The sequence below is a fragment of the Frieseomelitta varia genome, unplaced genomic scaffold, assembly GCF_011392965.1.
Source record: "Frieseomelitta varia isolate USP_RPSP 00005682 unplaced genomic scaffold, Fvar_1.2 scaffold_320, whole genome shotgun sequence".
NCBI classification, from domain to species: domain Eukaryota; kingdom Metazoa; phylum Arthropoda; class Insecta; order Hymenoptera; family Apidae; genus Frieseomelitta; species Frieseomelitta varia.
The window spans coordinates 162,906-221,068 of record NW_025110058.1 but is presented as its reverse complement, the minus strand read 5'-3'; the positions used below and the strand labels follow the sequence as shown (position 1 = coordinate 221,068).

The 58,163-nt window shown below is 36.2% G+C and overlaps 4 protein-coding genes across 6 annotated transcripts; 1 reads left to right on the top strand and 3 right to left on the bottom strand.

Moving 5' to 3' along the window:
- Positions 1 to 12,643: 12,643 nt before the first annotated feature.
- LOC122530013 (protein kish-A) lies at positions 12,644 to 13,398 on the bottom strand. Its single transcript, XM_043656620.1, has 3 exons — positions 13,255 to 13,398; positions 12,980 to 13,095; positions 12,644 to 12,912 (listed from the first exon to the last, which is right to left on the bottom strand). Exons 1-3 carry the CDS (start codon positions 13,255 to 13,257, stop codon positions 12,807 to 12,809), a joined length of 225 nt encoding a protein of 74 aa, XP_043512555.1. The 5' UTR covers positions 13,258 to 13,398; the 3' UTR covers positions 12,644 to 12,806.
- A 195-nt stretch (positions 13,399 to 13,593) lies between these two features.
- On the top strand, positions 13,594 to 19,520 carry LOC122530010 (ras GTPase-activating protein 1). Of its 2 annotated transcripts, XM_043656615.1 has the most exons (15): positions 13,600 to 13,977; positions 14,519 to 14,700; positions 14,803 to 14,984; positions 15,064 to 15,461; positions 15,534 to 15,679; positions 15,738 to 16,071; positions 16,283 to 16,626; positions 16,696 to 16,887; positions 16,983 to 17,132; positions 17,216 to 17,264; positions 17,347 to 17,565; positions 17,637 to 17,869; positions 17,950 to 18,091; positions 18,170 to 18,310; positions 18,391 to 19,520. In XM_043656615.1, the coding sequence occupies exons 1-15, from the start codon at positions 13,930 to 13,932 to the stop codon at positions 18,466 to 18,468; spliced, it is 2,838 nt and encodes a 945-aa protein (XP_043512550.1). In that variant the 5' UTR covers positions 13,600 to 13,929; the 3' UTR covers positions 18,469 to 19,520. The 2 variants fall into 2 exon arrangements, with proteins under 2 accessions (XP_043512551.1, XP_043512550.1); XM_043656616.1 differs by lacking the exons at positions 18,170 to 18,310; positions 18,391 to 19,520 and having other exon boundaries at positions 13,594 to 13,977; positions 17,637 to 17,874; positions 17,950 to 18,048.
- Positions 19,521 to 21,112: 1,592 nt separating this feature from the next.
- Positions 21,113 to 23,758, bottom strand: LOC122530011 (ras-like protein 1). Of its 2 annotated transcripts, none has more exons than XM_043656617.1 (5): positions 23,055 to 23,758; positions 22,615 to 22,798; positions 22,398 to 22,541; positions 22,105 to 22,311; positions 21,113 to 21,966 (listed from the first exon to the last, which is right to left on the bottom strand). In XM_043656617.1, exons 2-5 carry the CDS (start codon positions 22,741 to 22,743, stop codon positions 21,862 to 21,864), a joined length of 585 nt encoding a protein of 194 aa, XP_043512552.1. In that variant the 5' UTR covers positions 22,744 to 22,798; positions 23,055 to 23,758; the 3' UTR covers positions 21,113 to 21,861. The 2 variants fall into 2 exon arrangements, with proteins under 2 accessions (XP_043512552.1, XP_043512553.1); XM_043656618.1 differs by having other exon boundaries at positions 23,478 to 23,758.
- A 9,312-nt stretch (positions 23,759 to 33,070) lies between these two features.
- On the bottom strand, positions 33,071 to 36,402 carry LOC122530012. The gene is made up of 3 exons (XM_043656619.1): positions 36,192 to 36,402; positions 33,436 to 33,760; positions 33,071 to 33,362 (listed from the first exon to the last, which is right to left on the bottom strand). Exons 1-2 carry the CDS (start codon positions 36,400 to 36,402, stop codon positions 33,489 to 33,491), a joined length of 483 nt encoding a protein of 160 aa, XP_043512554.1. The 3' UTR covers positions 33,071 to 33,362; positions 33,436 to 33,488.
- Between the last annotated feature and the right edge of the window lie 21,761 nt (positions 36,403 to 58,163).

Sequence of the window (58,163 nt, the reverse complement as noted above, 5' to 3'; positions counted from 1 at the left end):
AAAAAAAAAAAAGAAAAACAACAGAAAAAGAAACACAGTTCACCATCCAGCGATTCGAATTCGAATTTTACACTGAAATATTCTCCGATTCGAAGATTAGAAGTACGAATCACTTCATATCTAATCTGTGTACAATCTCTTTACATCTAACAAGATGTTGGATAATAATTGTAATAATTAATGTTTAGCTAAGAAGTTTGACAAGAGGATGATAAGGAAAGGGGTTAACTAAACAAAGATCAACAGCTCGGCGTCTTGAAAAAATCCTGAATCTGAAATCTCTCGATCGGTTGGCAAATCAGTTAACGACAAATCGAACCCAGCAGAGTCGTATCGACTAACGCGATTCACAGCTCCGGAGTCGTTTCTAACACTGATGTATATCGAGGCCGCGAAGAAGCGGGCGTAAACGAGCGGGTTGCGCGTCAGGTCCGCTCGTTTCGATCGTGCCTACAATTATTTTTCTCCCGTTCCGCGCTGCGTGCCGGCAGATAATAATTACTTCGGACGCGAGGCCCCGTGATTCTTCGGGAAGTCGTCGCTTCCAACCTACAACACGTGAGCATCAGACATCGTTCGGTTCGTGCACGTACGTACACTCCCGCTCAAAACTCTTGCGACAATTTTTTGCCTTTGGTGTTTGAGCTGCTCGTTTGTCAAATCGAGTACAAAGAGAATTCGAGTACATTCGAGAAATGGTACAAAATATTGCAGCTTTTCTTGGAGTATTAAGAAAATTTCTTGGAAAATTTAAGCTTAAAGAGACGATCTGTGAAACGTTGATGCAGAAACGGTATTCGTACGTTGTCTGGATTTTAAAATGTGACACCTGCGTACTTTCACAGTTTCTTCCGAAAAATGGCACGTCATTTCGAAAAGGGGCGAGTAAAGATGATTTCTCTCTTGAAAATTTTGCACGCCTAGCAGGTTTTTTTTTTTATAATTAAGTGGTCTTGAAGATTAAAATTTATTGTACGACCTCTTCTCAAGAAGCTGTGTGTAATTATCGACAATTTTTTAAGTTCTGCACCCACTTTTCCGGATATTTGAAACGGCACTAAGTAAGAAATATATATATTATTATTTATCAAAAACTATCGTTACGGAATTGCACAATTTTATTATTTCAACGCTGTAAGCCTTTCGTTTCTTACGATCGTTTAAAAGATACAAACATTCAAACCCGTCAAAATTAATACCAATTTCTGTTTGATACAGAAACATGCCTAATTGTACGAATCTATTTATTTCAATTATCGTTAAAATCATAACGATTATATATATATAGAATACATTTTAATACTGTTCCAGTATTCTCCTTTGTCCAATTATCTTAATATTGTTTCTGTCAACCAAGCAAAGTCAAGTACATACGTGACTTGCTCGCTGTGCGTCGAAAGCGTTAACACTTTGTCTGCATAAAGTATCGTTCAATTTTTTTCCCCATTTTCCAGACGTAAATACTTATTATAATCCGTGTCTTAAGACTTTTGAGCGCGGGTGTATACGTGTATATTTACGTCGCACGTACATACACACGTGTGCATGTACAATACTTATATATACGCGCGACATTGTGATCCGTGCGCACGTGTGTGCACGCTCATTCCGCTAATCTTGCGTAGGCACGCATGTTGCTCGTGCTTGTCGGAAACGCGACATCGTCGCTCGTCACGGAACAAGAAGGCCTTACGTGGCTGCGCCTGCATGCATCGCGCCGGTGTGTGCAACACTCGTTACACCCGGCACACGCGCGCGATCCTACACAACGTGTGTACAGGGTGTCTCGCTCCGACTGTCGCCAATTATTTCCTGCGGATTTTTCAGGACGTTGCCTCAGATTATTTGCTCGCGGATAGAAATAGAAATTAGCGCGGTTAGAGCAGTCGGTGTATTTGCCAGCGATAACGGAATGTTGCGGCGTGTGTATCAATACATGGATGGATAAGACACGCGTGACCTCGGCGAAACAATACGTTCCTACGTATACGCTCCTACGTGCCTTCGCATTCGGATTTGTTTCCAATTTTCCCCGACAGCGTATAACGTTTCGTTACAGGCAATTCGTATTTTTGCGACTTGGTATTTTCGTATTTTTAGTCGACTTGGTACTTTAGTATTTCAACCTCTTCGAATGTCGACCCCGTGTCGCGGAGTTTCGTTATCAATTTCTCTTCCGCAATTCTCCGAGCCAGACCGCGACAGCGATTCGAAGCGAGAAGGACTCAAACGTCGCGACAAATAATTGAAACGGCAAAGATACATCCGTGCAAGTTCGCGGAACGACACAGCCGACGAATCGATCGGCTCTGATTAACCGCTCGAGTATCTGTATCTTACGCGAGTATTATTACGCGGAAAGACGTATTCGCCTTGTTCTTAGTCATCCAGATTCGCTGGAATGTACAATTTGATCCTCTTCGAAGAAACGTCCATCCGACGCGTGAATTTTTGCAAAACTTGTTTTCGCAAAGAACGCGTTTGAAATTAGAAAAATAGTTACTAGAATTCTAGTCTCGAGCAACTGATGGAGGGCGAAATATTTGCAGTTCCGTTTCGTAATTTCCTATGAAAACTTTCGACGAGAAAAGTCTTTGAAAGTCATTCTTGCATTAATTTAATTTATTCGACGATAACAGGAAATTTTACTAATGTCAATTAAACAACGTGGTTTTTTGACAGTTTGACGTTGGTGGATTTGGCAAATATGTCGCCGACGGCGAACATAAATTCATTTGTTCATCACGGGAAGGATGGGTGTTCGAAAAATGTTGTTGGCCGAGGTTTGACAGTTTGTTTTATGGAGGCAGGCGGCAAAAAAGTGTTTCGTAATTATGCAGCTGAAAAATGCTTTATCACGGGATCGCGGCCGAGGCAAGAACCGTAAGACAGAAAGTCGTTTAATTTTTTCGTTCGCTCGTCGTTTCACTGTGACGTGATACCCGCCGATGTTTGGGAAGAAATACTCAATTCGCGCGGACAAGTTCGTAATTAATACGTTGTTTTTCACGCGACAACCGGCGGCCGGATATCTTCGCGAGATTTACTTCCCTTCGTAAATTTCAGTTTTCACCGGGCGAAATGTTTTCCCGCTCTAATTGAATCTCGCGGCTGACGAATATTTTTCGTAATCAAATTAAGATGAATCTTTAAATAATCATCTCTGGCCGTACTGACTCTCTTTTCGAGACTCGGAAATAGATTTCAAAAATTTCGTTTCGCCTTTCGATCGATAATCGCCGAAAAAGATTGCTTCGAGAACTTTTACAGATAACTATTGTAACTAACGGCTGAAATCAACTGCATCGCCGAAATGAACGATAGCGTTCGGACATGACGCATCGCGGACTTATCGCTGGCTCGAAAATTCCAACGAGGAGAACTCGACCGAAGAAATTCGCGTGGAAAACACCCATGATTTAGATGCCAAAAGAGTCTACCAAGTCTCACTCGCGATACGCGTGCCTTTAACGGGTCGGGACAGTTTGAAATTTTCAAAAAATCGATTTTTTCTTTGTATTAAATAGTAATTTGTAGTCTTAGAAACAAGATACAAAAAGTTTTGGCCTTTAAAACGACTTATTTTGGGGTATAATAATAAATCCGCGAATACAGAATAATTGAATTTCAGCATCGCTGTTTACAACTTTAAGCAGTATTATAAAGTGTAAATCGTGTGATACAAATATTACTTTTGGTGTTACTCGAATGTTAGGGGACTTGGATTCAATTTAGTTGTGAATTGTAAGAACCGTGAGCCGCGATATATAAGTAAGAAAAAGTAAGTAAGGGATACGTATGAAAAACGACGTCTTGAAACTTTAAACGCGTTTTTTCTCGAAACTAGGTTATTAGAAACGGTGTGCAAGATATCTCGGAATCTAACCAACCGATTACTGTGAAACTTGGTACATATCTTTAGTGAAACATTTACTAGAGATTGACGGTCGAACATTTTTTAATTTCTAACAATTTCGAAAAATATAACTTTTGGCATAAACTCGATACATCAAAAACAAATAGCTGCTATTTTCATAATTTTCACAGAAATGAAAATGTTGGATCGTCAATCCCTAGAGAATATTGTTTACTTTCAAACTTTTCTTTGCCTTTTTGTTGCAACTAATCCTGTTTGAATGGAATCATGCACACCGACAGCCAATGTAAGAAAAAGTTAAGAAAGTTAAATAAGAGCCCTCTTTTTTTTTCTCTTTTAATGTTTACTTTATTCTCTTTTTATAGTTCATAATGTGTTAAGATAAACCACAAAAGCTCATGTCAGTCAACTATGTACTTTTGTTTTACTAGTCCTCCAAAGTATTCGTAATTTTTAGGCCCGTCAAACTGTCCTGCCCCCCCTTAAGCAGCAGCGTTTCCCCTTTTCCGCGTTTCTCCTTTATCTATCAGGCAGATACCTCGTGTCACTTTTTCCCGATTGTCATACAACGCGGGGGAGCGGGAGTGGGTGGCAACCCTCCGCCCTCGTATCAACAGCGGAACTTACATATCCTTCATCCGCGCATTTCGCTTTTAATTTCGTTCTGTCGAATTGCCCCGATACGCGAAACATCCCTAATTGTTTTCGAGCAACGCGTGCACACGCGCGCACGCACGTACACAGGCACGAGGGTACACGTACGCGAGGTTGGAAGAGGAATATTTATCGGGAAGCAGCAGAGCAGCGGGTGGCGCGCAACCGTGCGTGTTTCCGATCAATTAACAATCTGTCGGCAAACCCGGGCTGGTTCGAGCCGCCAGTAATCCGGCAGAAAATCTGAGCCTGCGAACAATGAAGTCTCAGCTCGGACTATGAAAATAACGGGCGTGTTTCGTCCGGATGGGGAGGGTGGGGAGGCTTATAATACGTCGACGATATATTCCCGCAGGCTTAGTCAAGTTCAACAATACGACACGGGACGTACATACGGGACGTCTCGGTGGCGGGACGGTGTTCCTCAGCGTGAAAGTTTACGAAATTCTACGTAAATGGTTTGCGGTGAATGTCGATCTTTATTTTAGGCGATTTACGTAAATTACGTTCACTTTACACGTTTACAAGGGCAAAGTCCGTTCGAATCTTGAATGATTGCGTTTCACGTTCTAGTTCCACGCACTTGATTTAGTAGAATACGTTTTATTTTTCATACTTGGTATTTGTCGTGTCGTCGCACGAGTACCTTTTAATACAGTTTCTTAATAAAAATCGATACTTCATAGGTATTTTGCTTTGTATAAAATATTGTTTAACTTTTCCAATTTTGAAATAAATACAATTGTCTTGCAATAGACTTTTAAGTGGGTGCTACGATTTTTATTATTATTCATTATTTTATTATGATTTTTATCATTATTCATTATTTTATTATTATTTTTATCATTATTTATTATTTTATTATTATTTTTATCACTATTCACACATTGTGCAAAAATTTGAAGCAGCCAAGTCAGTTTTGAATGAAACTATGTATGTTTCTCGGCAGACAAGATAATGTTGTACTGGATAAAGATACTGATATTTATTTGTAAACACTTTTCTATTTACGACACAGGTGTAATTTACAAATTAAATAATTTTGTATTTTATTCTTTGTTTGTTTACAAATTAAATAATTTTGTACTTTCTTTCTTTTTTACTGTTGATTCACTATTTACTTTTGCGCTCGAATGACGTGCCACGCACGTCGAGAACTTTTTGTCCCTAAAATTGCAATGTTTCCTCAGTTTTAAGTATATTTTAAGTATAACCTAGGCAAAACAAACAAATTTATTACTTCTCAATAATTTCTATCCAGTGATATTCTACCGACGAGTTCAAAAAAAAAAAAAAAAAAAAAAAAAAAAGAAAAACAGAAAGCGACGAATTATTGTATACGGTTTGGTCACTCGTTTTGGTCCGCAATCAGTTGTCAGCGCAAGTGGTTAATATTTACAACACAACGGTCTTCGAGTATGAAACTGACAAATGCCAGTGTGTCAAATAAAATTTCGCGAGTGGTTGTACACACCTGACCTCGAAAACTTGATCCATCCGCGATCGAAATGAACACTGCGTAATAATTTTATTGCGTTATAACTCGAGGATAAAATCGGAGTATTGTGACGTTTGTATCCGCGTAGAAAGTCGCTTCGAAATGCCTTGGCAGCGGGGGAGAGGAAAAAAATGGGAACAAACGGCAGCGAGGGAATTCATTGAACGGGTCTGGCGTATTTTGAAAACCGGGGAAATTCAAGTCTTCTGCGAGCTCCTCTCTCTCTCTCTCTCTCTCTCTTTCTCTCTTGGCGACGGAGCAATGGCACGCGAAGAAAAGAAACGCCGCTGAATTACTCTCAATGGCGGTGTTTAATGGGCGAAACGATTAATTTCCGCGCGCGAAAACGATTCGCTTATTGAATTTGCCCGGCTGACTTTGCGTTTAATGGACTCGTGGATTGAGCGCGGAAGAAAACCCGGGAGCGCAGGATAATTCTTCAGAAATACTCGGTCGCAATCGACAATTAGAGGCCGATATTTTTCGCCCTTTTCTCCGATCGCGTCGCTTCCAGCTCCAGCTACCTACGAAAATCACCGCTGCAGCGCGCCCCCGATTGCGAGTAGTCTCGAGAATCCGCTCGGACATAACCGTAAATACGCGATTATCGAATTACGCGAACAAATTAGATTTACGTTACGATCGCGTACATGATTCAACGTTCCACCCTTCCAAACAGATATTTTTTTTTAAACATTTCAACACGTTCCGTGCCGGCTCGACTTTTGGTTACTTTTCATTTAGAACGAAAATGAGGCGTATAAGTTTTGCTTCGAAAGTCTTACAATTTTTATAATAATGCAGAAACCGTAATTAACAATAAAAGTGTATAGAGTTTAAGATAAATTATAGGACGAAGCAATAAATTTAATTTTAAGGTATCATTTTAACAAATACATGGTTGAACATTTTATTCTACCGCACGATTCGTATGCTCCTGCATATATTTTTTTAATGACGTCTCAAAATTACTTTAAAATAAAATATTTTATTTCAAATATTTTCATTATTGTTGTTTGTGTTACAATAATATTAAACAATAACAATTTATTATATACAATTATATAATACTATACTTATAATACATATATACAATAATAGTATTAAATATTAATAAGCAATAATAATAACAACTAAATACTAGTAAATACTAATAAATAATTCTAATAATTCTAATGAATAATAATACCTAAATATTAGTAAATACTAATAAATAATAACAGTAATAATACTTAAATACTAGTAAATACTAATAAACAATAATAATAATAACACCTAAATACTACTAAATACTAATAAATAATAACAATACTTAAATACTAGTAAATACCAATAAATAATAATAATACCTAAATACTAATAAATAATAATAATAATTCTAATAAATAATATTAATAATAATATCGATGTCGGTGAAATAATTAGACAATTTAGTAGACAATAACACGTCACACTTTGCATTGGTGTTGTCTTATTTGTTGACTATCATTAAACTGCACTAATAAGCTGGGCTGTTCTGACCTACCTTACCATTCGATTTTCCGGCTATTTATGTTTACGTGTCACTTGGCTTACCTTCGAGTTTTAGCTATTCACAATTAGACACCTTGCGGTGCTCTGCCTAATTACTTCGATCTCATTGTTTCGTCGACTCGTCGTTTACTTGCACATTTCAATAAATATTAAATAATAATAATAATAATAATAATTTGCTTATCAAGATCACAAAGAAATCACTTCGATCAATTTATTGTTGAAACATGGTAAACATAAATACGATTTATCGGAACAACTGTCACAGAATGTGACGACTTTTATGGTACAATTTTTTGCCAAGATTGCGAAGCAAACTTTTTATTTCGATAACAAATTTACAATACAGCGTCTTTTGGTCGAATTAAGGTTTTCGTTGGTCTTAACGTCCCACGATACGATAAACGAGGTATACACATTATTAAAATGCAAATGCATGACTTTACAATAAATTTTTAAAAACTTCTTCAATGAAAGTTTTATGTTGAAAATTCCAAATGACTTGGATGGAAATCTTCACTATGGGATATATGTATCATACATGACTCACGCGGCACGGAACTGTGTTAACGATGAACTGCGACAAGATAATTTCGAGAGAGATGGAAAGTGAACGTATAATTATCGCAGCGCGAAACGAGTAAATAACATTTTTGAGCGGGATTGATACTTTGACGACAAATAAAGGAGACGCTCGTCTGCGGAACAAACACGTTAAAACTCTCTTTCGGTGGCTTCAAATATTTGTCACCACTGCGCTCAAAATACAAAGGACCGGTTACATGTCAGCCGTAATGTCCCTCGTGAAAGAGGTGTATTACTCCTTTGCGACTCCAAATTTGAAATTGAATCAGCCTCGCTCTCACACACGTTTTTCACGCCGCGTTACACTTGCACGTTGCTCGAAAGAATAATTCGCGCGTAGCTTCGGCTACGAAATTCCCAATTCCCTGCTAACGTAGCTAATTCATTAGAGAAGTTTCATTACAATCGACCATTGAACTACACTTCTTGTTCTTAATTGAATCGATTAACTGATTAATAGAAGGATTTTTTTTCTCTCATGAACGTAGATCTTTGACAAATCTCTTTGACAAACGCGTGAACTTAAATTGATACGAGAGTAGAGGGAGTAGAATAAATATCTTTATCTCTCAACGAGAAACACAAAGTATATTTCCATAAAAGAATAATAACGCAATAAACACAAAATATTATTTTGAAATGATAAATCAGTTCTCTCTCTTCTCACTCTCTTATTACTCTCTCACTCTCAGTCTCGCTTCACCTCTCATTGTCAGTTCTAACTCTCTGACTTTTCTGTGACAACCGACTCTCTGGGACATTCCTCGAAACATCATTTACACTAGACGGGACTCTGGCGTATCACGTTTGTACCATAGACTTTCATAACTATAGACAAAAGACTCTCACTCGTCCAACGACACTCACACTCACACGATGTATACTTTTCCAAGGAGAAGGTCCACCTGCAAAGGTCCACGCGGAGCGTGGTAGAGTTGGGCTAGGGTGGTTCGGATCCAGCGGATCACCGGTGAAATTCACAGTTGCCGAAGTTGCCTTACCACCCTCTCGCAATAACAGATCGCTAACAGAGGATCGACGCCGGGCGTCGTTTACGATTGTAATTCTAATCAAGGTTTACGCTTCGCCCTTAATTACCATTCTCGATGGGCGGATGCAAATCGGGGCGACGCGCTGTCCCGAAGTTTTCATGGGGTTCTCTTCTCTCTCTCTCTCTCTCTCTCTCTCTCTCTCTCTTTCTCTCTCTGGGTGAGAGCGAGGGAAGACTGGCGGAAGCTTGTGTTGGCCGAAACACGGGGCGCCATAGGAATGCACGCCAGGGCGTATATAACCCCCCTCCGTCCGAGGTATTTTGAATCTTGGCCCGAGGCACTTTCGGATCGTTAATCGGGCAGTTTTCGAATATCTCGCTCAGACTAGGTATTCACTTTGGCCGGCTGTCTACGATTCGCGTACTTGACCAAGTCCCTGCGAACCCAGCGTGATATTAATGTACGTGAATTCCAATAGCCAGCCGAGAGAGGGACCGTCGTGTCGAACCTCGCTCGTTCCTTCCTACCGCCATCCTTCCTTCTTTCGTCCCTTCCGTTTCTGATTCTCTGGATCCAGAAGAACGAAAAGGGAATTAAGTAGCGGAGAGATTCCGCGGTTGAAACTGGACTTCGCTTCGAAGTTTAGAAAAAGGTGAGATTTCATGAAACGAGCGATTGAGGAGGAGGATTTATAATCGATGTATAACTTGCAGATTCGCACTTATAACCTATTTTTTACGTTTTCGTTAACTTTTTGCGCTGGAATGCGAGAATTTTTTTGTCCCAAATTGCAACGTTTTCTTAGTTTTGAAACAAATGACAAGTTGATTGCGACAAGTTCAAAAAAAAAAAAAAAAAAAAGAAAGCGACGAATTATTGTATACGGTTCGGTCACTCGTTATGGTCCACGACGACGACGACGACGACGACGACGTCTTGTTTGTCGAAAGATTGATAAAGGTCTCGAGCTCTCGCAGGCGGTGTTCTAGATTAACGAGGTCAGATTCTTTCGCCCACTTTCCATAGCACGGCACCGTACGTACGTACATACGTATCTATATACAGACGAATTGTTCTCAGAGATCGAACGAGCAACCTCGCCCACCCGGACCACCTCGGCAAGCTGGAACAAGCTGAGCAAGGGGAGGTCGAAGTTTGCCCAAGTGACGACGATCAATCGGATTTTGCATCAGATGAGCACGCCGGCCATGCAGAAGAGCACCGCGAGGATCGTTTACAGCAAACACGTGACCACCTCGACAACGGTGGACCCGCGGGCGCCGTTCATCAAAGACAAAAACCTGTTCAAGAGCCGCGAAACGCCGAACGTGAGGAGCTGTGCCAACGCGAGGGGACTCACGGCCGGGTTTACGCGGGTTTACGCGCTCCCTTTGCTCTTCTTTCTCGCCCTACGGTAAAGAAAAAAGAAAAAACAAAAAAAAAAAAATCCGTTTGCAACGAACGTATATACGCGCAAACGTGTATGCACGCATGTAGGTATACACGTACGCGGCTAGAGCCCTGGTAACACGCGTTTATAGAGCGAGCAAAATAGCTAGAGCTGTTGGTTCGTGGTTCACGCGTAGCTGAACACGGGTTGAAACGACATCTAGCGAATGTGAACGTGAACCAGCGAGTCGCTGGCCAGCCAAACGATACCGCGCGCTCGCTCGACTACGACATTCCCCGAACGAACGACAAAGAGGAGGGAAATCGCGATTCCCCGGGAGAGCGAGTTCTTATTGCGTTTCATCAGGACGAACCGCCGATAAGTACTTGCTACTTATTAATTAGCGACGATACAGCGAACAAAAAACCGATCTCTCTCTCGCCGCGGTCGACACACTTTGCCCGCGGCGAGTTACTGTTGCGAATTTTAAAAAAAGATAAATGCTTACGAATGTATTTTTTACGACCCTTTTATCCGTTTTGGAACGCCGAAGGAGGGAGGGGGGGAGAGAGAGAGAGAGAGAGAGAGAGAAAAAGAGAAGAGCAAAGTCGCGAGCGAGGTGTGTTCTTTGGTTGAACTCTACTAAATGTAACAATTGTCGAGTATTTTTTTAACAACGAACGAAACGAAAGGCACACACACACACGAGAGGTGTCCCCTCCCCCGAGGTTGGGATTATTATTTCCAATTTGTGGAGTTATTAGGGAGTTTGCGGATGTAATTTTTATAACGTTAGCGTCGAAAGCCTTACACATGCAGGGTGTCTATCTCAAGTGGGCCACCAGTGTCATTCACGAGATCATCGAGTTCGACAGAAAAAAAAAAAAAAAAATTAAACCACTGAAAATTGATACTTTCGATCGATTACCCAACACTTCGTAATTATTTCAACAATGGCAGTGGCGATCCAATTCAAATGAACATCCCTTATAAATAACTTTATGATGATAATAACTAAATTACCATCAACCCAAATTAATTGATTACGTCTCCACGTTTCGCATGATTCGCGGTCTTTCGCGAATCACCACGATCCCGTAACCAACTATTCGATTGTACTCGAACACACAGACAAATAATTAGCATACTAATTTTTACGTGATAAGGGGTAATAAGATAATATCTTTATTTATATCGGTACGAGTAACAGAGTGAACTGAGATCGTAAGTGGCATCTTAACGAACGTCATATCTAAGATTCATATCCGTAGGGCGTATAGTACCTATAGTACTATATATTTTAGAAAGAATACTAGACCTGACTTTTCTTCATTTACGTATTTTTTTAATTACCCGTACCGTAGGCAAGTAACGTACCTCATATGCCAACGAGACCACAATTATAAATGTAATCCGTGCGGTTAACTGCGAGGAATCAATCAATTCCGATTTCCTACGTTTCATGTACGTGCTCTCTTCTCCCTTCTTTTCCTTAATGGTCAAACAGTTTCTTCAATAGTTAACGAACGACGAACGACGAACGACGAACGACGACTCGACTCTGACGATGACGCATCAACGAGAAGATATTTCTTTCCCAAGGAATCGACAATAATCGTTTATCTGACAAATGGTAACTTTACATCATTTTCCAACAGCTCCTCGCAAAACCGCCAACCATATGTTACTCTGTAATCACAATCTGTGTGCGAAATGGTGCGACTAGAAAGGTTTGATGTTCTTCGACAGATGGAATTTTCAAACCAGGAGTGTCGAAGCTTTCTTCTGGTACTATTACTCTATCATGAATGTCTTCTATTACAGAGTACAAATTTTAGTCACAACGCGTGGTTTATTGTCATTGAAATAGTAGCATATCCGCGAAATAAACAGGACAACACACATGTTAAATATATCTATTTAACAAATATTGTATATCATAAAACACTGCTCAATATAACGACTCTACAATAACTATGATAAAAGAACGTTGTTGTTTATAGAAGAAGAAAAAAAAAAAAGTATATTATGAAAATATGGTGAGAAAATGTGCTCAAATTGGATAATTATATAGGCTTTGGAGAAACCAACATGTTGACAAATAAAACATACTATAACGCAGATAGCAGAGATGTTAATTATTTCCCTTCATTTCGTATTAAGCTTAGGCTTGTTTACATTAAAATTCATTACATTTATAATCGATAGAAAAAAATTACATGCAATTGATTAAAATAGCTTTTCCTTTTCTAGTAATTTGTATACCCTATGTGAATTTCAGGACCAAAATAAGATATTGAAAGCCATAATAAGGCAACCCACTGCCACGTATGGACTTTTTCTCTCGCCAATCCTAGCACACTTCCAAAGAGTACCTTGAAAACTAATCGTTTCGTATTAGTATTGATGCGGATAAAACATGTCTGTTAAAATCATCAAAGTATACATACCCAACTTTTCCTAACCGGCTGTCCAATAAACTGGGCACAATGGATCTAACATAAGTACAGGTACATATCAATAACAAAATAACCGTCAGCAAGCTCTGAAAATTAAATAGGGCAGACTACGCGTCCAACCCCGTAAATGGATTTTAAAAAATTGTCCTCTATTTAATGCACTCTAACATAATTTTAAGGTTATGATAACAGTTAGCAGCTGTTCACAGTTACGTGTTCAATTATCCAGAATATAAATGACAAATTTGAGAAATCCATCGTCTTACCATTACGATTTGCGAGTGATGATGTACTGTTTCGTAAAATTGTTGTACGAAATTTGAACGAGCTCACACACGCTTTGACGTATGAACATCAACACTTTCTGCCATGACACAAGGTGAATACGCAACGCGCGAAAAGAGAAACTATCGTTCGACGAACGAATACTTCAATATTCGCTAAAATTGATTCCACTTTGAATTCAGTCGACATTGTGTCACAATTTACGGAAGAAAAACTAATGACAATGTACCTCGTAATAGATATTAACAATTTGCCATTACCGGACATCAGACATCTACATGAATACATTGTCAATGGCGTGTTATTTGTAAAAGACTACTTTTGAGAGGATCAACGTAGAAGGTTCAACGTGCAAAGTTATCATCGAGTTAGACGATAAATGGACAACCGTGGAGACGTATCGTCGGCATTTCGAGACGTTTGAAAATCTTCGCACGGCAAATGAGATTCGCTGCCTCTCTACACTTGCTGCGATCAACGCGTGTGCATGGTAGTAAAATGGCTGCCGAGAAACGTCAATACATTTTGTATCAATAGCAGCTTACCTTTTGTAAATAACCGAGGGGGATCGCAATAAAACGGATGCCGTTCAATTAACAGTTCTCGACTTTTTTTTTTCGTAATCGTGTGCGTGTACGGGTGTATGTGAATCGGAAATGGCAGAATTCGTGCGTGGAGGACCGAGCGTGTCTAACAGTGCTAAGGTACGTACGTGTATTATCCATCGTGGATTATTCATCCGTTATCGCATTGTCGTCGAGAATCCACTGAACAACTCGATGAGAACAAGTCGATTGTGATCGTACGATTTGAAAATTTTTAGCGATTTGCTCTCCACGTTACTAGTTTCCGTAGATTCTCGATTATTTTTTCAGATATTTTCGATGGAAAGATGCTTGCGATATTATTCGTAGACCATGTTTTTGATAAGTTTTTACGTTTGTTCAAAGAGAAAAGAGCCATGGATGCAAGAATATATGAGTGTATATTGGTGCATGATACTTGTTGACAGAAATATATATTGTGTTTAGAGTAACATGATGCATAACGTGATACTATAAAAACAAAAACATTATCCTGTTTGATTATATTTAAGTAATCCTGCAACGAAGAATCCTGTCATTTACATACTTAATTGCAATTGCTATTGAAAATTATTATTAACAATTTAAAATTATTAAGCGAAATTTATGCGCGAAGTGATAGCAAGTGTATGTTTACTTGTGTACAATTATGTTTATATAGATGGATCACAATAGCAAAGGAGGTTCCCCTAGCACTGGTAGTGAAGATGGTGGACAGAATGAATCAATGAATGCGGAAAATGAATTTGATCCTTTTCTGGAAAATATACCAGATGATATTCAAGACACAGAGGAACATGATAGTGCTAATGCGACACTATTAACAGCTCCTCCAGAAAATCAGTAAGGCTTAACACTAAGAAGATTTTAATTATTTACAAAATCATTGTTACATCTACTAATGTGAAAGAAATATGCAATGATTAATATGTGAATAATTTGCAGGTGGTATCACGGTAGATTAGATAGATTTACTGCAGAGGAAAGACTGTGGGACGCAAGTAAAATGGGTAGTTATTTAGTACGTGAGAGTGACAGGAAGCCTGGAAGTTATGTGTTGTCCTATTTGGGCAGAACTGGCATTAATCATTTTAGAATTACAGCTGTGTGTGGAGATTATTATATTGGTACGGTGGATCTATAAATAAAACGGATAATTACAATTGCGATTGATCTTTGAGGTAATATGTGGGCATTTGATTATAGGAGGCAGACAGTTTAACAGCTTGTCAGATCTTGTCGCATATTATACTCACTGCTCTGATCTTCTAAAGAGAGAGAGACTTATACATCCTACTCCACCTCCTGAACCAGTGAATGATAAGAAACGAATAGTTGCGATACTGCCATACACAAAAATGCCTGACACGGATGAGTTGAGTTTCCAGAAGGGTGACATATTTTTTGTGCATAATGATATGGGAGATGGTTGGTTATGGGTTACTGCTCACAGAACTGGTGAACAAGGTTTAATATTCCGTGAATTAGTAGAGGATTTGGATGATTCCATTGATCCTAATACTGTATTTTCCTGGTTTCATCCTAATGTTACTAAAAGTGAGGCTGTTGACATGTTGGTGAAGGCAGGACCTGGCAGTTTCTTGGTAAGTTGCAAGTTATTTCTTGTAACGTTCGAACGATAGAAAATAATAGTTGTCTTTTTTGACGTTATTCAGGTCAGACCTTCGGACAATAGTCCTGGAGATTATTCGCTTTTTTTTCATATAAACAATCAAATTCAAAGATTTAGAATTGAAAAAAAAGGCGTACGTTATCTCATGGGCGGTAGAACTTTTGAATGTCTTGATGCCGTTATAAACAGGTATGTTACATTTTTTTTTGAATTTTGAAACTATAGTATACGAAAATATTGTTTCCAGATATCGGAAAGAACAAATAGTCGAAGGTCACACTTTAGTTCAAGCGATGGTGACTGAGCCTGATGGTAGCGTGAGGGTCAATAGAGAGGTGCAACATGCGGAAAAGATATACGCAACTCTTAGAGAATGTCGTGAACAATCAGGAGCAAAGAAAAACAAGGGAATTAAAATGCAAGGATATTTAGAAAAGAAATCAGAGAAGAATAAAAAGTGGAAAGCATTGTATTTTGTACTTTTAGTAGATGCAACTGATACTCATTTATATTTGTATGACAATCCGAAGAGGACCAAACCTAAAGGTCTTATCGATTTAAGCTGTGCTTATTTATACCAGGTAGATCAAATTTTATAATCGAAACAAACTTCATTTTTCTATATAATCGTGTCAGTTTTCAGACCGTGTTATGTTTGAAATATATATGTATGTAATTATACTAACACTGGCAGTTTATCTTGTGTGTACAGAACAAAAAAAAATTTGTTACGTAAGCGTTATAATAACCGAATTGTTGTCAATGTTCGTTTCTGAGATGTAGTTTTTTTAGGTTCATGAAAGCGTGTTCGATAGACCTCATTGCTTTCAATTAGTTGAACGTGCTTTACCATGTTTGGCCACGATAACATATTTGGCTGCTCCGAATTCCGAGAATGCTTTAGACTGGATTAATGCCTTGAAACCATTATGTGTATCACAACTTACTCGTGCGCCAAAGGTTGCTCGTCTTCGTGAATTACGTTCATTACATCTGCATATTTTAGACGCTCATAGACTTCCATATAAATTAGTACCAAACCCATTCATAATAGTGGCTCTAAATAATGTAAAAGTTGCTCGCACAAAAGTTAAGACTGGATTACATCCAATTTGGGATGAAGAATTCATTTTAGAGTATGTATATGATTTGTCCTTTTAAGTATTGGCGCGTTTAACTAACATTTACCGTAAATGATTTTGTAGGGATGTGCCACCGGATGTTATGTCATTTTCCTTAACATTGTATAATAAAGGAAAACGTAGTAAAGATACGGAAGTGGCAGAATTGACAGTCGAATTGGCAAGTTTGACGAACGGCGAAGAAATGGATGAATGGTATCCATTGTCAGGACTCACTCCGATTGGCGAATGGGGCGTACTTCGTTTACGAATAAGGTAGAAATGTAAAAATATTTTTTAACATATTGTATATTTAGGGTATCGATTGTTTCCGTAGAATTGTTATCTTTCACGTATTTGTCACATTGCAGATACCGGCACGATTTAGCGATGCCTCCTGAAGAGTATAGTCCATTGCAACAGTTACTATTGGACCCAGAACTGCATGTTGTTAGGGCATTAGCAGATGTGTGTCACTTGGACAGAGTACCATTGGCAAATAGTTTACTTAGAATATTTAGGTATAAACAAAAATATACAATTTACTAAGTATTTTTCCTTTCAATTAAGAAGATTATATTCAATTAACAATGTATCTGTCTAGGCATGAAAGAAAAGAAGCAGATCTCTTGAGATCATTAAATCAAGCGGAAGTATGTGTATCTATGTTTATAGTTAATGGAAAGTCTCTTTTTTTCTTTTTTCCTTACTAAAGATGCATATTGCTTTACTTAGGTGGACAAAGAAGATGAAACACCAACACTTTTTAGAGCTGCTAGCCTTACGACTACTTTAATGGATTTATATATGAAGTCAGTTTGTACCTCCTTTTTGAAAGCCGCTTTACGTGACACCATAGTGAAATTAATTGAAAGTAAACAGAGCTGTGAACTAAATCCAACAAAAATGGATTCTCCGGAAGATGCGTGCAGTAACGCGGAATTTTTATTGCAGGTAAATATGAATGTAGATTAATAATAAAGTATATCAAATGATTGTGCAATTTACAATCGATATTATTTTAGGTTTTAGATGAAGTGACGTTAAGCATTTTTACAAGTCCTGATGCATGTCCAAGAACCTTGAGATATATTTGTGGATGTTTGCAAAGAGCAGTTGTTGCCAAGTGGCCACATGAAAGACTAGTCAGAACGCGAGTAGTCAGTGGATTTATATTTTTACGCCTACTTTGCCCTGCCATATTAAATCCTAGGTCATTTAATTTAATAGCTGAACCACCACCTCCAGCTGCTGCAAGGTAGGGTAGGTCTATATTAAACGTAAGAAATTTCGTAATTGAATAAATTGCTTGTTAATTCTCATTAAATGATTTTGCAGATCGCTAGTAATGGTTGCGAAATGTTTACAAAATCTGGCTAATTTGGTAGAATTTGGCGGAAAGGAACCATATATGGAGGTAGTTAATCCATTTATTCTCAAAAACAAAGAAAGAATGGTTGTTTTTCTGGATCAGTTGTCTGTAAGTAGTATTTTAATCGTAATCGCCTATGATATATGATCAAACTTAAATTTAAAATTATCTGAATTCATGTTATAGAACGTAACTGAAAAACCAGAATCTGAAGGTGCAGATCCAAGAAATAGAAGTTGCGTTTCGGATACTGCAAGAGATTTGGCCACTTTGCATCATATTTGTGTTTCTCATTTAAAAGAACTTCAAGTTTTATCAAAAACTCAGGTACGTTTCAAAATCTACATGCTCGGATACGTTACAATCATATAAATATTCCTTTGTAAATGAATATTTATTTTTTATAGCCAACAATAAAGCAATTGGTAACCGTGACTGAAATGTTAAGTAAACACAAGCAAAAATATATGGAAATGATACGGTAGTGCTAAAGCCATTCGCCATGAATAATGCCAAACGTAACAAAACAATTTATAAGATTTGATGACAGATACACGGTAGTATTTAATAATTACTCTTAAGTGGTTTAAGTAATTAAACGTACAGACTGACGTCTATATATATATATATATTACTGTGTGCATGTGTATATATGTATATATATATATATATACATATACGCATATATTCATACATATATACATATGTGTGTGTATATATATATATATATGTATATTACTGTATACACACAAGCCTATATTTACCGTTTCGTATGTAATTAGAAGATAGCTTATACGTATAGTGAACAGTACCATGACAGTGATAACTGATAGTTACATACAAAATCATATAGGCGTATAACGATTTTATATTTACCTAGGTGCTCGAAAATAAATGCAAATTAAACCAAAAAAAAAGTGTGTTCTACATATAGTTTCCCAATTTCTTAAAATAAAAAAATGCTAACTTGATTGATTTTCTAACAAATAATGATAATTTTGAAACAGATTAAAAAACTACATTTTTCAAATGTATAAATGACTTTTTATTAATTTTAATTGTTTTATAAACTAATTATTACATTTATATCGTTGCAATAGTTACCGCCATTTAATGACGAATATTGTGTTAAATTTAAGATCTTAGTCAGTTAATACAAAAGTTTTTAGAAAATCTGTTAACAAAAATATATATTAAATATCAAGTTATAAAACTAAGATGTATATGCACAATAACATTTGATACATTAAAATGTGTGTTCCAGTATTGGATTAATGTATAAATGGTGGTACTATGTTACGATTATGAAGTATATGTTTTTGAATAAAGCTATTTTAAATAATGTATTAAATATATCGAACTGTTACAAATTTACTTTCCGCTCCGACTTTAAATGTGAAACATTATACTGAACATATTGTGAACATTGGAACTCAATCATATTCTTTTACATTTGCGTTTCTATATATGCTATTGGATCAGAATATTTTAATATGTTTATAAAAAAGAAACATTGCTTTTTATAATTTGTACTTATTATGTATGATATTATTTTATTGGATAATGTGTTTCGAATAAAAGAATAAAAAAATATTAAACAGTGAGTTTACGCGTTTGATTTTTGTTTCAACACGCGTCAATATTAAAGTTAACATTAAATATACTACACATGATAAAGACGCATAAATTTTGATTTAAAAATTTAATTTTTCAATATTTTAGTACCGTTTGATTTGAATAACGTCATTTATATATATATATATACGTATAAACACAGCAAGAATAAAATTGATTAGACAACGATTTGTCAATTGCTCTTTCAATTTATAAAACCAAACAGCATAGATGACCTATAATTAATATTTAAGACAATCATTCAAGACAGAATGAATATAAAGAACACTTTTTGTACACAGTTTTATTATGAATTTGACTACATAATAACACCTATGCTGTGCAATTTTATATATACACATCCTCAATGTTTGAAAAAGCTAGTATTACAAATTTGCGCGTTTTTATTTGCAAATTACTATTTAAATTATTTAGCAAAATATTTAACCCTTGATTGTTCAAAATTCAGTCAGACAGGAGACACGATCGTACAAGCGGAATTTTAACTCTGTGGTCGTATTTTTTCTAGGCATAGTAGTCGTGCTCGAAATTATTTTTGGGTAGTTACGCGCTCAATTATTGTCTAAAAAAACGTATAAATTTTACTCAAATGAGTGAGTAATTTATTATTTTGGTATTCCATATTTTATACAGATTTATAGTTTTCTTTGGTATGATATATTTCAAAACAATTCCAGATGTGTAATCCTGGTTTTTAATATTACTACCACTATTAGTGGTATTAGAGTTGTCACTGTAGTCATCAATATAATTATTGGGCTCGCTATAATGATTCATATAAAATTCATCACCATTGTGTTGCACATTTTCATAATCACTAAACTCCCGACTCCTTTTAGACATTTTAGGGTATAATTTTTACAAATGTAAAAAATTAAATAAATACTAATAAAAAAACAATAAGTATCACTGATACTTAACTGACTGAAATAATAACTGTTCCTCCAGCCAAAAGATCCACAAAGTATTTAGAAGTAATAGTACGATAAGATAAACAGTATTAAGTTTGATTGCCTCGTCATATCATCATATATTAGTACCAGGAACATCCTGGGATTCGACCGCAAAGAGTTAAATATTCCATGAAATACTTTTGTACTGATTTTGTAGAAAAAATTGGTACGTTATGGATACGTGTCTCGTTAAAATGTGATGGCATTATTGTCTGAACAAATATCAAAGTGTATAATTACAATAGAAGTTTACAATTGATATTTATAATGTTTTAAAATTACACATTTCTTATAATAAAACGTGATGAACAGATAAAATTGTGTAACAAAATGCGACATTTCTTTATTATTATCTGACAGTGATTATAGACATTCAAATATCAATGTAAACTTTTATTTAGTTTTGCAATATAATCCTTAAATTACAGTTTTCTTTTTTTGTATCTACCAATCTTTCCTTATAGTTAAACATATAAAAACTTTGCTATAGAAATTAACAACTTATTTAGTGTTAGTTTCTACAAGCATAAGGAATCTCATACGTTTTTAATTGCACTAAAAAAGGAAACGCGAATAAACCTATGTACTACTAAATTGGCGTTTATATGAAAATTGCATATTTAATCACAGCAATATCTAACTAGCATGGCATGCTTAAGATTATTTAATCACAGCACAAAATGAGTTATTCATGTTTTTGTTTCTCGAGTTTGATACGTTTCTCTGTTTAGAAAAATGAAATGTTTTTATTATGCATATTAAAATATAGAGATAAAAATTAAAAACATTTATTAATCAACGAATAAAAATTATGAACTATACGAATAAAATATAGAAAATTAAATTTCAGAAATTCAATGAATTATACATTTTTTACATCTATAATATTATAAAAGAATTCTTTCATTAGATAATACTTTCCAACATTCAATAATAAAACAGATGCATGGCTGAAAAAATAGTTTTTTCATACTGACTATTCTATGCAATCAAGGGTTAAAATTCTTCTGCTAATGGAATATTAAGAGTTATATGGCAGACTGTTAAACGAATAATGTATTTTATGGAATTTAACTTCAAGAGTAAAAATGTACGTGATATAATACAATACTATTACATATTTTGTTCTTTTTCCCTCCCAATGTATAGAAAAAATTGTGCTTGTAATTCATTACAACATTCTATAGAGGAAGCTGCAAAAATGTGCGTAACGTGAATATAATCTGATGTTTTTTACAATCTATTTCCATATTAATGTATCGAATGAGAAAATTAACGTTATTTGGTGATTTAAAGCAAACAACACCGATGTCTCCTACGGCTTGTACTAGCTGTCTTCATACGTTTCTTTTTTTCTTTACCTCTATATTCTTTATCTCTCCGTATTTCTCTCACCTATAATTTATTAATTGCAATCCAGTAAAAAAAAAAATATATATATATACTATAAATTTTTGCACTTATTTATTGGGAATGACAATTGGTTTCTGTGTAATTCATAGGGCTTACAATTAATCATATGATATTACTTACCAATGTGTAAAACGCATCGTCCACTCCCATTCTAGTCTTAGCTGAAGTTTCAACAAAAGGCACTCCATATTGACGGGCAACTTCTCTTGCTTGTGTCATATTTACTGCCCAAGACTGTTGAAGATCACATTTATTCCCTACCAACACCATCGGTACTTCCTCTGCATCTTTAACTCGTTTTATTTGTTCCCTATATGTTCCTATGTCCTAAAATATTAAACATGTGCAAGCACATTTTCGCAATTATTGCAAAAGAAATATAACAATCTTAAGAAAGAGAAATCTCAACACACTTCGAAACTCTTAGCTGAATTTACAGCAAAGACTAATAAAAATCCTTCCCCAGTTCTCATATACTGGTCTCTCATTGCACTGTATTCTTCTTGACCAGCTGTGTCTAATATATCCAACAGGCATGTTTCTCCATCTATAACTACCTGTAGTTGAAGAATATTTTATATAAATATATATTCTTGAAGCTACTGTCATTGCTATATAATGAAAACTTACTTGTTTTCTATAAGAGTCTTCTATAGTGGGATCATATTCGTCCACAAAATGATTTTGTATTAGTTGGATTGTAAGCGCAGACTTGCCAACACCTCCAGATCCCACAACAACAAGCTTATACTCTGTCATTATGTAATTTTTATTCCAATGAAGGTTTTAATGTGAAGCAACAATCGCTTTTTGTCTACAATATAAAAAGTTTGCTTTTAAATCAATTTTACATGACAGGTGTGACGGCCAATTAAACAAATAAAATACTAAATGCAGGGTTAACAATTGTTAATTCTTATCGGAATGCGCGAACTATTTCTTGCGACGAGACGCAAAGCAAAGGTTCTTATATTTTCAGGAATTTCGCGCGATGATTCTTTGTTGAGTCATTCATCAGAATCGTTTTGATAGATTAATTCTCTGACGAGATCGTTACGAGTAATACGTACTCTGTGAGCGATAATTTGTGCCAAGTTTGCATGCACTCTAGCACGGGATCAGTCCTTAAGTCATTTATATTTTTAATTCGCCGATCAATATCGTTCAGTATGAGGGTAATGTACGGTGACTTAACAACTTAAAAACAAAATCTGTGTGGCGAACAAGTACCCATATCATAGAGACACGAGAGTAGACGTAACTGGCGATCAACTGTAATATATTCTATACACACACTGGATTAGAACTGACATAAGTAACTGAATCAGAAGAGATAATATTTAACGATATTTTCACTTCAAATTCATTAAATTGTTGATGCTCAACGGTAGATGTTTTTTCTAGTAAACATCGAGTAAAAGACCAATAATATCGATGCGAAGATAAACATTGTTTGAGCACAGAACCTCTTCAGTTTTCGATTGTGGTCTTACCAAAGTTTAAAGAATCATTTCAAGAACATGCACCGGCTTAAAAGCACTGTTTTCCGACTTTGACTATTGCAAATTAGTCATTGGAGAAACCATCTGGAAAGAAGCATCAGTGATGCCAATACATGAAGATTTAATGACAGTATTTCGAGGGTGTGGATCAATGGACAACAAAATTTTCATTGTGTCGACAACGAAACAAAAAGTCCAATCATTTACTTTAGATTCTGGTTTCTGTTACGGATATTCCTTCAAGCATGAAACATATATCCAAAGGACGTGATTTTCAGAACGAAAAAACGATTGGCTTCTCTTAGGGACGAGAACTGAATAAAAAAGGGAGAGCTTCCCTTCCGACCAATCAAAAGAGAGATTTAGATTTGTAATTCTACCTGATACATCCTCTTTTCACAGCCTCTTGAAGAAGCAGGATAGGTGCATTTGTCGAAAAGTTTTCGGAGTGTAAATCTTAACTAATTAATTTAATCAAATACTATTACAATTAACTTTATAATTCCTGTAGCATAATTATAGATGTAATTTTATAATTGGTTACTAGAATTTTATAAATTATTGTCGATTTGCAAAAATATTGATTTGATCTGTAATATTGTGGTAATTTATTTAACAAATCGTATTTAGTCTGCAAGTCTACTACAAGTAAGCTAAGAAATTTTAAAATTTAAATTTAAATTTAATTATTAAAAGTTTTTTAAATTCGACGTTGTATTATTCGATAATTCCCAATTTGATTATTTTCCATGATCAGAATATGTTTTCGTATAGTTAGACCTATTATAGTTAGAATTAAAGTTCTCAATCGTTCCTAAAATTCTTATTCCGTAATTTTTTGAACGAGGCACGATTAAAGTTTTATTTTTTTTTTTTTAAATTTAGACGCCTAAAAATTAATTATAATATGGCGTTTCGGAATATAATATGTGAAAATATTCGCTAGAACATTTTACTGAAAAAAAAGAAATCACTTATTTTGTACCGAACAAATTACTTGGTTTGAAATTGTTATAGTTAACTGAATTAAGTTTCCTCGTCGTATAACATTTTGAATATACGCGCGGTTTTAATTGGAAGACAAACCGTTTCGTTCCAGCCAATAGGAAAGCAGTTAGGCAATACTGTGGCGGCAGACGCCATTCTACTGTCTACATTTGAAGTGATAACTACGTAGCACTTTTCCTTGCAATTCTGTCTTAGAGTAGTTTAATTATTACGTATTTGTTTAATCACTTGTTAAACGTTGTCATGAAATTAGACAGTCTTCGTTAGACAGTTTTTGTTCGTTTTTCGTTAATCTTTCATTTGATTAATAGAATTACCAATTCACGAGAGTTACCGGAACCAATGACATCGTTCTTCACATCTAATGGTGAGTTGCATATATTTTTGTTCCTTTGGTTATTCAATCATGTCGTAGAATCAAAAGTTCGAATCTATAATCCTATTCATTAATTCAGAATAGATTTTCAGTTAGGATATTTATAATAGAATCCAGTATTTTTTGTTTTGTTTTTTGATTAATGTTTTGTCTTTTGTTGGCTCATTGTCATATTGAACAAATCGCGCCTTTTTTATGGGTATTGCATAAAAATTTTCAATCTCTTTACAACAATGGATTTAAGATTACCAAGATGAAAGTAAAATAGATTGAAGAATATACTTTCTCATATTTCGGTTGTATAAATTATTTCTTTATTTCGAAACTATTAAACTATTAATGTTGTTAAATTTTTACCAATTTTTTAAAATAAGAAATTCTTTCTTAAAATTTATTTCACAAGCACATTTTTTGTGCGTAAAAGGAGAGTGGTTGAAATATAATTGAGATGGGTCTCCAGTAATGAGATTCGGTCAGTCGTTGTTATTTGATACAAAATTTTTAATTACATAATTTCATGATATAATTATGAATTGTATACCAAATGATGAGTTGCTAATTAAAATATTTGTTAAGCTGTTGATGTGATCATTCATATAATTCCAAAAATTATAGATTCGATATTTTTCGTGATAATGTGTAATGCTTTTTGAAATACTGTGTACTATCGTTCTTATCGTTTTCGACGATTGAGTTAAATCGACGGTAAATCAGAGGCCTGGAAACTCGATAATTTTCGATGTCGGTATTTCAGAGACGCTAAGTCTCATGTGATATCATCATTGATACCATATCTATTTTATCCTTGGTCGATGAAATTACATTGCTGGTAAAAGATCCACTGAAAACACGTAACACGAAATTCTATAATATATCAGTATAGTATAGAAATAATCATTCGTTATTTCACATTGTACCTGGTCTGCTGCAATAAATTTGTAGGTTTCTCAAGATCAATACTTATCTTCCGAAGGTATAGAAGAAATTGCAAGTCGGTAACTTAGTTCGTATTACTCAAAAGATAATACGTTATGTTTTTTACCATAATGTAGTGTTAACACGAAAATTCCATTATGAAGAATATAACGAGGAAATATTTTGCTAAATTATCTCGCGTATCGTTGGAAAATTCTTTTAAACAGGAACAAGGTACACGTGGCTCTGTACGCGTTAACAAGACGAAAATTTCTTCAAATTTCTCGGGGTTGGAAGTAACGAACTTTAGATTAGAGCGTAATAGCATACACGTATGTTCTGTTTGAAACATCACTTAGATCTAAATGAGTTATTCAGCGAGTTCATGTACATATGAGTACCGTTTCGTGTTCAATTCCACGAGAGTTGAATCTCGCATATTTCCTTAATTTCTGTTGCAACACACCGATAAGGATATTTTCAACTATATATAACCAATGAAATGTTATCAGATATCCCATTAGAGAACATGGGGATTCAGGGATATTTTTTAACAAAGATAACTAATTTCCTAATCTAAAAGTAACTAAAATTTCGAAACTATTTTTCGGGGGAAAAAAAATGAATTGGAGGAACATTGCAAATTAAAGTGTACACTCGTTGAAAAACGAAAATGTAAAATCGTCACCTGATATTCTGGTAAAAAAAAAAAAAAAAAGAAAAAAAATTGAATTACGCAGCTGCGACACGAAACAATTTACGTTGCAAAATTTCATCTCGTGTATCCGAAAAATTGAACGAAATTCGGCAAGGCGCAGTCTTTTAGCCGCTCGTGTTTCGTTCTTTATCGTTTCGACATGACGTTAGATATTAATGCACACCTGTGATTCTAATCCAGAGCTACCACGTACTTGCACGCAGATATTAGTAAAATAGCTAGTTGCAAATATTAGTAAATGCTTCGTTGGTTCGCGGAATATTGTTAATGAGTTTTACGTCTGTATCGCGTTTAGTTTGATTAAGCGGTAATCAAATATCATGGTTCCTTGCACCGCGGCTATCAATTAGTTAACGGGCAAGTAACGGAGAGAAGGAATTTACAAATGGACGAATCGTGGTCGTGCGGCCGCGCAATTTCGTTTTAATATCGCGGTAAAACAGCGTTCACCGATTGTCCTCGATAACGCGATAACGTTAGGTGGCGGTGGTGAAAGAAACGAAAGTCCCCCACGCGCGCAGCTTGCCAGTTATTCCGGCGGGCTTTATCGCGGCGAAAGCTCGGTAATTTTACGAGTTTTCTAGCCGAGACGAGATCGAGATTTGCATAACGCTGGTGGCCGCCGCTCGGACCTAAGTGTCGAGAAATGCAAATGTGCAGCCTTCGTGCTTAGAACTTTCCTCGGGGCCCGGCCGTTAACAGCCGCGACGAAATCGTAAAGGATCGTCGGGAGGAGGGAGGGAATAGCTAGCTACTGCAGCATTGTGCGGACCAGCATCCAGGATCCGGAGCTCCTCGTTCGACCAAATTTCAAACTGCAAATCCCTTTACGGGATTTTCGTCGAGTACCTCCCCCCTTCCTGCGCTTTTCCTATCGGAATTCCGTCGATTCGCCGAAATCTTAGTCGCTTTGTCGTTGCCAGATTGTAAAATACTCGCGCAAGGTTGGAATTCTCGTCTCGAGGAACGTTTTCCTCTTTCTCTCTCTCTCTCTCTCTTACTTTCATGAGAAAATCGACGTGTGAGTTGTTGTTGCCAACGATATCGATATACCAGCGTATCGTACTGGCGTGTACCGCGGTCGCGCGCGGCTCAGGTGCACCCGATTACCTTCATAATGAACGCAATTGGTGTTCACCTGCGTGACTCGTCTCGAGCGGCGCAGGTTTAATCTGTTTACCGAAACTCGTTGTTACCAGCGCGCAGCCCGGCCGTTTGCTCGGGAAAATTGACCCGATGCTTATTCCACATAGCTGGATAATACCAGTGGCCAGTGGCTAGCGAGGATAGTGTTTTCATTCCCGAACGAAATGATAGTTTCCCGATGTTGTTACCCTGTATATAGCAGTGACGGCGAACCTTTTTGAGAAGTAGGTCAAATTTTCTTCATTATTTTTTTTAGTACTAGCGCGTAGGTCACTAAGTCAGTGGCGTTACTTGGAAAGAGGGAGGGGAGGATGGTTAAAAACTACTTTTCTTTGGTTCTCACTTTTATAATCCTCTGAAAAGTTTACGTTTCCTTTTTGTTTTACAACTTTTACTTTTGCAAGTGAAGAGCAATAAATAAATGTCGACGTCGAAAAATTGATGTAAAAGGGGTGACATCATGCTCAGTCACCCCTGCACTATACATTATATATATATACTTTGTTTCTTAATATTTTTTATTGTCTCTTTTATTATATAAAAAACTAGCAAAGCTACCCATTCTGAGAATGGGATCTAGTGTGTTTTTTTAGTGTTTATTACATCTGTTTAATCGTAAGCGCTGTATAAAATTTTTTAGACACAATTAACTCATATGACATTTAAGACTTCAAATACCTATATATATATACTTAACCAAGTCGTAAATCCTCCATAAAACACAATTATGCATATTTATTTCTCACTTTTTAAGCTCTAATCGAATGCTTGTAATCTTCTTAACATTTTTTGAAAAGAGAGGTTCGAAAAATAATTAAAATTCTTTTATATATATATATATATATATGATGATAAGTTTATAAAAACGCGTGGGTCATTTAAAAAGCCTGTGTGGTTCAGTGTCTGACCCGTGGGTCATAGGTTCGCCATCATTGCTGTATAATGTACTATAGTACTGTACAGTGCCACGAGCGCATCGAGAATTTTTTTGTTCCAAAATTGTAATATTTCCTCAGTTTTAAGTATATTTAAGTAAAACGAATAATAAATTTATTACTTCTCAATAATTTCTATCCAGTGATACCGGTGAGTTCAGAAAGAAAGCGACGAATATGTTGTATACGGTTTGGTCACTCGTTATGGTCCGCAATCAGTTGCAAAGGAAGTTGTCTTACCGAAACGAAAACAAGGTATCTGATAAATGGCAGAAGTAATTGCAGATAATGGCGAATATATTATATTATAGATTAGGATATAATTATTTGCTTTATATATATATAATATATATATATATATATAAAGCAAATAATATATATATAAAATAAATAAGTAAATATATATATATATGTTATTAAATAAATGTTAATTATGTTATATATATATGTTATTAAATAAATTATATATATATATTAAATTATTTATATTTATATAAATATAATTAATATATATTCATCCTTATAATAAGTAGTATTTTTATTTACAAGAAAAAGTAAAACTAAAAATACTACTTATCACAAGTACGAATATATATCAATTATATATAAATCATATAAAATTTTGTTATCGATAAATAAAGTTGTTTTTAATCAGAGTTGAGACGGAAATTATTCACGACTCGGTCGAATAGGGGGGAATGGGGGGGGGGGTTTGGACACGGTCGACAATTATCAAAGACTCGATAGGGAACGCCGCTGAGCAACGTTTTTCAATGCGGTAACGTAACGCTCTTTCATTTTCCTTTTTCCGAGCACGTAGCAAACTCGGTGTCCAATGGAGAGGGAAGGGTGGGACTCGTGCGAGGGTAAGAGCGGAGCGAGCGTATTTACCGTATATTTTCGTATCGCTGGCCGGGGTGGGGCTGGTCAAAACGTCAATTCAGCCCCCGAGTTCAACGTATTCCCGGCACGCCGCGGAATCACTGGGTGGGTTGTGTGTATTTTCCGCGAGAAATCTCGTGTCCGGGTAAAGTTGGTTATCGCGCCAGCCAGGCTGAGTATCCTTTCGTTTATAGCCGCCTCTCGGCTCTCGGCCCTCGAACGTCGACGGATCGCTGTCTTGCTCTGCCTATCGATTTACTTGGAATTTCTTCTGGCGTAACACGATGAGATTCGAACGAAGCGTGGCGCGTCTCCGTTTAATCGGAGCCGGCCGTCCAAGACCGGAATGCCAACGAGAGGAGCAGGTGCCTCGCCCAGCGGTGAAAGGGGCGAAGGGGGCAGGGGGTCGTGGGAAACGCGGTACCGGCGATAAATTCAAATTTCACTGAATTATACAGTATACCGAGGAAGATCGTTTAAAGTACAAGCAAACGCTTTCACGATCGAGTTCGTTGCGTGATTTCCAGCAAAGGGGCTTTCCCTTTGGCCCCTGTTTGCGGATAATAAATATTTATAGAGGGGGAACGGCTGCATGCAGAGTCGAATCCTCCCTCAGATCCTGCTCTCCCGATCGCTGGATGATCCCCGAATTACGCTAATTTACGACGGTTGCGCACGCGACGAAAAGTTGCCTCTGCAGTGGCGGAATCGCAGCTTTTCGTCCGACGCAAACACGTTTGACACAACCACCTGGACCTGCGGTGGCACCTCGATCTGCCAGTAAGAGGGTACAAAGAGCAGAGGGAACCTTCCGCGGTTTCGCTATAATCTCGCGAGAGCAGTCGAGCCAGTCGAGATAACTGAGATTGTTAGAGACTGAGATTGTTAGGCCATTTGAGATCTGACCGAGGTGGTTAAAGGCTGCTTTGCGGCAAGACAACCCTGGAATATGTCTATCGTGTTCTAATCCCAGTCTCACGAGGTTTGCCGAAACGACATTTTCGTAGGCCCGATGATAAGCCAGTTTAAGCGACAACGTTCCTGGAAGCCTCGTTAACCCCTTGACTATCTATAGCTGCTCAACTATACCTCGGACCGTTAGAACCGAAAAGCGCCCATAGGCAAATGAGAAATTAGCGACAGTGATTGTAAGAAAAGAAAATGTTGGATCAGTTGTTTAATTTAGTACCCTTAAAATGAAAACGTGTGGTAATAAATTAATCAGAAAAAGACAGGCAAGTGTATAGTGCGTAGAAAACATAACGTAAGAAGGGAGACGCATTATGAATGCAAGAATTACGTATTGGCCCATATGTTTTGACGATAGAAGACCCAATGAGAATTTTTTATTAGAGAATATCAATTTATTTTTGTATTTATAAGTATATTAATTTATTAATGTTCTTATAAATACAATAATAAATATTCTTGTATTAATTTATTTTGTATTTATAAGAGAATATTAATTTATTTTTGTATTTAATATAAAACTTAAATTAATATTTAATCGGGAGAATTATTAAATCTAATAAATTTCAATTTTCCATAAACTTTAATTAATGAAAATAACTTGATCTTTAATTTGAAATTAACAGAATAAATTACCTTTGGGGACCACAGCGTTATAGAAAAAAATGATCGCGGCCTCGATGTTGAATCGAGATAAATTTTAAATTTTAATATTATAAATAAATAAATTTTAAATATTTAGAATATTATAAATAAATTTTAAATATTTAGAAGTTCAATAATCTGCTCGACTTTTAAAATTGACGTTTAAATGTACCACACTTTTCTAGATTATTAGATTATATATCGTAGTATCATTTGTCGTGGGTCGTTGTTAAGTTATAACCTGTAGCTATTACATCTTTAGTTGCATTTAGTTACAACAGACGGCCTGTAGCGTGAAAGAGAAAGAAAGTGGGATTGGTCAATCAAATTGGCCCAGATTGGCATAAATATAGATATTGGCACAAGTGGGAGATATTGGCTCAACGCGACATTTTTCCTCGACATCGGTTCCGCAATTAATGCGTCTCTCCCCTCGTAGTATATACATATATATATGGGCATTTTCATTAAATGGAACGCGCGATTGGCGGAGGAGCGTGTAAATATTTTTATTTCGATTCTCTCGTTGATGAAACCGGCCCGCTTTGAAAAGAGCGTGTTTTATTTGCACGTACGCTGTGTACACATGGATACACACCGTATGCGATAAAATTTCGCTTGCGTCAATTATGCCTGCACGCGTACACGTATTTTCTTTCTACAGATTCTCTTTCGGGACGATGGAAAATTCCGTAGGAGTATATCGTAATATTTAAATATTCGAGTATCGTCGTCCATGCGCGTTTCGAGCTCGTACGATCTCGTTCGAATTCTCACGATTACAATTTTCGTCGATCGCGATTCTTCGTATTTTCTTCGGTCTTTGCTCGAGTTTCGGCACTCCGTTTGCTCGTAGATCCTCAGATAGACTTTAACGACCTATCGCCGCGAATCTTGTTTGTTAATTCCAGCGAGGATTCAAGACGTTCTCGCAACGGTTCCCCCATCGGCCATTGCCGTAATTGAAACGAATTTGCCTGGAAATTCAACACAAGGGGGATTGTGTAAGGTTTTAGAGGAAAGTGGGGTACCATTGTTTTCTTCGATACGTAGTCGAACTGTGGTATATATATCCGATACGACATTATGTGATGAATTTCAGAGCAAACATCATAGCGCTCGGTGCACAAAGAGTTAAAAATTTCGGCCTGAAGAGTGTCGATGTTATGTGAGTGAAGCGACTGTTTTTCCAGTGTTTTCAATCCATTTGTATCTCTATAGTCCTTATACAGTGTTTCGACGGCTTTTTCATGTTTCTATCTCATACTGAAGTATAGAAAACAAGTGTTGAAGAGAAGATTTTATTTGCAATTTTGTTCTATTAATTATATATATATATATATATATATATATATATATAAAGTATAATAAACAAGTGTATAGTGGTACACTATAGTAAACAAGTGTTGAAGAGAAGGATTTTATTTGCGATTTTGTTCTATATATATATATATTTGTAAAATAATTTAAACTTTTCACAAATAAAAGTTTGTAAACTAGTAATTAACATAACTTTTTATAAGACCAAATAGAGCAACTTTATATTTGTTGAAATTGTCAAAAACAATTGTTTTAAAAATTTATACGTCTTTTGATAGGTACTCGGTTTTACCCACCCCTATGGAGCAAAACCATAGTAGTATTTGTATATACCTCCGGGAAATTTTATTTTCCCGCGAGCCAAACAATTTTTTTCTAAAAAGTTTGGTCATTTTCTCATCGTATGGGATCCAATTAAATGATATAGTTTAACCTTCTGTGAATTCTGCCATCCGATTTTTTTTATTACAAAGCTAAATATTAGTAACCTAATATTAGCCGTTTTTTAAATATTGTACAAAATTTTATTTCATTTAAATTATTGTCAATAGACTTTGAAAGAAAAACCACATTACTGTAACCTCTGTTATATTAGGCACTCGGTTTTATCCTACTTTCCCCCCAAACTGTAGCGTGTCAAGTTAGCGTTACGATGGTTAGTGATACGTCGAAACGGAAGACAGGTGGAAAAGACGTCGGTCGCCCAACGTGGAAAACAATGGCTCCGAAAACGTTTAATACCAAGGACGCGCGTTCGTACGCCTTCGGTACGCGATATGATTTATCGTCCTCCAAGACGACGCAAGAATATAATGCTAGTGATTTATCGTTTCATTATTCGGTCTCCCGGTCTTCCAGCCTCGTAGCCTTTAGCTTCGTGTCACTCGTGAATCCCTAAAGAGTGCCGATTTCCCGCTGAAACGTATTCCGCCTAAGGAGATGAATCGTCCGTCTCCTCCTCTCTAAAAAAAAACCAGAGACAAACATTGCATCTTTGTTCAGGTTAATGCACAAGGCATTATTCGAATCTGTTACCTAGTTTTTTATCTTTGTCCCTTTTAACACTCGTGCGTGTTGCAAGCCTTCTCTTACTCCTTCCTCTTACGCTTGCCCTTGCCTTTTCTCTTTCTCCTAATACGCTGCTTTGGTACAATTATGGGAGGAGCTGGCCCAGGCTCCGGCAGAGGAACATAATTTCGTGCCGCCTTGAATTCAATCTCCAGAGTGTTCTTCAGATTATCGTTGGGCATAATGTGCCTTCTAGTCTTCAACGAGAACATCTCCTCCTCGGGTCTTTTCGCTGGTGGGCACTGTTGCGGTATTACGTGCACTTTCGTGCAGCCTATCTTGCATTTCTCACCTGTGTTCAACACATAGAGCCTCTATGAGCCTGTGTAACTTTCAAGTCACTAGTATACCAATATGTTATCGATATTTTATTAAATAATTTAGTTTTTTTTCCACGAGGTGGCGTATACATCTTGTTGTATAACGTTTTCTTAGTAACAATAACATTCTTGGCAAGGGTTATCAGTTCTAACCTCAAATATCAAAGTACATGCTTTTGCAAGTTGTCTGCAGATAGAAGGAATCATTTTGTGTCATTACTTTTTTTTTTTTCTTGGTATTTGTTAAACAAGAGAAAGTTCTTAGTTTCTATATATCCTATATTATAGTTCTTATAATATCCTATTTGTGTACATTTCAATAATCATTTTGTTACTTATATACATGTATATATATCATATGATACTTAGATATATCTTATCATGTGATATATTTTTTGTGATTTTCAAGTCATAACAGCCACAAGTTGCTTTTTAGTTTTATATATAAGAGGTCTAAAATACAAATGAATAGAAAATCACATAAAAATAAAAGAGCAATAGGAATAAGAGATCATAATATCGATTCATAAATATCAAATCAATCATAAATATTGAACAACCAATTTCTTACCATACAAGTGTTATTACTTTGCAAATTTGGTATTGTCATATTAATTATATTCAGCGATATTATTATTGTATTATTGTTCACGTTATTCATTATTTTATTACTGTTTACTTGTTTTACATGTTCATATATTGAATGAAAATTATATTTAATCATCCGATGTGATAAGCTTCGCTTATTTACTGAATGTTTATACATTTACTGGACAAATGAGAATTGTATTCAGCCATGTTCCAGTGTGATAATATAAGCGGCAAATTTAAAACGACGTAGAACTACGTTACCGACGTACAACTGAAGAATTTGAAATGACGTAGGACTACGTTATCGATTGCGAGTGTGTTAATTCAAACTGAAAACTTGTGGTTATGTATCGCAATGTTGGAAGAACATAATCGTACTATTATAACTGAAATTACATTGGATTGTAATTCAGATAGCAGAAGCTCGGCTAGGAGTTTCCATGTTTCGAAACGCAAAGCGCGTAAATCGTGTACCGTTATACAATGCCAGAGATAATTTATTCAGATTAAAAACGACGATCGATCGATCGAATCTACACGCAACAGAAATTGAAATTGAATTATGAATAGAGTATCATATAGGGTATAGAGAGTATAGAATATAGAGAAAAGAGTAATAAGAATAATAAGCATTAGGTAATAGATAATAGGTCCGAAGATTCTTTATTAAGTTCTGACTCGAACGAAGATCAGTTAATAGTATTTATCCGAGGACTCATAAACATTATTGACAGCGAATTTAGTGGTAAATAATCGCCAGATGAGGGTGCGAAGGGTTCTAAAAATAAATTGTCCCAAATTGCAACGTGTATCTATGTTTAATGCCAAGCACAAACTATTTTATGGAATTTCATACTTAATTTTTGTTATACTACGTAATCTATATTTACTATACTACTTTATCCATATTCAACACAGCCATATTTACTATACTACTTTATCCATATGCACTATATTACTTTATTCATATTTAGCACGTCCACATTTACTATACTACTTTCTCTATATTTACTATATTACTTTATCCATATTTAACACGTCCATATTTAGTATATTTGCTTTATCCATATTTAATACATCCATATTTACTATACTACTTTATCCATATTTACTATATTTGCTTTATCCATATTTATTACATCCATATTTACTATATTACTTTACCCATATTTACTATATTACTTTACCCATATTTAATATATCCATGTTTACTACCTTACTTTATCCATATTTAACACATCCATATTTACTATACTATTTTATCCATATGTACTATATTACTTTATTCATATTTACCACGTCCATATTTACTATACTACTTTATTCATATTTAATACATCCATATTTACTACTTTATCTATATTTACTATATTACTTTATCCATATTTAACACGTCCATATTTACTAAACTACTTTATCCATATTTACTATATTTGCTTTATCCATATTTACTATATTACTTTACCCATATTTAACACGACTATATTTACTACACTACTTTATCCATAATTAACACATTCATATTTACTATAATACTTTATCCATATTTAACACGTCCATATTTACTGTCCTACTTTATCCGTATTTAACACACAACCGTTGTCATTTCAAGGTTACAAAACATACTCGTTATAATAAAATCGTCGAAAACCGCTGAATTCGTTGTTAATCTGTATTTACACGTTGATATTAGTTGATTTTACGTTTACACAAATTTTCTTATGAAAAAAATTCGGCCCATAGAAGGTTATTGTACTTTCCTCTCTCCCTTTTTTCTCTCTTGACTGAATAAAGAAAGAAAGCAACCCTTACCTTGGGGATCTGCGCAATTAAAGTCGAAGCTGAGTCTGTCCTCTTGCCGCTCGATGCTCTCGGGCTCGAATTTCCCCCTGTTTTTTGGCACTTTCACGGATATGAAGTTGTTATCGATTTCGTGGCTGACCTCGTCGTAGGGTGGCTCGGCGTGCGGCAGAGGACACGACGGATGAAGACACCGAGGACAGACGCATCGGCTGTCCGTCATGTTATTTCGAATTTGTCTAGCCGTTTCCGGCTCGGCGCTCGAAACGAACGCGCTTCGTTCCCGTTTCTGTTCCCTACAATCCCGAGGTTGCCATTTTGACCAAAACAACTGACGGAAATTGCGATTCCGTATATTTACACGGATGCACATAGGGTGGTACAACCTGAAGAGGAGGGACAATATTTTTTTTTTCGTTTCGAAGCTTCGTTTTTCGACGAGATCGAACTTTTGGAAATTTATCAGTACTGCGTTTAACTCTAGCTAATTGAACTAGACAGGATGGCAGGAGAGAATAATTAATGGGATGTTCATCGACGATCATGTGGAAATTGGAAATTTGACGCTGTATTTTTGTAATCTTCGACCGGAAACGATAGAAGAAAAGAGAGAAAAGCGATAAAAATCTCCAGTGTGGAATGTGGAAACGAAATCGAGATTAGCGATACTATATATGTATATATATATTGGCATCGAAACTTCGACTTTTCAAATTTAGAGTTCTAATTGGAAACGAATCGTTGAATGGAGGTGGAAAATTGCTGGCTGCCGCAAACGAGTCGCCGTCTTTCGACGTGAATAATATTTCCGGCGATGTCAACTGAATAAATCGCGTGCAGGCTGATCGACATATACACTTTCGCTCAAAGGTTTTGGGACACTTTTATTTTTAATATTCAGTACTGATCGTGGACACGTGTTAACATAATACAATAATACAGTGTATATTAATGTTTGTATTATAACAAAGTTTTTACTGTATAAAGTGTACTTTATATTTTTCGTATTTAGTTATACAGGGTGGGCCAAAAGTTTTTTGCCATCCATTTTTTCTTTTTTAACAAAAATATAAGGAGAAGCTAATTTTATTAATTTCGAATTAAATTTCAGTTCATGAACAAATTGAAAAGGATATATACTCAAAAAAAAATTATGGATTTATTTCAGCAGGAAGCGATGTTTGACCCACCTTGCGTTTAATTTCAATTCAAAATTAAACATGAATAAACGTACTTTGTTTGATTTTATATATGTATTGTAATGCAATGACACAATGATATGCATACAAAATATAATACAATATGTAATACATTGATATGTACACAATATATAATGCAATATATTGGTATATTAACTATAGTGTGTTAGCTATGTTTTGTAATTAATTATATCGTATATCTATACAATTATGTGTAATTTACGTATTTGTGTAATTACTGTTCTTATTGTACGTAATTTATAATTCATATTTATTGTATTATCAAGCAAATATAATACAAGAAGTGTGTTAGCTATGTTTTGTAATTAATTATATCGTACATCTATACAATTATGTGTAATTTACGTATTTGTGTAATTACTGTTCTTATTGTACGTAATTTATAATTCATATTTATTGTATTATCAAGCAAATATAATACAAGAAATATACATAAGTATAAAACATAATACAAGAAATATACATAAGTATAAAATATAATACAGGAAATATACATAAATATAAACCAGTACAAATATAATACAAGAAATATACATAAGTATAAACTAGTACAAATATAATACAAGAAATATACATAAGTATAAACAAGTACAAATATAATACAAGAAATATACATAAGTATAAACAAGTACAAATATAACACAAGAAATATACATAAGTATAAACAAGTATAAATATAATACAAGAAATATACATAAGTATAATACATAAGTATAAATACACATAAGTATAAACAAAATATACATAAGTATAATACATAAGTATAAATACACATAAGTATAAACAAAATATACATAAGTATAATACAGAAATATACATAAATATAAACATAGTACTTGTTCCAAGATTCCCGAGCGGGGATGTACATACTTGGTAGAAGATGGTGTCGCTCTCGATCATGAAGCGTAGATGATCGATTCGTTCTCCATTCTTTTCAAAGCAGAGAAGCTACTTACCGCGGTAATTACCCGGTGGCCGACCTTTGCGGCCAATTCGCGACGCGTCTAATGTGCCAATTAATGAAATTAGCTTCGCTGCCTGTGAACCTATTTCTGAAATACCGTTGCCACCGGTGTTAAAAGGCGTGTCTAATTGAAACGCGCGCTATAGACCCCGGTGGCTGGTTACCGCGCGAAATCTCCAGCAACGTTGGCGTGGCTAACGTTGGCCAACATTGTCTCGGCTACTTTCGACGACGCCTGCCTTCCCCACGGACTTGAACGGCGAGCGATATCTGCTGCCCGAGCGAAATAATCCACTTTGTTACGCTTTTTACGGCAACAGCGATCAAAGTTCGGGGCACCGACTACAATCGAATTATCGGTTTTTAAATGAAATTCTTCGCGAGGCTCTTCGCCCGCACTTTTTCCTCCTCCGCCCCGTCTCGCCCTCCCCCCCCCCCTCCTACCCTTGGGAAACTTTCCCGAGCTAACGCAATTTCTCGTATAATTGGGGGGATTAATTTGATGAATTAAACGGTCTGCTTGGAGTTCGTTTAAGTCGTTACACCGAGTGCGCGTATAATCGCTCCAGCACTACGCCGCACTTTCTCTCTTCTCCCCCCCTTCCGCCCCCTCCGTCCACCGCCCCCTTCTTCCGGTCGTTTTGCTGCTTTTTTCCTTGTTTCTTAAGCGACCCGTTTATTCCAGCGTCGTGCCGCGTTGCAAAGTATCGCCGCTGCCTCGCCAGTTCGCTAGCTGTCTTTTCCTTTCTTTCTCTCTCTCTCTCTCTCCCTCCCTCTCCTTTCCTTTCAACTCATTAACATGAGGACGTCTACCACTCGGAGAAAATTGCGTGCAATTTTCTTTAGAAACACGCCCGGGCGATTTCGTCCGGTAACGCGCTCGACCCTTTCGCTTTATCCTTTAAAGCATCTTACATTCTGCCATAATACGTTACGTACGGAGCGAGGAATTCAGCCGGGCACGCGAACGCGACCCTCCGCCCCCCCCCCCCATCGTCCACGTCCACGACAAACAACACGGTCCGCTTAATATTTTTCATTCCCCGCCGCTGGAAAATAGAAGCGGCGGGCCCGGCTCGAAGATAAGGGCGAAGAAAGCTTGCAGCATGTAGATGAGAAAGGACTGGTTACCGTTTCTCAAGAGCCGGGAGGGCAGTGGCAAGTTTAAACGAGACGAGGGTCGACGGGACCGGATCGTTGGTTTTTTTTTTTTTTCTTCTCTGGGAAATTTCTTCTGGACACACCGAAGAAAAGGGGAACGGGGGGGAGGGAGGTGCGGAAGGAGGATCTTGCATTGTTTTCCCCGTTCGTGGCTTCTTCCTCCCTTTGTTTCTTCTTTCCTTCTCGCGATTCGTCGCGAGAAGCGTTCGCGTCATCGTGTTGAGTGCACGGATTCATATTTTACCGGAGAGTATGCAAGGGATTGCTTTCGTTCGGCCGTCCGACGCCCACAGCCGACTTCCCCCTTTGCCCGTTTGCCATGCCAGCATCCTTTCTTTCTTATTGTTTCGTGCCAAATCGACATCCAGATCATCAACGATTAGGTACTGGCATGGTACTTATACTTTGTGTCCATCGAGCACTGAAATGTTCTCTTCGAATGATCTTGGGACGTGAAGACAAAAGATGGAATGTTCCCTGTCATTTAAAGCTTGTGCAAATTTTTCTTCAACTTTATAGTTATAGTTATACGTATATATATATATATATAAAGTTAATTATATATAACTATAATATACATATATAGATATATTACATATAACTATAATATATATATATATATATAGTTATATTACATATAACTATAGCTACAAAGTTATACGTATATATACGTAGCTATAAAGTTAATTATATATAACTATAATATACATATATAGATATATTACATATAACTATAGCTATAAAGTTAATTATATATAACTATAATATACATATATAGATATATTACATATAACTATAGCTATAAAGTTAATTATATATAACTATAATATACATATATAGATATATTACATATAACTATAGCTATAAAGTTAATTATATATAACTATAATATACATATATAGATATATTACATATAACTATAGCTATAAAGTTAATTATATATAACTATAATATACATATATAGATACATTACATATAACTATAGCTATAAAGTTAATTATATATAACTATAATATACATATATAGATATATTATATATAACTATAATATACATATATAGTTATATTACATATAACTATAGCTACAAAGTTATACGTATATATATACGTGTAACTATAGCTATAAAGTTAATTATATATAACTATAATATACATATATAGATATGTATATTACATATAACTATAATATACATATATAGGTATATTACATATAACTGTAGCTACAAAGTTATACGTCTATATGTACGTATAACTATAGCTATAAAGTTAATTATATATAACTATAATATACATATATAGATATATTACATATAACTATGGCTATAAAGTTAATTATATATAACTATAATATACATATATAGATATATTATATATAACTATAATATACATATATAGTTATATTACATATAACTATAGCTACAAAGTTATACGTATATATATACGTATAACTATAGCTATAAAGTCAATTATATATAATTATAATATACATATATAGATATATTATATATAACTATAATATACATATATAATTATATTACATATAACTATAGCTACAAAGTTATACGTATATATATACGTATAACTATAGCTATAAAGTCAATTATATATAATTATAATATACATATATAGATATATTACATATAAATATCATATACATATATAGTTATATTACATATAACTATAGCTATAAAGTTATACGTATAACTATAGGTATAAAGATAAAGAAAAATGTACATACATATATACATTGATTTGGTATGTATGAATGATTTAGATCTTAATGAATATTTCAAAGTATATGACTTGGTAAAATGCAATAGACCTATTCCGTATCTTCTTTTCGTTAAATATCTGGTCCATTCTAGATTTTCTTCTGCTGAGGAAATGGACATTTGTGAGTGGAGGGCTAAACTGTTTTGATTGTCTCGTCTTCTATAACAATGGCATGTTCCATTCCTTCGTCCGATTTTGAGACATCTGTGTAGATTTTCTGGTAACATCACATGAATTTTGGTTGAGCTCCGTGAATTTGGTTTTGTGCTCGTAGCTCAATTTGTTCTTTCTCTAAATATATTTCCTAGCAATAGGTCTAAATTAATTCAGAATTAATTCAAAGCCGAAGTTGCCATTTTTCCTGTTTACGTTCTATGGCGGGAGTTTTAGGAATCGAACCAAGAAACTGATCGATTCCAATGTAAAGTGGGTATGGAGGAGAAGGTTTTTTTTTTCATGACGTAAATCTTCGAATCTACTGTCAAATGTGTACTTAAAAGTGAGATTATTATGTGCCGAGGACATTTTTATTCCATATCTCATACCTAAGTGTTTCCTTCTTCGTTGAACTGACATCGGTTTGGCTTCGAAACGAATGCTGCTAGTGGATAGATACAATGATTTCGCGACTCTGCATTTTCGCTATCTCGCTTTTGCTCGTACGTTTACACTTGATCGACTACTTTCGAAAGATTTCTCCCTCGGTTCTCCCATCTATCGGACGTTTTAATCTGGAGTTTAAAGTGGTTTCTGGAAAGAGAGATGGCAAGTGAAAGAGATTCGAAAATTTCATCAATCTCGTCGTGTCGCGTCGCCTCGGCCGACCGATATTTGACGCGCTCTATCGTGGAGATATACCGTGGCACACGCGAGGAAGTTGATATGCTAATGCTGGGCGCCCCTTTCACCAACGTCGCGACGGCAAGTCACTTCTTGCTTTCGTGAACTTTCCCGCCTTGTGTTAATAGTCGTCGGCCACCTTTTTTCAATGATCAACTCGTTAAAATCTTTAGACTAGAATTCAATTTCCTGAAACAAGTTTTGACATTTTTCTCCGTAGCGAATAGTTTAAGAAAAAATTGCCAAGTAGAGTTCATATGGGATACCCTGTGTATATACAGGGTGATAATTTACTTGAGACGTGCAAGTTACGTGAATCATCCTGTATATAATACACGTTTATAATATATAATCGTTTATAATATATTACAATATGTAATGTATATTTTTTTATAACCAGGTAGAATACGTACTTTTTATATACGTACAGATTTTAATAATTAATTATATAGTATCTTTATAGTATGTTTAGTATCTATATGGCAGTAATTAATTGTATAGCATTTATATAGTATGTTTAGTATCTATATAGTAGTAATTAACTATATAGTATCTATATAGTATGTTTAGTATCTATATAGCGGTAATTAATTGTACAGTATCTATATAGTATGTTTAGTATCTATACAGCAGTAATTAATTGTATAGTATCTATATAGTATGTTTAGTTTCTATATAGCAGCAATTAACTATATAGTATGTTTAGTATCTATATAGTAGTAATTAATTGTATAGTATCTATATAGTATGTTTAGTATTTATATAGCAGTAATTAATTGTATAGTATTTATATAGTATGTTTAGTTTCTATATAGCATTAATTAACTATATAGTATCTATATAGTATGTTTAGTATCTATATAGTAGTAATTAACTCTATAGTATCTATATGGCAGTAATTAACTATATATAGTATCTATATAGTAGTAATTAATTATATAGTATCTATATAGTGTGTACAGATTTTATACAGACAGCAATATTTGGTTATGATCTTTGCAACGTTTGCCAGAATAATGCAAAAGAGAACGATTTCTCGAGATACGGGGTGATTTCGCGAGCGTTCGCATCGCGGAAGAAGAAACGCTTTTAATTAAAAGCGGCCGGATTAAAATTAATTTCAGCTTTTTACCCGACAACCGGGTTTCCTGTGGCGGCGACGAAGAAAGGGGGGGAGGGGGAGGGGGCGGCTGCGGGTGAACGGGTGGGGGAATAAAAAATTTTTCCGCCAGCTCGGAACTTTTGTTCGTTTTAATTTCTCGCGGCTTATTCGTCCGGAGCACTTGAGTTTGTCAAAACATAAGCGAAGCTTTATTTAACAGGGTTGTGGCTCTCCGGGGTATAATGCCATTGTACATCGGCGTAGCCATCCATTCTACCGGCTAACGAGGTGGCCGTAATATCGTTCCGCGAGTTGGCAAGCACTAAACAATTTTAATGAGGTATCCGAAAGAGAACAAAGTTGCCACTCTAATTTCGTCGGGCGCCGCTAATTTCCCCCTCAACTGTTCTCACCCCCTTTTCTTTCCTTTTTTTCTTTTTCCACCAGTCGCCCAATTAACGCCGCCTCGTTTTTCGACCGTTTAGAATCGTTTTCGCGTGCTGGGATCGGCAAATCTCCGAGAAACTCTCGTTACCTACCGGTGGCCATTTGGTTAATAACTCGAACGCTGACGTTTCAACTTGGACGTGTGATCGTCGGATGGCTTACGCATATCCGGTACGATCCAAGCTCTGAAATCATCGAACGATGTATTATGGGATTAATGGGTAGCTAATCGGAGTGTTGCGTAATGTTGAGTAACGTATCGCCACCAGGATCCATATTGGTTCGGCGCGCGTGCGCCGCTTTCGTCGGCGAAGTACATGATTCTACCAATTAATGAGAAACCAATTAATGTCAATTATAACAGTGAAAACTTGTGTAATTTCAATTGATGTAACTTTATGAAAAAAGATCGCATAGTAATCCTTAGTTATTTTTATTATTTATTTATATAATCCTCGCCTAGGCGGCTTAGGATAGCTTCCGGTTTACAATGAGCTTACATCTTTCTTATTTTCTGCTTCTATAGTTAATCCTTAGTGTCTACTTTTGTTCATCTTCTTGTGAGAACTGTAAGTAAAAGTAAAAGTAAAAGTAAAAGTAAAAGTAAAGCAAAAGGTAAAAGGTATATAGTAATCCTTAGTTTGAATTTTTACAATTTTGAATGTGACCTTAGTTTTCCACTCGCTACGTGATGCAAAATCATTTTCGAAAAGAAGAAATTCAAAGTAGAGGATGGAAAGGAAAGTTCGTCGAATTCGACACTCGATGGAAATACGTCTAACGAACCAGCCGCAAAATTGACCTTGACTTTGACTTCCAAGGTCAAAAAATTTTTTTTGATAAAAAACAAGAGAAAGAAACTGTGTCTCTGTCTTTTTTGAGGAATTTCACGATAAAAAGAGGATCTACTCCAGTTCGAGAATGAGTCATTAATAGTGAAATATTTGCATTTCACCTTGTTAAGATGAGCTCAAATTATATTTTGAATTTGTTAGGTATTTTTAATTTATTTCGTAAGAATTTAAATAAGTGAAATATTACTTAGAAAAAGCTTCCAAAATTATTTTACATTTGTGCATTTCAGTTCTCTTTTGTGTGGTTTATAACTTTTATTTGCTGCTTGTCTTATCACTTTGTTTTATTTTTTTTTTTTTAAACAATTTCTTACATGGTATTTCAACTGTTTTTTATTTTTTTTCTTTCATGGTTGTCATGTTCTTTGGAAGCTTGTTTAGATCAAATTAATGGCTTCCTCCACTCGTATTATTCAAAAATTCACTTATTCAAGAAACACATTTATCATTCGAAAGTTCACTTTTTGAATAATAATAATAAAGAATAACGTCTCACAGAGGTGGGTCGTCAGGATTTTAGAGATGCTCAGATGGGACATGGCCACAAAAAGATTGGGAACCACTGGTCTAGCCACAGGACAAGGATGACATACTTTCTGACTATTATTAACACAATGTTAATAATAATATTATTGATAATAGTCAGAAATAACGTTAAATAGTAAAATTAAAATTAATAACAGTCAAGTGTAAAATTAGAATTAATTAAAAAAAAAATTGATAATAGTCAAATGTAAAATTAAAATTAATGTAAAAAAAAAAATGTAAAATTAATAATAGTCAGAAAGTTTGTTAAATTAATGCCAGAAGAAGGTTGGGAACCACTGGTCTAGCTACAGGACAAGGATGACAAACTTTCTGACTATTATTAACACAATGTTAATAATAATATTGTTGATAATAGTCAGAAACAACATTAAATTAATAATAGTAAAATTAAAATTAATGACAGTCAAATGTAAAATTAATGTAAAAAAAAATAATAGTCAAATGTAAAATTAGAATTAATGTAAAAAAAAATTGATAATAGTCAAATGTAAAATTAAAATTAATGTAAAAGAAAAATGTAAAATTAATAATAAGTCAGAAAGTTTGTCATGTGGCTAGACCAGTGGTTCCCAACTTTCTTCTGGCCACGTCCCATCTGAGCATCTCTAAAATCTTGACGACCCACCTCCGTGACACGTAGTTCTTATTATTCAAACAGCGAATTTTAATTAATTCAATAAGTGTGTGAATAACATTATTAACCGCTCGGTATCCCAGAATTTTCGAAAAAGAATCGACAAGGTCGCGAGTCTCCACATCCCTTCAATTTCTAGCACGCGTGTCGAAGAGACGAACGAAATTTGAAGGCTGATCAGATATGGACAGAATTTTGTCCGTAGTGATTTCAAGTTTGATCCCCCCCCCCCCCCCCCGGTGTGAAAGAAAGAAATTCACACGGAGGGAGACGACGATCGTTACGCCGCGCTCCGCGCGGATTAACGTATGTAAATGTAATCCAGATTATGGTGCTAGTCGGCGCGAAACGGCGCGGCGTCAATAAAATCTCAATTTCAGCTGGCTTTCGTTGCGCGAGTGTGCGCGTAATTGCCATTTGGACGATTTGCCTTTGCCGGGGCTCGTGGATCCCATCCGCGCCCCGCGCGATAATGGCCGGGATAAATAAATTAACGGCGAGCAAATAATAACTAATAAAAGCTAGGAGGGGACAGCCGACAACTCGTAAATGGTACTCGTAAATCTCCATGTAGTTGAACGCCAACGATTGTTTACAATCGATAACGGCACGGCCTGTAATCGTTGTAATCGCGTTGTCGATTTTCTCGCTTCGATTGCGGCGGATCTTTGTTTCCGGTCGATTGTTCGTTACATCACGGTCGATGGCAGTCTGGCGAACTGGCACGTTTCTCTCCTCTCCGTTGCAAATATTTAGAGAGCGTTATTGCGTTCAGTTACTTTACTGATCGTTTTTGTTGGCCGATTTTTGAAATCGAAATTTGAAAGAGGACAGTGATGAAATTGATCTTGAAATCGATCATACAATAGTCCATAAGGAATAATTATTAAAATCTTTTACATTCAGATAAAAAGAATTATAATAAATAATCTTCTATAAAATCATGAAACTGATTCAGACTTAAATCAATTAATAAACTAACAATAAATATTAAATATGAAGGATATAATGAGCAAATAAATTTTAAATTTCGCTGATGATAAATAAAATTCATTAATTTAAAATCTTCAATTATTATTATTATAAATAAAAATCAAAATTTTGCAATCAACCAACTGGCTGCCAACAAAAGTTCTCTTTCTTATAGAGTTATTATTTCAACTCTGTTTTAAGAAATCAGAAGTTCATGATTATTTATCCTCGAGATAATATACGAACATAACTCGTCTGTGACAATACTGTAAGAAGTCTCAGAAATCATATTTCTGGCGCATTCGTTAGTTTCCCAACTCACCGTTGTTTAACGTAGAGTGCGCTAAAAGTCAGTGACTTGTTACTGTGTCGGTATTGCAGATTACGGGCTACAAAGTCCCATAAGATGTTTAGTCTATTTATATACCTAGTCTGTGGTGAAATTCAATCTAGATATATATATATACATTCTGAAAAAATAAATGAAATTTCCAATTTCTTCTTATTCTCTCCAAATGTTTGATTCTTTCGTTTAACAAGAAAATTATTAGCGTTTAAGTTTTGTAAATAATATTAATTAAGTTGAACGATAAAATTGTTGAGTTTTCCAAAAAAAAAAAAAAAAAATAAAAAATTAGTATTATTTCCTTAAATAATTTAATTTAATTTAATTTCACAACAGCTGCACGTGCTCTGTGTTCGATTGCGTTTGATTGTAGATAATTTGATTGTAGATACACACTTTTAAAAGCACCAGAGGCTAAGAAGTTAATTAAGAACCTACGTATGTTATCGCTACCGATAACACGATTATTGTCGTTCACAGAAATGATTGGTATGATCGTGTCTACGTCCATCGAGGCGCGTTTTAACGGCGCCTCTAAAGCAACTAGAAGGAAATTGCTTACTTATTGTTCCATCAATTCGTCGTCTTACTTTGTTTGCACACGAACGGAGATAATACTTTGTGAAACACGGGCGCAGAGATAACGAGCAGAGAGCGAGACAACGATACGTGAAATTTCCGGTTAACAGGGCGGTGGGTTTCTATGCCGCGTGGCTGAAGCTCTCGGTGCTCTATCTTTCGATCTTGTTTCTCACGTGAGCTCTCCAGCCGCGGCGATTGGAACTTCGCGTTGGAAAGCTACGCCACGTAGCAGTTTTCCGTAGCAGTGTAAATTACGAGCACGGCCAGATAAAACGGCCCCATTCTCCGCGTTTAACGATAGGTGGCACGGTTATTTTAATTTCCGGTTGGACAGTGCCGCGAACAGAGAACCGGGGGGAGGGTTGCGGCGGACGGGGCATTATCGTCGGACCGCCTTTCTGCTCTGGCGAAAGTTCCGCCGCGCAGCTTTGCCAATGAATTCGTTTTCGCGTTTCACTCGATAATACGGACGAATGGAGGAACAAACAGAGACCTTTGAGGAGTCGTCACTGGCATGTACGTACGTGTGTACGCGGGATTATTGGGTTGGAGGACCGCAGTTATCGCGGCGGTTAATTGGAATTTTCCTCGGAGCTTGAAGAAATTGCTCGCTCGTAGCTAGGTTCGATAAACTGCGAGCAAACAAGCAAAGGCTCTCCACTTTCTAGCCAGCCGCGTTTATATATCGGGCGCTGATGTTTTTCTTGATGATCCGACTCGATAAAGAGCAAGTCGAAATGGAGCGGAAAAGCGAGAGCGTCGGGCGAAATTAAAGGTGGCTTCCTGTCTGTGGTTGCACCTTCCATGTTTCCACTCTTCTCTCGAAAAAGATGGGATCCATGAAGGTTCAGCAACGTCGCGCAGGAAACGAGATTATTCTCCCTTGGATACTTTCGCCACTTTCGTTTCGCCCGTTTTCATGAATTTTTTTTCCTTTTCCTTTTCGTCGAGATCATTAGCAACTAGGTATACTTGTACGACGCTTGTATTTTATAATACAGATTTGTATCCATCCATGTATTGAAGGATGACGGATGATTTCATCCATCCTTCGGATGAATTCGAGAAGTGAAGACAAAGATGGAATCTTTTTTCAATGTTTGTGCAAATCTTGTTTTAACTTTCGTAGTTACAGTAAAGAAAAACAATTTATACGTGTACATATATACGGCTAGTATTATGGTCGCGCAGTGGAGGGGATAGCGCTGACGATCAGCAAAGTGGGGGACAAAGGCCGCCAGTTAGCCACCTCTGTAGAGCATCGTAAATTGAGTGTGCTGAGAAAATAGTCATTTTGGGGGAGGAAGGGGAAATGTTGTTATCCCCAAGATAATTTATTTTATTAATTTTCAATTAAAGATGAAAAATTTTTCTTTAACTTTTTTAATAAATTAAAGTTTATTAAATTTAAATATTATTAAATATTAAATATTAAATTAAATTTAATATTATAATTAATATTATATGATATTATTGTGATAGTATTATTATAATTAATGTTAAATTAAATATTATTATTATGCTTTGAATTTAAATTTAAAAATTTAATAATTTTTTTTTTAAGTTTATTAAATTTAAATATTATTAAATATTAAATGTTAAATATTTAAATTTAAATATTATTAAATATTAAATATTAAATCAAATTTAATGTTATAATACAATTAATATTATATAATATTATTATGATAGTATTATTATAATTAATATTAAATTAAATATTATTATACTTTGAATTTAAATTTAAAAATTTAATAATTTTTTTTAACTTTTTTAATAAATTAAAGTTTATTAAATTTAAATATTAAATATTAAATTAAATTTAATGTTATAATACAATTAATATTATATAATATTATTATGATAGTATTATTATAATTAATGTTCAATTAAGTGTTATTATTATACTTTGAATTTAAATTTAAAAATTTAATAATTTTTTTTTAACTTTTTTAATAAATTAAAGTTTATTAAACTTAACAGTCTTCCTAATCAAATATTAATTCATATAAAAAATAAAGGGACTTATCGTCCCATGTAAAAGAATTGTAACATTTTTATTAAAACTCGTAAGATATACACGAGACAGAATATATTTCGTTTCGTTTTTTCGATTATCTCTTATGATAACAGCATATTCTAGCCCTTCGTTCGGTTTTTGAGGCATCTGCGCAGTGTCTGAATTTTTTTCCTTAAGCTCCGTGAATTCGGTTATGCGCTCCTCGATAATTCGTCCTTTATCCATCTAAATTTCAAGGGTTTTTCAAGGTTTCTTCTACGAGTGTTCCTTCCGTCTTTTCTTTTTCTACCAACGTCGGCGCTGTCGATTTTTTTATCCCATTGAGCGTCAGAGAACTGTCAGTTCTCCGCGTGTAGAGGGAAAAGTTCCAAACGCGAGAAAGGAGGACAGAAACGGAGGGTGAAATTAGCAGGGCGTAAAACTACCGGGAAGGGAGGAGGGGGGGGGGTGGGGCGGGGAATTTTTGGTTGGCTGACGTTTCGACCGACTTAGGGGATTGTCGGTGGCGTGTAGGCAAGGTGAAAGGTGTCGAGAAGTGACGGCGAAGGAACGGAGCGTAGCATAGAGGAAGTTAGAAGAGGGAAGCGAGGGGCGATGGGGTGGGTCAGCGCGTGACAAATGAGGCTGTTTGTCTGAGCCTCGTACACACGGATAACGAGCCTCCTCAGAGGTCTGCATGGGTCTCTCCTCTTTGCCGGTCGAGTCTCGAGCCGCATCTCTCGCTATTTCGCCGGGCTGTTCCCTCCACCTCGACCAGCCGAAAGAAAATTGCGTACTTTAAACACACCTGGCTGCCTCTGATTCTCGAGGATGCTGTTGCGTCTAATTGACGCGGTAATTAGCGATGAGACGAACGGTTTCGCAACGTCGTCGTCGTAGCAAGACGTTGAAAGACGAGATCCGAGCGTTACGAAACAGGCTGGTGACTGATTATTTTTTTTTTCTTTTCAAGAGGGAGAACTAATTTTATTAAATGTGTAATAAAAATGAAAAAATTATTTGCTATGAATTTATAATTTTATATTTATATTCTTTTTTCAAGAAAAAAAAAAAAAAACTGACTTTATTAAATATTTATTTTGGTACGCAAGTACAAATACGTAGAAATATATAAGCACGGCAGAAAGGATTCACAGTCAGTACAGTGGCATTGGAATTAGTATTGCAGTAGCATTTTTAAATCAATAAGTTACCGAGCGAAGAAAATCTCGTCCCGTTCTGTGAAATGCATAATTTCTTAATTGCATCCTTGCAACGCGACACGGGGAAATTGGCTGACGCGACGCGTATTTCGTCGACTCGCCAAGCGCTGCGTTATCGGGCAAAGATAGGTAGGGCAAAGCGTGTTAGGATAGGCGAAGCGCCAAGCTGCACGGACGAAACGTGTGTCTGGCGAATCGAGGAAGCTCCGTTAATTAGCAGTTGTTTCGCCGGTGGATTCTCCTCTAATTACCTATTATGCGGCCGTCTGATCGGACCTCGCCGCGTGTCAACGTTATCTCTGCGACCCTTAATTAGCCCATCGATAAATCGGGATCGAGACGAGCCGGAATTGCTGCTCGCCCGTCGTCTCGATATTGGCGCCGTGGCTCGTCGCCTGGGCAGTGGCGTTTTCCTCAAGCTTCGTTTCTTCAAATTCTATCTTTCTTCAAAATCTGAATCTCGATTCGAGTTCGAAGCACGCGTGTCTCTCTCCGTTGTTTCGCAAGTTTTCACGGTCGAGCGGCTAACGTTATACTCGCGATTGCGCGAAAAAAATTCTTCTCCAACTGCTCTCTCTCTTTCTGATTCTCGCTGACTCTCTCAACGGATGTTCCAGCGAAACGTGAAAAACGTCGAAGATGCGAGACGAATCGACGACGAAGGAAACTAATGGCGGTCGGCCGGCACGATGGATACGAGTCACGAACGATCTGTCGTCGAGAAAATTGAATGTCGCGCGACGCGACGCGCTCCCCCGATCTGACTACGACTTCGATCCTTAAATTTCACCCGATCTCTTTGCCCCCCGCCCCGCTCACCCCTTCTTTGCTGGGTGCTGACAAATTTTAACCATCCACCTACTGTGCCGGAGTCACAGTTTTGACCTGTGCTGGGAGCTGCTTGTGTTAGTGATCGCACTGACGCATCATGTGCCATGTGTTCGCCAAATTGTCGAAGTGACGACGACTAAAGACGAAGAAAATTAGTTTCTGGTAACGTTCTGAGGAAGAAAGACATGTGCAGCAAATCGAAGCAACATTTCATTTCAAAGTTTATTTTATATTTTAGCGTTTTTATTATTGTTTTAGTATTTTGGTATTTTAGTATTTTAGTATTTTAGTATTTTAATATTTTAGTATCTTAGTATTTTAGTATTTTAGTGTCTTAGTGTCTCAGTGTCTTAGTGTCTTAGTATCTTAGTATTTTAGTATCTTAGCATCTTAGCATCTTAGCATCTTAGCATCTTAGCATCTTAGCATCTTAGCATCTTAGCATCTTAGTATCTTAGTATCTTGGTATCTTAGTATCTTAGCATCTTAGTATCTTAGTATCTTAGTATCTTAGTATCTTAGTATTTTAGTATTTTAGTGTCTCAGTGTCTTAGTGTCTCAGTGTCTTAGTGTTTTAGTATCTTAGTATTTTAGTATCTTAGTATTTTAGTATTTTAGTATCTTAGTATCTTAGTATTTTAGTATTTTAGTATTTTAGCATCTTAGTATTTTAGCATCTTNAGTATTTTAGTATTTTAGTATTTTAGTATTTTAGTATTTTAGTATTTTAGTATTTTAGTATTTTAGTATTTTAGTATTTTATATTATTTTTGTATTTAGTATTTCGTATTATTTTTGTATTTACTATTTAGATTTTAGTTTTTAGCACTATTTTAATATTTTACTGCTTTTATTATTAATTTACTGTTGTTATTATTACTTTTGTTCTTTTTATTATTTTTTCCGTTGTCTCTATTTCTTGACGCAACGTTTTCATCGCCAGCGAGCGATCTTTCTTTGTCTTCTTTTGCTCAATCTGCACAAGACGTTCCTGACAGTGAATGACATAAATGTAGAGCAATTATATATAACTTTATTATTCACGTGACTATTTGTTCCTTATACTCTTACGTGTTCCTATATGAGTCGGGTGTCTGGTACAAAACGGACAACCCTAAATATGTATTAGTGGGATATCCGTGTGGGTCAAAATGACCCCGCCACAGGACGCTGAGGTTCAGTAGTCGGAGGGTTAATACACGCGAACTACGAACAATAGATCACGAAAATGCCGATCTAAAATAAAAGTAGAACAGGGAAACGATGAACTCGACGATAATCTGGGAATAAATCGAAGATGGGTCCGCCATCTTCTACGTTGCAGCGTAATTTATCGCTCACGACTTCGGTCCGAGGGGGTGCGCGCCGCAATTTTCTCCGCCATTGTCGTATCGGTCTCTCTCTCTCTCTCTCTCTCTCTCTCTCTTTCTCTTTTTTACGCGGAGCAGATGGAAATTGGTAGCAACTGATTTACACGCCGACCCATTCGCGCTCGAGAGTGTCGGATTTCAACGTTGATGATTTCGAGTGACGGGAATCGATTTTCTATGTACAGAGTGGAAAGAAAAGTTTGTACGAGTTTGTGTCGTAGATGAACTGACGGAGAAAACGTGCCGCAAAAATTGATCGTGACTTTGAATTTCCAAATCTTTTTCGTTTACATTGCATTTTGCTTGATTACGAAGGTAAAACTTTCACAGAGAAACTTAACAGTTTGTTTGAAAAATGTCAAAAAAGTTTCTGCAAATTCGTGAGTGCTAACAGCGACTTTATGATTCCAAGTCAGGTTTCACTAACGTTTGATTTATCATACGTTTGTGGCATCAGTGTGAATTTAAACAATCGAATGATAAAACTAACTGCTATTATGTGAACATTGCGCGATATAAACATCCAATATAGGCGTCCAGAATCATAAAGTCGCTGTTAGGACGCACTTGTACAGTGTGGAAAGAAAAGTTTTATCGCTGTCACCGATGAATTCTGCATCTTTTCGATCTGGTGAAGAAACACATAAAGAACTTGACGTAAAATTAATCTTGATCTTGATTTTTGTTTACATTGTATTCTATTCATTACGAAGGTAAAACTTTTTCAAAGAACAGTGGGTTTGAAACCTAACAGTTCTTTTGAAAAATGGCAAAAATGTTGCTGTTGAAAAATGACGAAAAAGTTTAATACCGAATCGTTTTAATACCGCGAACGTGTTGAGTGCTAACAGCGACTTAAGTCTTCGTTGTAGAAGCCATCAGGCTGTTTCTACAAATGAAAACTAAAAGATTCATTTCAACCTTAACACTAGAACTAACAACGACTAAAGAATTTTCATCAGAAACATTAGAAAACAATAGAATACACAAGCTTTTATTTATATAAAAAAAACACTCAAGTCTCTAAAAATACACTGTTCTGCATCAGTAATATATCCAACGAACATTATGAATTAGTCATTTTGACTGCCTCGACAGTTCCAGTGTTAACACAGGGTCGCGTGAATCATCGTCGAGCCCACCTCATTACGATCGGACAAACGTCGAATGCAGCGCGAGCCTCGCCACCTTTCGAACACTTTCTCTCTCTCTCTCTCTTTCTCTCTCTATCTCGCCATGGCGATAATTATTTTCCGAATGTCGGATGGGACACGATATTAATTACGTCGCGAACGAGCGTGGCTGATATAAAATACATGACGCGGCGTATTGTCGCGAGGATGAGGACGCACCCAGTTGGTCCAGGGGGACAGGGGAGGGGGAGGAAGAGGATAGCGGACGCGTAGGGCAGCGCACAGTAGCCTATTTGAATTGCAGATAGAAACGAGGCTCGGTATCGGTGGAAATTAGCGGCAAATCTATTGACATTAATAAAGCGCAAATAGACTGACTGCGACGCGCTGGCCGATGGGCTGTGGGCTCCTCCGGATGCGTGCAACGCGTCGATTAATTAACCGCAGCGCCATTGTTTCCTTGGGGAAACGAGAGCAAGACGTCGACGACGGTTGCGTAAACGCGTGGATTCTTTCTTTGCATTGCGAGGTTTGATGTTGCATTACTCTTGAATAATACAGAATCTTCTAGAGCATAGTGGGCTAACTGGCCACTTGCGAGCCCTTGTCCTTACTTTCCTGATCGCTAGTGCCAGTAGCTTGCTTAAGCAGGGAAATCAATAGACTGAGAGAATGGGCAAGACCTTCTAAATGTCCACGAAACCTGGAAAATGAAAACGAGTTAGCGAAACGCAATAATAATTTTAGTTGAAACAAACGCACGAGGTTAGACGAGATTTTAAATATAATTCGATTCTCGTCAAATAATTTGGTTCTTCTTCTTTGAAATGTCCTGACAACTATGGTTATCAATTTACGAATTTAGGAGAACTGAATAAATCCGAATACGACAACGAGAAAAAGACATCAACCTCTCGTTATACGACTCGCTACTCTCGAAACTTTCGTCTTCGCTAACTGGCTAACGTAGTGGGGAGATCAACGCAGTGGAGGGGGTAGCGTTAGCGACCAGAAAAGTGGGGGTAAGGGTCCACGCGCCGCCAGTTAGCCCGCTCTGGACTAGACCATAATCCAGAATATAAGAATTAATAATTTAATATTCTTAAATTTAATATTTTAATTTAATTATATTTAAATTTAATATTTTAATTTAATTATACTTAAATTTAATATTTTAATTTAATTATACTTAAATTTAATATTTTAATTTAAGTATATTTAAATTATATTTAATTATATTTAACTATATTTAACTATATTTAATTATATTCAATTATATTTCAATTATATTTAAATTTAATATTTTTGCGTCAACAAAAAGTGTCAATAATCCAGTAAAACAGAATCTTAGTCAGATCTTATACAATTTTCAACTAAACGAAATGTAATACGGATACGAACCCGAAATTTCTTCGTGTTTGCGCGATATTAATTTCGAACACAGACGTCACAGACGAGCGACGCACGATCCGATCGTATCATTCCTCGTCCTCATCTTTCTTTCATTTTTCTCTTTACTCGATCAGCAAAGCAGCGATGTGGAGGTGAATCGATCGAGAGGGAAAAATGAAAGAAAAGGAAGAAAATCGCGGGAGAATTAGGAAGGCGACGGTATAAGCAATAATCGATATCGGCGAAGGATAAAAATGGTTGGCGTTGGTCGTAACATATGGCGCGATATCGTGGCGGTGCTAGGCAGAAAGGAAATTCAAGATGGTAACTGGATTCGGGCTTCCTTCTTTCCTTCCTTCCTTCCTTCCTTTTTTTTTTTTTTCTTCTTCCGATCCTTTCCTCTGTCTTTCCTAACCTCAGACGGATAAGGAGATGAACCGTGATAACGATATCCGGCGATTCTTCGAGCGACTGTATCTCGCCGTTGCTCGAACCTCTGGCAAACCCAGCGAGATGTTTCGTATCCTCTCTCCCCTCCCCGTGAATTCTCTCGTCTCTTTTAATTTTCACGAGCGGTGATTCAAAGGGGAGGTAGGATCGAACGCTCGCCGCCTCGGCCAACAACGATTAACACCTGCTTCGCGTTAATTTCGACGCCTCGCCGAGGCAGGAAAGAATATCCACCACCGGTCGCTCATCATCGTCTGCGATTCTGATTAGATTCTCGGCAGCACACACGCCACCGTGTATGGAGTGTATGCAAATTGGATCGCGAGTGTCTCGGCTCGAGCGGGGCGTATGCAGATGGCGGAATATTGGAAGGAAAGATACCGTCGGTGGCGAGACGTAGTCGCTCGGAACGCTGCAAGACGGGAAAAGTTCCGCGAGAAACGAATTCCTGCTCCCTTCCTCCCCCTTTCCTCGTACCTTTTAAAACGATTCTCAGTGGATATCTCGAGTTCTCTCTCTCTCTTTCTCTCGCTGGCGGGAATACCGCCGGAGAATATTGCCAGTAACGATTTTGACGGGGCGAATTTCCTCTCGTCGGCGGAGAAACAGTGAGAGAGAGAGAGAGAGAGGGGGGGGGGGAGAGGCGGTAGAGGAACGTCAGATTAGCTCACTTCCGCTCGACGGAAGATTTTGTTTCTGGGCGGAGGAGAGGGGGGAAAAAATTTGCATCGTCGATCAAAGGGTAGATGGTGGGAAAAGGTGGTTCGCGCGAGCGAGCGAGCGAGCAATTCATAAATATAACGGTCGCGCGGATGGAGAGGGAGGCTGGAAATGGATGAACCCGAAGACAGTGCGCGCCGTAAAGGACGAGCCCGAGGGGCTGGGACACGGTATTATGGCGGCCGATCGAAACCAATAAATCACTCGGTGGTCGGTCCCCGATGACGTTCGCCATCGATCATTCGCAATTCGCAAGAAGGGATCGTTGACCCATCGAGCCAAGGGGCGCGGTGTGCCGCGGTGTCCCGGCTAATCGATATTCCACCATTAAGTAGAGACACTTAATTAAGATCAATAAGGCTTTTGATACGACGCTCACGTTGTATGACGGCTCGTTGACGCGTGCACAGTTGTACGACAAACAGTTGTCACGCTTTGCTTCAGCAGCGGGAGCATCGATCGGGATCGGGATCTTCTCGTCCATCGGGAGCGTCCAACAGCGCTTTTACTTTTCTCGGCTCTCTCGTTTGTCGACGAAAATACGTTGTCACGTTGTATATTACGTGGCTGCCACTTGTCGTACGTTAACTTGATGGGCATTCAACGATGTCTGTCTGTAAAATTTATTGCAGTGAAATTTTATGTACACGCGGCGTCTCGTCTGATTCGCGTTATGATGAATTACACTTCGATATTTAATAACGAAAGCTACGCTTTAACGCTTAACCGTTCTCGTTCGGAACATAACCATAATGTTGCTGTTACATGTCTGTGCCAATTGAAGAGAGAAGGTTGAACATAGGGAATAAAATTTACTGTTGTTTTCTAAAATGTCATTATTGCAGAGATATAATATAAATAATGTTTGTTTAATGAAAATTATGATAAATAAACTAAATAAGACAAATTATTTTAAAACAATTACATGAATTAACAACTCGAATAAATTCTTTTAACAACACACTCGACACTTTTTAACAGTTCTCTTTCAACACTCTCTCACGACTCTGGTCTTTTATTAAAAAAAGAGAAGCGCTCTACGTTGGACTTCTCGCATCGCGTTCATATTTCTGTAGTGATTATGATGATAAATAAATTAATATCACAATACTACAAATAAATAACAACTCCGTAATTAATTTTAGTAGTTTATATAAAAGTATTATCAATATAACAAAATATATAATTACTAATAACAAATATCAAATAACGAAGATTAAATAATGAAAATTAAATAACAAATGAATGATTAATTTTTTTTTTATGATTGCAGTATGTATAAGTTTCTGTAAATATTTTCCATGGTGATAATAAAATTACTAACACTTTTTAAATATTCTACTGTTTATGTTAAATACACATCTCGACGGAACGATTTAATGAACATAGATGTCGTTGATCTAAATTCTTCAAAGTAGAGGTC

Excerpts from the sequence above, each read along its gene's own strand:
- LOC122530013 (XM_043656620.1), bottom strand. Across the intron at positions 12,913-12,979 it reads AGCCGGTTAGGAAAAGTTGG|TTTTCAAGGTACTCTTTGGA; the intron begins GTATGTATACTT and ends CGAAACGATTAG.
- LOC122530010 (XM_043656615.1), top strand. The coding sequence starts at position 13,930 with ATGGCAGAATTCGTGCGTGGAGGACCGAGCGTGTCTAACAGTGCTAAG. Across the intron at positions 15,462-15,533 it reads CAGGACCTGGCAGTTTCTTG|GTCAGACCTTCGGACAATAG; the intron begins GTAAGTTGCAAG and ends GACGTTATTCAG. Across the intron at positions 17,265-17,346 it reads GATCATTAAATCAAGCGGAA|GTGGACAAAGAAGATGAAAC; the intron begins GTATGTGTATCT and ends TGCTTTACTTAG.
- LOC122530011 (XM_043656617.1), bottom strand. The coding sequence starts at position 22,743 with ATGACAGAGTATAAGCTTGTTGTTGTGGGATCTGGAGGTGTTGGCAAG. Across the intron at positions 22,542-22,614 it reads AAGACTCTTATAGAAAACAA|GTAGTTATAGATGGAGAAAC; the intron begins GTAAGTTTTCAT and ends CTTCAACTACAG. Across the intron at positions 22,312-22,397 it reads ATTCAGCTAAGAGTTTCGAA|GACATAGGAACATATAGGGA; the intron begins GTGTGTTGAGAT and ends TTAATATTTTAG.
- LOC122530012 (XM_043656619.1), bottom strand. The coding sequence starts at position 36,402 with ATGACGGACAGCCGATGCGTCTGTCCTCGGTGTCTTCATCCGTCGTGT. Across the intron at positions 33,761-36,191 it reads TAATTGCGCAGATCCCCAAG|GTGAGAAATGCAAGATAGGC; the intron begins GTAAGGGTTGCT and ends TGTTGAACACAG.